Raw genomic sequence first — 60,948 nt, forward strand, 5'->3', positions numbered from 1 at the left:
GTGGTCTGGGGAAGTTACCCAGAGGGTGGCACTGGAACTGCACCCGGCGAAGACCGCAGGGAGCCTTGAGACTATCAGGGGAAGGAACTTCCAGGCAGAGGGACTAATAAACTGAGCTCTGCATCTCCCTCACCAGAGAGCCCCACACAGTTCACATTCTCAAAACCTGCTACAAGCATATTTACAATATACACAGATGATAAAACATTAGCCCCCTACTATGTGCTACAGGAGGGAGTGTCTTGATTTTATAAAATTGGGACTTAGCTCTACATCCTGCTCTGTAACTTGTTTTTTCACTTGCCCGTTTACATTTGGTTTTTGACCTTTGAAAAAACAAAGAAAGACGATTTTAAAACAAAAGAAGCTGCTTTTCGGTATTAAACATTTTGGAAAGTCTTTTTGAAAGCACCATCCTTCCCATGTTTTATTCTACCTCCCGCCTGCTTCTCCACCGCACCCACAGCCTTCCTGTCTGCCTCGTGGAGCCCTGCCTTGGCTCCAGGCCCTGTCCCCGTCCCCCCTCCTCTCCAGACCCTGTCAGAACTGGAAGTCATCTGACTGAAGTGTGCCCAGTTTCCAGAGGCATGAAAGAGACCATCAGCACAGGGGCTTCTTTTCCTTCCATGTCATCTTCAGAGCACAGCTGGCTTTGGTCACCCTCGACAGGGACTTGGCAGTCTACCAATGCCGAGAAATGCAGACCACAAAGGTCTGGGGTCATGAAGTCAGGCCCCAAGGCCTCCCTGCTGGGGCCAGACCAGACCGGATGAGACCAGATCTTCTCTCCACAGGGTTCTAAAGACCAGCCCACAGTGCAGCAACCGCGGTAGCCAACTGGGCACACCTTGGAGAGAACAACCAACTCAGGCGGTAAAGAGCCAAGAACTAGGATTGTATTTCTAAAAGGAAGAGTTGGAGGCACTGGTCGTGTTTGGCTGAGGGGATGAGAGGTAGTGGGAGGCGGGGACAGGGAGGGGTGTACATGAAATTATGTTGTGTATGCACAGAGCATTCTATCATTTGTCTTAATTTCTTCCCCTTTTTAAATTTAAAATACTCAACGAGCATCTACTTACTATGCGCTAGACCTGTGCTGTTCAATGAAGGAGCCGCTAGCCACATGAAGCTATTTAAAGTTAAATTAATTAACATTAAGTAAAATTAAAAATCCAGTCCCTCAACTGCAGTAGCTACATTTCAAGTGCTCAATAGCAAATGGGGGCTAGTAGCTATTGTATTGGACAGTGCAGATATAGAACATTCCATCAACGTAGGAAGTTCTATTGCACAGGGCTGTGTTGGATCCTGTGTTAGAACCAGCAATACCACTGTAAATAAGACCGGGTCACTGCCCTCATGGAGCTCACAGGCAAGTGAAACAGAGGAGTAAAGAAAAAACTACACCATGCTGGGGAAAGTAGAGGGGCTTTGGAAGCACAGAGGAAGGCAGCTAATCTAGTCCAGAGGAGGGCAAGACTTGGAGGAAGAGAGGGAGATGGTCTCTAAGCCATCTTAGTTGGTTAGACAAAGACAGGTGAGGGGATATAGGGGAGATGCTTTGGGCAGAGGGAACACCATGTGCAAGGATCCAAAGGTGACAGCTGGCACAATGCGCTGACGAGCTGCATGTACTTGAGACCACTGAAGCATGTGGTGTTGGTGGCAGAGGTAGAAGATGAAGATGTACCGGGCCTTACAGTTATCTATTGCATGAAACAAACCACCCCAAGACTTAGTGGCTTCAAATGACAACTGTTTATTTGCTCACAATTCTGTGAGTGGGCAATTTGGGCTGGTCTCAGGTGGGTTATTCTTCTGACGGTCACTTGTGTAGTTGCGGTCATTTGACGGCTCCACCAGGGCTGGATGGCCTAAAGTAGTTGAAATCTATGGAATGGATTCTAACAGGCTAGCCTGGCCTTCTTCCCATGGGGGCAGTGTTACAACAGGATGAGCATAGAAATTGGAAGGATTTTTGAAGCCTAAAAAAGTTACACAATGTCACTTCCATGACATTCCACTGGTCAAAACAAGTTGTACAAGGCAGCCCTAGCAGGATTGCTACAAGGAATTTGTGGCCTTTTTTTTTTTTTAAAGCTGACCTTTTTTTTTTTTAAGATTTATTTATTTATTTCTCTCCCCTTCCCTGCCCCTCCCCCAGTTGTCTGCTATCTGTGTCCTTTCGCTGCGTGTTCTTCTGTGTCCGCCTGTATTCTTGTTAGCAGCACCCAGAATCTGTGTCTCTTTTTGTTGTGTCATCTTGCTGCATCAGCTCTCCGTGTATGTGGTGCCACTCCTGGGCAGGCTGCACTTTTTTCACACTGGGCGGCTCTCCTCACGGGGCGCATTCCTTGTGCGTGGGGCTCCCCTACGCCGGGGACAGCCCTGCGTGACATGGCACTCCTTGCTCGCATCAGCACTGCTCTTGGGACAGCTCATCACATGGGTCAGGAAGCTCTGGGTTTGAACCTTGGACCTCCCATGTGGTAGGCGGAAGCTCTGTCTGTTGGGCCAAATCCGCTTCCCTGTGGCGATTTTTAATCTGTCAGGCCAGGGGATGTTGTTGGCCTGAACCCAGGTGGTAGGGTAGAGAAACATGAACAGATTTTTATTTTTAGGATGTTGAAGAGGCAGAATTGAGAGGTCTTGGGGATTGTTCCTGAATAAAAAGAGAGAAAGAAGTTACAAGTGACTCCTAGATCCTTGACTTGAGTGACTGGTGACTGATAGCTCCCAGCTCTTAGAGAGAAAAGAGGAGGAGTAGATTTGGGAGAAGATGTTTCCAGTACGAGACATGTCAAGGATGAGGTGTCTTTTAGACAGCTAGGTGGAGATGGGTGGGAGGCAGGTGGATGTACGATTTGGCTCAGGGAGCGGTCTGGCCAGAGATACCAGTTTGGAAGTCCCAAGGTGCCTTAAGCTGAAAACGTGGTGGCATCTCCCAGGGAGTCTGTGTCCCTAGAGCAGGAGCAACTTGAAGGCAGGAATCTGGTGACTCAACTCTGTAGCTACACTTAACTAGCACAGTGCCTGAGGGCAAATTTGTAGGGAGAGTACTCAATTCTGAACTAAAACCAGTGTTGCAATTGGCTTGGGGACAGACTCCAGCTCCTACCAGGAGGAAGTCTCCCAACAACAGGTCACTGACTCAGAAGGTAGTAAGTGCATCGTCAGCAAGGGAGAATCAGTAGGGACTAGAACAGGGGCTCTTAACCTGGGGTCCGCAGACCCTTCAGGGGGTCTGTGAGCTTGAACTGAAAATTCAAAATAACATTATTTTTGTGGGGACGTGTTCGTGTGGGTGTGATATATTTATTAAATAATATACAGTATGGCGTGGGCTTAGTATGATTTTTATTTTGATGTAGCGTGTACTGAGTGCAGTAGATAACTGCCTGCAAAAAGGTTGGTAAGGATGGCGGAGATGCTTTTATGACGCCATGGGAAAACTCAAATTTCTAAATGTTTGCTGTAAACGTCCTATGAATAGATGTTGAACTGTGTTAGGTTATCAGGTACTGAAATTATGAGAAAGTTGTAAAACGTAATTTTGAATAATCCTAAAATTTAAAGACATGCTGATGCTGAGTGTCATAAAACTATCTGCTGCTACATTCTGAGAAGGGTTCTGTGGTTTTCACCCGAGTGGCAAAGGGGTCTGTGTAACAAAAAGTTAAGAAACGCCTGTGCTAGAGGAACCCCGGCCAGGGATGCTGTTGGGGACTCTCTCCCTGGGTTGGAAAAAAGACCAGTCCTGATATTTTGTGAAGGTAAACATCCCTTAGCCTCCACTGCCACTGCCACCCCACTCCACCACAGCCATGCAGGCCCAACTTTCTGAAACTCCATGTCTTCATTGACGGTGGTTCTTCGGGGAGCACAGCGCTGCAGGAGGCCCCTACTAGGAAGCTAAAGAAACGTTGGCTAGGATCCCAGCCATTCATTCACTCCCTTATTCCTTCAACAAGCATTCGACAATCCCCGACTGTGTACCAAGCCCTGTGCTATGCCCCAGGATCACAGAGATGAATAGTCTCTAGTGTGTAATGGGACTACAGCTGTAAAAATTCCATTGTCTTTCGCTATTAGTTTCCCAACTGTCTTTCCCATTGCAACTCCAGAAGGTATTGAGGGGTCTCTTTGCTATGGTGCGGAGCTGTAAAGAGAAAAATAGGAGAGTAGGGGATTGGAGTACTGGGCGGTGGCCAAAGGAAAGAGCTCTGTGTGGTAGAATCAGGGTAAACTCGAAAGAAAATAAGCAATACCTCTACCTGGGCGAATAATTTAAACATGACATTTATTAAGCGTTTTCCCTGTAGTTGGCACAGTGGTACCGGCTTTCCTTGGATTGTCTAGATTTTTCCTGGCAGCGTAGCAACGGGCAATCCCTCCTCTTCTCCAGACCTCATCACCGCATTGTTACAGGAAGAAAGCGGGGCGGGGCGCTCTTGGCTGGACCCCCGCAGCAGTCAAAAGAGCGGAACCGCCATTCTGGGGCCGGCGAGAGCACCCGGAGACTTTTCGCGGGGACTCCCGCCCTAGCGACGCGCGCCTCGTTGCTAGGGGCGGAGGCGCGGGCTGTTGTGGATCCAGGTGGCTGTTGAAGACCCCGGGCCCTCCGCCCCCAGCCGGCCTCAGCTCCCAGCCGGGCCCTGGCGCGTGGGTATGGAGCCCGAAAGGGGAGGAAGGGGCGCAGCATGGGGGATGGTGAGAGTCCTCGCGCTCTCCGGGCCGCTATCCGTTCACCTGGCCAAAGAGAGGAGAGGATTCTGAGAGCCGGTCTTGGACTGGGTGGCCCTAGGTTTCCATCTTGGGAGAACCACGCGGCACTTCCTCACCCGTCAAAAATAAACTTTGATCTTATGCATAATGGACCCGCCAAGGAGCAGACATTTGTGATCAGAAGCGCCAGAAAGGAAACATTGCACATGGTTGTCCCTAGACTTCAGGCAATATTGCAGTCCTGGCCTAGTACTGATTCTCTGCGTGACTCTAGGCAAAACCCCCTTATTTTCTGCTCACTAGTTTCCCTGTTTGCCCCTGTATGACCTTGAGCACATCACAACCCTCTGGATCCCAATTTATTCATGGAAAATAACGTTGGGTATGTGATGGTGTATATCAAGGAATGTTGCACCGGGAGGGTTGAAAGAATTTTCTGTTATGTTTAAATTAGGTGCAGATACCTCTGGGTATCTCAAGTCCATTGGAAAGCAGACTGGGGCAGACATGGGATTCAAGAATTAGATCAGGAGATTTAAGCCCCATTAGGACCAAAAGGGACATCCAAAGCCCTAATAGCTCTCCCAAGACCTTTCCAGTGTCTCTGGGCCTGAAATCTAGGAGGAGGCAAGATGATTGCTCCCTGAAGTATTTGTCGTTGAGTAGTTTCAAAGGGCCCTTATGTTGTTGGGACCTTAAAAATTTCCTGCCAAGCAGACTGTTCATCTTAGCCTGACATTCATTCATTCATTCATTCATTCATTCATTCATATAATAAATGAATGCACCCATTCATCCCAGGCAGTGTGAAAGCACAGTGATAAAAAATGAACAACACACTATCGCTCCTCTCAAGGATGTTACATGTTAATTATATAAATGGTGGGAGATAGTTGAATAGTAATTTCATTTCTTTGATTAGCCTACTCCTAATAAATTACAGCAATGAAGACATTATCCAAGTACATATCTTTGTTCTTGAGGTTTAAAATTGCCTTGCTCTTGTAACAAATGTACCACACTAATGTTATTGTGGGAAAGTGTGGGAGGGGGAAGGAGGGGGGCATATGGGAATCCCTTATATTTTTTTATATAACGTTTATGTAATCTAAAGCTTCTTTTAAAAAATTAATAAAAATTGCCTTGCTATATTATATAATGAATTCTTAGCCTTAGGGTGATCAAATCACTCTAATCAGGGGAAATAATTAGCTTTGGTTTAATATCCTCCAGATTCATATATCTATTTGTATATCTTCTTTGTGTATTTTTGGTATGATGTTTGACAGATATTTTGAGTAGTAGTAATATGGGTGAAATTGCTACTTGTGTGTATGGCTGTCACCGTGAATGTAGCAATCACACTAGTAGCTATTATTTATTATCAACAGTTTGCCGGGCTGAACCAAGAGCTTTATAGGCACTAGCTTTTGTAGAGATGCACTACAGTATGCTGGTAGAGTATAGTTCTGGAGTATGATTCCCTGTTTTCAAGTTTCACCTCGGCCACCTATTGACAGTGTAAATTTGGGCAAATTATTTAACCTCTCTATACCTCAGCTTTCTCTTCTATAAAATGGGGATGGTAACAGTATCTTTCTCAGAGGGTTGCTGAGTAGATTACATGAGTTAACCAATATAAAGTACTCAGAACAGTTCCTGGCACATATTTTAATGGTGCTATTTTAATCTAAAAAAAACCCCAATGACTTGGTTACCATCCCATTTTATACAGGAAACTGAGACTTAGGGAGGTACAACAACGTGGCAGAGGCCACATGGCTACTTAGTGAACTGTAGTCCAGACCTAGTTCTGTCTAATTTCAGGGAAGCCGATGTAGCTCAGTAGTTGACTGCTGGCTTCCCACATGTAGGGTCCCAGGCTCAATCCCCAGCCCCTGTACTTAAAAAAAAATAAAATAAAATAAAAGTCAGACCTAGTTCTGTCTAATTCCGATACTCATGTACTTGACCAAATATTATACAGACTCTTCCCTTATGCTCTTAATTCTCAGAATCAGCTACGCTGTCCATCAATACTTAAAATGGATTTATCTGAATCCTTAAAAGAAGTTAAAAAGCAATAAAATGTGTTTCTTCTTTGTAGATGTTTATAATGGAAATTCTAGATTAGAATCAAGAAACTTACCTAGTTATAATTTTGAGCAATTAATGTTTCTGCCCCCATTCTCCAGAGCTTTTAGTTTCTGATGATTTTGAAAAGCTCTTCATATAAAAAATGATTCATACTTATCAAAGAATTATTTTAAACAAGAGAAATTGCTTTGCTCACAAAACTAAGCAGTCAGTTCTAGAGAAGAGGATATTTGATGAACAGACATACCATATTATGAATCAAATTAAAATGAGTAATTTGATGCATTTAAATATATCTTATTTTGCAAATTTAAAAATAGACCTATAATTAACATTATGGTATGCTTTCCCTAATTTTTGGAAATATGAGTTCTATAATCTTAGAATTTTGTAAGATGTTTCTTTCTTTGTGAGGGAAAACTTTTAACCTCTGTCATTGAACAAGGTCCTTATTTACCTTGCAAATCTACCTTCAGTGCAAACATATGCTTGGGCAAAGAAGAGATTAACTTAAATGTCTTTTCACTAATTACAGAGATTAGAAAGTGGCTGCCTGAACTATTTTCCAGAGGATAAACATTACAAATCATGAATACGGCAGCTCACCACTAAGATCCTATTGGTTTGGGGTAAGTAATTCTGAAAACTATCTTTTCCTTTTAATGTCCCTTGAATACTTTTCAGATGAGAAGTGTGACTTTCTGAAGACACCAACTAAGAATCCAGTCAGTTTTAAGTAAAGCCAGTCCATTTATAGCATCTGCAGTTTACAGTGACCTAGATCTTTGGATTGCATTTGTCCTTAGTTGAAAAATGGGTTAGGCTGGCAGATAGGAAGGCCTGTACCCTCTGTCTCTCTACAAACAACACCATACAATTTCCCAAGCTTTTTGAAAACCACCCTGGAATTCTTCCTGTTAGCACCTCTTGTAGCCTGTTATAGAGAGTCCTAGAATATCTGAACTGGAAGAGAGCTTAGATTAACTCCTTCACAACAAATATTTTTGGTGTACTGTGCAAACTAGTGAGGTACAAGGAGGAATATGATGCAGTTTTTTTTTTTTTTAAAAGATTTATTTTTTTATTCCCACCCCCACCCCCACCCCCGCCCAGTTGTCTGCTCTCTGTGTCCATTCCCTGTATGTCTGCTTTTGTTCTTGTCAGTGACACCTGGAATCTGTGTCTCTTTTTGTTGCATCATCTTGTTGTGTCAGCTGTCCGTGTGTGCACCACCACTCCTGGGCAGGCTGCACTTTTTTTTGTGCTGGGCGGCTCTCCTTACGGGGTGCACTCCTTGCATGTGGGGCACCCCTACATGGGGGACACCCCTGCGTGACACAGCACTCCTTGCACGCATCAGCACTGTGCATGGGCCAGCTCATCACATGGGTCAGGAGGCCCTTGGTTTGAACCTTGGACCTCCCATGTGGTAGGTGGACGCCCTATCCATTGGGTCAAATCCGCTTCCCAAGTCCTTCTTCTTATGGAGTACCCAGTTCACTAAAAACCATCTAGTCTCACATCCTCATTTTTTAGGTGGGAAGCCGAGGGAACAGAGGCTCTCAAGGACACTGAGAGCTGGGGCTAGAGCCAGGCTCCTGATGCCATCCACAGTGTCCTTGCCACTGCATTCATTGTGCTTCTGTAATAGTTACTTCTTCTTGTCTGGAGTTCATTTCTGGCAACTTCTCAAAATGTAGGCTTAAATTCTTCTGGGAAACTCCAACTTTAAGTGTTAACTGTAGTATGAATGAGAATGACTTCTTTGGTGAGTCCTAGCTGCAGTGTTCTTGTAAACAGTGCTTTCTAAAACTGGATTGGCCATACCCATAAAAAACTCATCTCCTAGAACTTCTCTAATCAGAACGCCAAAAGAAATGGGGACTGGGTGCCCCTGCCTCCCAATTTAGTTCTCTCAGATCCCTCTCAGGTATCAGCTAGTTGCAGAGGACATGTGACCTGGAGTAGTTAGATGAGCCCTTAGCCAGACACCCTCAATCCCAGGACATGTCCACCCAGGCCAAGTCTTCCAGTTTTTTTTTTTCTTTCTGTGTCACCCGCAGCCAGTACAGGACATGCATAAATTAGGTGCTTAGGCAGGTTACCTGAATCAGTAAATGGATAAACATCTGGGAAAGAATAATTCATTCTTTTTCTCTCTCTCTCTCTCTTTTTTTTTTACTTCTAGCTTTGTTAGTTGTTGGGTATTGTATTAGTAAGCCAAAGGGGTGCTGATGCAAAATACCAGAAATCTGTTGGCTTTTATAAAGGGTATTTATTTGGGGTAGAAGCTTGCAGTTACCAGACCATAAAGCATAATTTACTCCCCCCACCAAAGTCTGTTGCCAAGTGTTAGAGCAAGATGGCTGCCAACATCTGCAAGGGTTCAGGCTTCCTGGGTTCCTCTCTTCTCAGGGTTCATTTCTGTCCAGGCTCAGCTGTTCTGCTCTCTCCATGGGCCAGGTGTAGACTATCAGACAAACGGCGCGCGTCTCTTTGCAGGGCCTCTGCTGTGTCTAATGGAGCCTTCGCTCTTTCCTCATGTATCTGCTTTTCTGTGTGTTTGCTTCCTGGGGCTCCAACATTAAAACTCCAAACTCTGTCCTCTGTCATGTCTTTTCTCTGTGAGTCCCCATGCCCACCAAGGGGGTGGGGACTCAACGTCCTACTGACGTGGCCCAGTCAAAGGCCTAATAATGTCATCACACCCAGAGGAACAGACCAGTTTACAAACATAATCTAATATCTCTTTTTGGAATTCATAAACAATGCCAAACTGCTACAAGTATGATACAAACAAACCCAGAAAACATGTGATAATTTTCTTTATTCTAATATTCTAGTATGTCATACATTATTGCTACTGTTTAATTTCTAGGTTGATAGTTCTCAATCTTTTTGGCCTCGAGACCCTTTTCACTCTTAAAAATTGAGGAGCATTGTTTGGGGGTGATGGGAAAGTTCTGGTAATGGATATGGTGAGGGTAGCTCGACATTGTGAATGTGTCTAACCCCACTGAATGGTGTGCTTGGGAGTGGACGAGATTGGAGAGTTTATGTTGTATATATGTTTTCACAATTTTAAAAAAAGCAACTAAAGATCTAATAACAATTAAATGCACATGATCCTGGACTGGATCTAATCATGGAGAAGAAAAGGCCCAAAAGGATATTACTGGGACATGTGAAAAAAATTAGAATATAGACTTTAGGCTTTACATCAATATTAAATTTCTTGAACTTGATAACTATACATATGATGGTTATATAAGTAAATATCTTTGTGAAATATTCATGGAAGTATTAATTGACCAAAGACCATGATAGGTACAACCTACTCTCAAATGTTTAGAAAATAGATAGGTAGGTAGGTGGATAGTTTGATAGACTGAAAAGGCAAATGTGGCAGAATATTAAGTTAGTGAATCTAGGTATCTGTGTAGGAGGTATTTTGGAGTTCTTTGTATGGGTTTTTATTATTTTTGCAGCTGACTGTGGGTTTAAAGTTATTCAAAAGTGAAAGTTAAAAAAAAATTATTGAGGACCCCAATGAGCTTCTGTTTATGTGGGTTATAATTAGGGTCAAATTCCTGCTTTCCTACTTCATACTGACATTAAAACTGAGAAATTTTAAAAATATTTGTTTACTGGTTCAATTAAAAATAATAATAAACCATGGCATGTCAATATAAATAACATTTTTATGAAAAATAGCTATTTAGTTGAAAAAAAAATGTAGTTGGGAATCACAATGAAATTATTTAAAAACAACCATCAAGCTAAGGAGATTATAACTTTTAAAAAAATAACTAAGGCTCTTTTTTCAAGAGGTTTCCTAGTGTGAATTATTATTTCTAATTACATGCTCTTAGTATTTTTAAATAGTTTTGTTTTTATCTACTAATGCTTTATCAGGGAGTGCAGTACTGGGGCTAAGAGTGAAGAAAAGCAAATACATACAATTAATTGGTCTTTTTTTTTAAGGATTTATTTTTAACATAACCATAATACCATCATTGTGGTTAACGAAATTAACCTTATGCATTTCTCATTTTTACTATTCAGGGAACACAACTCTAGCATCCACAAGGGATGCTGCCACTCAGGTGCCAACTGAAACGAGCTCCTCCTCGGAAAGTTTCCTGTGGGTTCTGCGCTGTGATGGGGAAACTGCAAAGCAAACTCAGACACAGCACTTATAAATACAGGTACAGCAGTCCTACCCTGGGCTCCCAAACCCTATAACGCCCCCATTAAAACTCTCCACTAAAGAAAGGGAAGGCCCAAAACCAATGCTAATGACCTTGCCTGAATAGTCAGTTTTGTCCGTTTTCTGTTGGATAAGAAACAGTTTGCTTAATAGCTAATGTCTGTGCCCACGCAGCGTGGGGCCCTCCATCTTCAGGAATAATCTCTCGTGTGAGCAGAACTTACTGGTTTCTTGGCTTCAGGATTTCCCTGCATCATCTTCCAATGATCCAGTCATTCTGAGTCGTTTCAGAGGATAATGTCAGTGGGTCTCCTTTCTGTTTTCCTTTTCCCCCTTTCTCCTCAGCCTGGCCTGGATTTGCCATCTTAGCCCACACTCTTTTTCCCCTTCCTCCACTGTCCACTCGTTTTCCATTTTCTCTTTAGCAGACCTGATGGGGTGAGAGAGGAGAAGAGTCAAGCTAAAGCCTTTCAAGAGTACAGCCCAGCCCACCTGGATACTGTCTCTGCAGTTGCCGCCCTGAGCTCAGACCTTTGTGTCTCGGGAGGAAAAGATAAGGTAGGGTTTGCAGTGCTGCTCAGGGGACTGGCTTCACAGGGAAGGGAAGCTATTTTGAAAGGAAGTCCAGGTTTTGTATTTCTGACAGCGTGTGAAAGAATATAGGCTTAAGGGTGAGAAAGACTCTTTAAATCCCTTTTCTACCACTTTCTATTACTTTGGGCAAGTCTTTTGATTTTGGGGGAGGGGGGCCTCCGTCTCTTTATCTATTAAATGAAGGTATTAATCCCAACCTCACAAGGAACTCATAAGGATTAATGAGTGAACATAGGTAAGATCCTTAGCACTGTGTCAGACCACCCAAGTACTATTTTTTGTTTTTAGGAGGTACCAGGGATTAAACCCAGGAATTTATACATGGGAAGTAGGTGCTCAACCACTGAGCTACGTCTTCTCCCCAATGAGAGTTGGTTTTTTCATTTGTTTGTTTTGTTTTTAGGAGGTATTGGGGATCAAATCCGGAACCTTGTACATGGGAAACAGGCGCTCAATCACTTGAGCTACATCTGCTCCCATGTACTTTTTATAAATAACAAATATTATTTTGTACCTACACAAGACCCAAGAGCTATTTGTCAATGAAAAGAGTCTCCTAGTCTCTTCTTTTATGCCCCCCTTTTGCTAAAACCTTTACACTCATGGGCATTATGATTCCTCCTGGGATAGACTGAATTGTGTACCCCATCACAACATGTTCTAAGTCTTAACCCTTGTCCCTGTGGTGTAAACCTAGTGTAAATAGGACCTTTTGAAGATGTTATTTTTAGTTAAGGTGTGGCTACCTGGAGCAGGCTGGGCCTTAATTTGGATTACTAGAGGCCTTATAAAGAGAACCCAGAAGTCACAGAAGTGAGAAAGGAGAGGACATTGCCCTCTGATGGGAGGCAAAGCTATAAGCCAAGGAGCCTCAAGGGTTTCTGGCGGCCAGAATGCTACAGTCTTTGGGAAGAAAACAACTCTTACCGATATCTTGATTTGGGCCTTTTTTAAGACTCAAAACTGAGAGCCAATAAATTCCTGTTGTTTAAGCCAACCCATTGTATGGTATTTGTCACTGCAGCCAGGCAAAGCAGGACACCTCCCTTCTGTGTTTTTATCCTTCCTGCCATTGTCACTTTGACTCTGGTTGCTTTCTCTCCCTCATTTTGGATCTATCATGGTACTTAGAGCTAGAATATTGGTAGCAAAATTGCTGATTAGATTTTCAGTGAATAATACTAATAATGCAGCTCATTTTGATAGCCTTTTAGAATCTTCAAATTCCACTGGCGTAATATATTTCATTGATTCTAATATGGACATCTTTTTACATTTTAACACTTCTGAAATCAGGATGCATTTGAAAATCAATAATAAAGTGTGATGTCATAGTTTAATTGGCAGTGTTTTTGTCTTAAAATCTATATTAGCTTAGATATATGAAAAAATTTCTTTATATAATCCTCACTCACACCTATGGGGAATAGATAAGACAAGGATTATCCTCTCTATTTTGCAGAGTAGGAAACTGGGATTTAGCTAGGTAAAGTGCTAACAGTGATCTGCTCCACTATGATACATGTTCCTTACACTCTAGCAATGAACTATGGAGAATGGGCCAGAGCAATCCTTTTTTTTTTTTTTTTAACAAATCAATTTTATTGACCACTGTTAATAGTGCATAAATCCATCCAAAGTGTACAATCAGTGGTATTCAGTATAATCACTTATTTGTGCATTCATCACTTCAATCATTCTTTCATTATTCCAATAATAATAACAAACAAAAAACAAAACTCATAACCTCTCAATCTCTCTATGCTTCCCCTGCTGTCCTTAGCTGCTGATCTTTTCCTTCAGTGTAGGATATTTGTATTTATAGTTTGTAAAAAGTCTTTTATATGCACTATCACCCATATTCGTGTTTTACATGAAGTTTCACTATCTTATACAGTCCCATGTTACAGTTTTTAGCTTTTCTATTAGTAATATACATGGCCTTAGACTTTCTCTTTCAACCACTGTCATATTCATATAATAGCTCTGTTAGAAATACTATGATGCACTTTCAACATTTCTATTCATTTCCAAAGATTTACAAACAACCTTAAGCCAATTCTGTACAGATTAACCTTCAGCTTTCCATTCTCTATCCTCATTCTCTTTCTGGGGTCCTATATTCTAATTATTAACTCCATGAATTTACATTTTATATTTTGTTCGTAATAGCACAATTATACAGTATTTGTTCTTTGGTGTCTGGCTTGCTTCACTCAACATAATGTCCTCCAGTTTCATCATGTTGTCATATGAAGAGCAACACTTCTTTTTTTTTTAGGGTAGGCAAGGGAGTAAAGAGTTTATTAGGAAACAAGAAAATGAGAAAAGTACACAGTCTGAGGCACAGACCACAGACATGCTGAAGAGTGAGATATCCTCATGGGGCCCCACGTCAGGCCTTTTTAAGAGCAGTACACTTAGAATCCCATTTAGGGGGAAAGAAATGTTTGCAATAAAATATTAAATGAAAAAAATGCATATCTCAATTTTAAATAAAAGTATATACTTAGAGCAACTGTATCTAGGTATAAGTTTAACCAAGGATATAAAAAATTTACATGGAAAACTGTAAAACATTGCTGAAGAAATTAAAGAAGATCTTATAAGTGGAAAAACGTCCCATGTTCATGGATTAGAAGACTTAATATTGTTAAGATGTCAAGACTACCCAAAATGATTTATATATTTGGTGCAATTCCAATAAAAATTCCAATGCCTTCTTTTTAGAAATGGAAAAACCAGTCATCATATGGAAGGGCAAGGGGGCCTGAATACCCAAAACCATCCTGGAAAGGAAGAACAAAGTTGGAAGACGCATACTTCCAGGAAAACAAAAAACAAACAAAAACTTACTATAAAGCTGCAATAACCAAAACAGTGTGGTATTGCCACAAGTACAGACATATAGACCAATGGAATGGAATTAAGAGTTCAGAAATAAACACATCTATGGGCAATTACTTTTGACAAGGGTGTCAAAACCACTCAATAGGGGGAAATAGTCTCTAAGAAATGACAGTGGGGAAATTGGACATCCACATGAAAAAAAATGAAAGTGGACTGCTACGTCATACCATATACAAAAATTAACTAAAATGGATCAAAAACCTAAATAAAAGAACTAAAAACTTAAAATTGCTGGAAGAAAACATAAGGTAACATCTTCAGGATCTTGTTTAGACAATGGATTCTTAGACTTTACATCAAAAGCATGAGCAACAAAAGAAAAATTAGATAAATTGGGCCACATCAAAATTTAAAACTTTTATGCAAAATATATTATCAAGAAAGTTGAAAGACAACCTACAGAATTGGATAAAATATGTGGAAACCATATATCTGATAAGGGTTTATCCAGAGTATATAAAACACTCTTACAGCTCAACAACAAAAAGTAAAAAAACCCAATTTAAAAATGGTCAAAGGACATTTCTCCAAGAAAGATATACAAATGATCAATAAGCACATGAAAATATGCTAAATATTGTTAGTAATGAAAAACAAAACCATAAAGAAATAACACCTCATACTCACTAAAGGATATTATTCAAAAAAACAAAAACTAAAAACAATCCAGAAAATAACAAGCGTGGTGAGGATATTGAGGATGAGGTTCCCCTCAGGTGTTTTTGGTGGGAATGTAAAATGGTATACCCACTGTGGAAAATGGTTTGGTGGTTCTGCAGAAAGTTAAGTATAGAATTACCGTATGAGCTGGCACTTCTAGGTATATATCCAAAGGAATTGGAAGCAGGGACTCATCGATAACTGTATATCTCTTTTTTTTTTTTTTTAAGATTTATTTATTTATTTAATCCCTCCCCCTTACCCCGGTTGTCTGTTCTGTGTCTATTTGCTGTGTCTTGTTTCTTTGTCCGCTTCTGTTGTTGTCAGCGGCACGGGAAGTGTGGGCGGCGCCATTCCTGGGCAGGCTGCACTTTCTTTCACGCTGGGCGGCTCTCCTTACGGGGTGCACTCCTTGTGAGTGGGGCCCTACGCGGGGGACACCCCTGCGTGGCGCGGCACTCCTTGCATGCATCAGCACTGTGCGTGGGCCAGCTCCACACGGGTCAAGGAGGCCTGGGATTTGAACTGCGGACCTCCCATGTGGTAGACGGACGCCCTAACCACTGGGCCAAGTCCGTTTCCCAATAACTGTATATCAATGTTCACAGCAATCCAAGTGTCCATCCATGGATGAATGGATAAACAAAATGTGGTATATCCATACACTGGAATATTATGCAGCCATAAAAAGGAATGAAGTTCTGATACATATGACAGCATGGATGAACCTTGAAGATATCATGTTGAATGAAATAAGCCTTGACAGAAAAGAGCAGATACTATATGATCTCATTGATATGAAGCAACTAGAATATCCAAATTCATAGAGACAGAAAGTGTAGTACAAGTTGCTAGGGCCAGGCAAGTGGGAAATGGGGAGTCTCTTTTTAATAGGTACAGAATCTTTGTTTAGAGAATCTGTGATGAAAAGATTTTGGTAATGGATGGTGGCGATGGTAGCACAACCTTGTGAATGTAATTAATACCACTTAATTGTTATATTAGTCAGGGTTCTCTAGAGAAACAGAATCAACAAGAGATATCTGTCCATAGTATGCGATTCTATAAGAGTCTCTCAAGCAGCCATGGGGATCCACAAGTCCAGGTTCCACAGACAGGCTGCAACCAGGGGCTGCAATGAAAGTCCAGTGAAGGTTCTTGACAAGTTCTGGGAGACGTTGGCTGGCGAAAGACGAGCTGGGAAATTCTCTCTCAATGCTGGAATCACTTCCTCTTTGGGTTAAGTATCATTCATTGCTAATGGCAATCTCCCTGATTGATATAACTATAACCAGCTATCTATGATTTACCACTGCAGTAATCAATGGTGATTAAAGCCCATAAAATGCCCTTGTATTGCAATTAGCCCAGTGCTTGCTTGACCAAACGTCCACTGGGCACAATTACCTGGCTGAGTTGATATAATAGCCTAACCATCACAATTATAAACTTGAATGTGGTTAAAATGGCAAAAAATTTTATGTTATGTATGTGTTACCACATTCTTTTTTTTTAAAGATTTATTTTATTTTATTTTATTCCGCCCCCCCCCCCCGCCCCCAGTTGTCTGTTCTCTGTGTCTATCCACTGCATGTTCTTCTTTGTCCACTTCTGTTGTCAGTGGCATGGGAATCTGTGTTTCTTTTTGTTGTGTCATCTTGTTATGTCAGCTCTCCGTGTGTGCGGCACCATTTCTTGTGCAGGCTGCACTTTCTTTCACGCTGGCCGGCTCTCCTTACAGGGCGCACTCCTTGTGCATGGGGCTCCCCTACGTGGGGGACACCCCTGCGTGGCGCGGCACTCCTTGCGTGCATCAGCACTGCGGGTGGGCCAGCTCCACACGGGTCAGGGAGGCCCTGGGGTTTGAACCGCGAACCTCCCATGTAGGTAGACGGACGCCCTAACCACTGGGCCAAGTCTGCTTCCTACTACATTCTTTTAAAAGGTATGTTTCTGGAAAGAAATTGAAAATTTTAACAGTGATTGCCTCTGGCTGATGGGATTTTGGATGAGGTTTTTAAGTAATATTTTTTAAAACTTAGGAACTTGCTAGTATTGCTAATCCCATATAGAATTCTCCTTCAGAATCTACAACCAGAACCTCAACCTGAATCAATTCCATTTGGGGAGTATTATCCCAAACCCATCAGTTAAGGTTAGAGGAGTAGCCTAGGATCTTGGGAATGTGTATTAGTAGCCATAAGGGTGCTGATACAAAGTACCAGAAATCTATTGACTTTTACCAAGGGTTTTTATTTGGGGTAAAAGCTTACAGTCATAAGGCCCTAAAGAGTCCAACTCAAGGTTACTTCCTTACCGAACTTTGTTGCCACATGTTGAAGCAAGATGGTGGGTGATGTCTGAGAGGGTTCAGCCTTCCTCTTCCCTCTTAAGGCTCCCTGGGTCCAGCTTCTTCTGATCTCAGGTGTAGGCTGCCATAGGGCTCATCTCTCTTCCCAGGGCTTGTTTCTTTCAGGGCTCAGCTGCTCTGTTCTCTTCACAAGGTCAACTGTAAACTATCAGGTGAATGGTCATCTCTCTTCCTGGGGCCTCTGCCATGTGTCTTCTCTGTGTATCTACTTTTGTGCTCTGCTTGAGTGAGTGTCTGTTTATATAGCCCACCAAGGGGACAGGGACTCAGCCTTGCACACCCTGGTGATGTCAAATCAAAGCCCTAATCTTAATATAATCAAGTAAATGTAAAGCCTTTGCATTTAAATCAGCCAAAGGGTATCATGCCCAGAGGAACAGACCAGTTGACAAACATAGTATCTCTTTTTGAAATTCATAAATAATATCAAACTGCCACAGAATGCTTAGGAGCAAAGGAGAGAAATTCAAAGTAGGGAAAGTGAGGAGGAACAGAACAATAAAATTCTAATGCATGAAGCCAGTTCCTTGACAGAATGGGAATTAGTTTCAAGGGAGAAATTAAGGGGAGGAGGGTGAAGTAAAAGCTTGTTTCAGTTCAGCTAAAAGTGAATGGTGGGAAGCAGACATTGCTCAACTGATAGAGTGTCTGCCTACCATATGGGAGGGTCCAGTGTTCGATACCCAGGGCCTCCCGACCTGAGTGGTGAGCTGGCCCACATGCAGAGCATCCATGCCCAAGGAGTGCCATGCCCCACGCACAAAGAGTGTATCCTGCAAGGAAAGCCGCCTTGCGGAAAAAAAAGCACAGCCCACCCAGGAGTGGCACCACACACACAGAGAGCTGACGCAGCAAAATGACGCAACAGAAAAAAGAGATGCAGTTTCCTGATGCTGCTGAGGGTGCAAGTGGACACAAAAGAACACACAGAGAGCAGACAATGGGGGGGGGGGGCGGCGACGGGGAGAGAAAAAAACAAACAAAAAACCTGAGTGGTTGACCTGAAATATTCTAATGACTTTCTGCAGACAGTTGTGGCCTATAATTGGAAAACTGGAAATGTGGTGAAAAGGTTCAAAGGACATGAACGTGAAATCACCAAGGTAATATTTAAATGATTTTTATTATGAAGGGGATTTGGAACTGAATAAAGAAATATCTAATAGTTCTACGTAGTAAGAGCCATTGAATGTCTTCAAGAAAAATGCAAAGTCTTCCTCTGAGGCTATGACACCCCCCACTCCAGGAAAAAAAGAGCAAATCACTTACTTAGCTGTTTATATGGTTATATTTATACCCAATTTTTCTTATATTATTAGGCTTATAATAGTTCAAGTGATAAATAGAGAACAGTTAGGAACAATTCTTTTTGACCAATCCTAATTTCAAAGGAACATGTATTGAAGGCTTAATTAGTTCAAGAGAGAGCACTCTCATATTTGTACTGCTAATCACGGTCCATCTTCCACCACATGATTCACTATGTTATACAGTTCCATGCCTTGTACTTTCTATCCAAAGTGTATGCTCAGTGGCTCTCACTTTCATCAAAGAATTATGCAGTCATCTCTAGTTTGGGAAAAAATTTTAAAAGACAATAGAAGTTAAATAAAAATGAATTTATTAAGTAGCATTAGAAAGTAGAGTGAACTTCCAGAAAACATGATGGAGAATGCCAATTTTTAAGTTCCCTCTCTGAAACCAACCTAACTGAACCAAAAATTAAGACACAAACTACACCTATAATAAAACTAGGCATCAGCCCCAATCTCATAGTACAGAATATGCTAAGTATCTGTGAGATAGATATGTTGTATTTTGACCCAGACTGAGAGAGAACACCAGGCCCAAATGCACATCTCCCCAAGCCTATGGGAGGGGAGACAGAAGTCATATAATTGTGCTTGAGAATCTGTTGGGTTTTTTTTTAAACTTAAGTTTGATAAAAGTATTGAAGTTGAAAGTTTTAAGGATATTAATACAAGTATAAAAGTAACAATCAGAAGAACTTAGTTTATATATGTTTTAAAGTAAAAATATATAAAAGCAGGGAAAGGGAAAAATTCTAAAACAAATATATGCATCTTAGATAAAAGAAGGTAGTGTAAACATAGCAAAGTATTAAGAAATAGAAAATAAGATGAAAGAAACAAGACCACACATATCTCTTTTTTTTTTTTTTTTTATTTTTATTTTTATTTTTATTTTTATTTTAATTTTTTAATTTTTTATTGACTTTGTAATAATATTACATTAAAAATATATATGTGAGGTCCCATTCAACCCCACCCCCCCACCCCCCCTCTCCCCCCCCCCAACAACACTCGTTCCCATCATCATGACACATCCATTGGATTTGGTAAGTACATCTTTGTGCAACACATATCTCTAATAGCAATAAAATGGAAGTTGGATGAACTCACTTTTTAAATAAAGACACTCAGACTAGGTGAAAAACAAAATCCAACTAAACATTGTTTTAAGGCATATCTAATACAAAGCAAAAGATTGAAAGTAAAAAAGGCAAGCAGAGATATTATCAGGCAAACGTAAACAGAAAGCAGGCATTGTGATATTAATTTGGAACAAAGTTGTGTTCAAGGCAGAAAACACTAAATTGGACAGACTCACTTAAATTGATCAAGAATATAACAGAACCACCTGACATAAGAGTATTAGGCCCTCGTGGTTTCAAAGGAAATTTTTTTAAATTCACAAAAAATGACCATTCTGTTACAATTTAAACTACTCTAGGGTTTAAAGAAAAGGAAGAACTCAATTCTTTTTGTAAAGCCATTATAACATTGGTAGAAAAATCTGACAAAGCATGTAATGAAAACTACCTCTATGAGTTATTAGGAATTAGATATGCCAGGATATATAACAGAAAGCCCAAATAATAGTGGCTTAAACAGGGAGTTGAAGGTTGTTGTGGTAGCTCCATGGTCATGAGGGAATCAGGCCGTTCTCTGTCTTTCTCGTCTGCCATCACTAGTGTTCAGCTTCCTTCTTCAAGGTGACCTAGTCCAAAATGGCTGCTGTAGCTTCAGTCGTTGTATTGGACCTCAAGGCAGAAGGAAGGAGCAAGATGAAAATGTTGTGCCCACCAGCTCCTTAGAGTTTTCCAGAAGTCCCATTTCTGCTTCTATCTCCTTAGCCACCTCTGTCTTCAAGGAGCTAGAAAATCCCGTTTTATAGCTGAGCAATTGCCATACCCAACGATAGAGAGATTTTGTTACTAAGTAGGCATGGGAAAATGGATAATGGGCACATTTGCAACTTGCATCAGCACTGATAGGAAAATCCCAAATGTAGTGTCAGCAAATAGAATCTAACTTTTTGCTAAAAGAATAGCGTACCATGGCTAACTAAGCTTTATTCTAGGAATGCAGAAATGGTTCAATATTAGGAAATTGGTAAATAGTATTCTCCATATTAGGGATAGTATAATCATCTTTGTAAATCAAAAGATCCAGTATCCATGCCTGTTAGAAACCCTTGGAAAGCAAAAATAAGTGGATCTTTTTGTGGTTAAAAGTAAAAAGAATACTATCTCTTTAAAAGCAAAATAAAATGGATTTCAACATAAGAAATAATATAATATGGTTATATGATTAATGAGTACTAAGAATGTGAGAGAGCTTTTTATACTGTGACAATTTTGGGTGTGGTAATGATAAAGCTCAAAGGGGGGTCACTCAAACAGGAAGTTCTATGGGAGATCAAAGAGGGAAGTGATTCCAATAGAGGTAGGGTGATATTTGGAGGCTTTCTGGAGGAGGTGAGATTTTAACCATACTTTGAAGAAAGGGTAGCACAATGTTGAGAGGTGGACATTGAAACTAGCCTGCTAGCTTTTGTGCTTTCCATTCACGGATTTCAAATTTAGATATTATTCTTTTGAAAAGGGCATGTGGGAGGGAATCAGGCAGTCCCTCTTTTCCTGTTTTAAAGTGTAGTCAAGCGAGCACAGCACAGCTCTTTCCTTGGGTTTTTCCCTGAGCAGGTCGCCTGCATGCACACATCAAACCAGTTCTTCAGCGCCTCTCGTGACAGGATGGTCATGATGTGGGACTTGTGTGGCTCCTCACAGCCGCGGCGGCAGTTCTCTGGCCATGCCATGGTGGTCACTGGCTTGGCTGTGAGCCCAGGTAAAGAAGAGCCAATCTCTTCCTGACACCTTTGTACTTTCTGAAAAGCCCTATTGGAGCCCCCACTTATGGTCTGTCTTCTCGCTATTGTTTCCAAAGACTCGTCACAGCTGTGCACTGGCTCTCGGGACAACAGCCTGCTCCTGTGGGACGTGAGGACTGGACAGTGTGTGGAGAGAGCTTCTTTCTCCAGGAACCTGGTACGAACTCAAACCTGACAGAGCAAGACAGAAGACAGAAGCACAGGGTGGGGGGAGGGGAAGGGCCTGTGAGAGAGATCAGGAGACTCCAGCCAGGCGTTTGAGGCTTGGGTGCTAATTCCTACTGACCCGTAACTTTCTGTGGGACTCTGATCTTTCAGGGTTTTGGGTGAGATTATCTTTTAAGGACTTTTGCTCCAGAGAACAACTCCATTAGTTCACATTCAATTTTAAAAGAGGCTTTTCATTTATTCCTTCAAAATATAGTCTTTGAATTTCTTCTGTGAGCTATACAAACTGTGCTAGGAAGCAGGGTCTGTGACCAAGGCACAGTCCCTGTCCTCCAGGAGCTCACAGCTTATGCTTGCAGAGGAAGAAGAGTTGCCTTTTATTTTCATGCCTATTTAGTCTATTAGTGAAGACCAGTCATTTTCTGTTAGCAGATTGGTGTAGAAACCACCACCTTTAGGGTCAGTCAATCTTGGGTTCAAATGATGGGGCCATCATTTATTAGCTGTTTTCCCACAAGAAAGTTACTTATGCTCTCACGGTCTGAGTATATTCTGTTATAAAATGTCAAGGATTATATAATCGGATAAGGATCTTGAGCAGATGACGTGAGCTAATATATAGGAAACACCTGTCATAATGACTGACAGTAAGTGTTCCTTTCGTTGTTGTCAAAGTTCAGTCACGTTCATCTTTTCTAATTTTGAAGACAACTGTCAGTGCCAGACTTGCCCCATGCACTCCATATTTGTGGAGGTTGCTGGAAGGAAAGAGAATCCCCTCTTGTGGATTGTTTTTGAAAACCGATTCATGCCCTTCCCAGCAGGGGGCAGCAGGGGTAAAGAGAACCGAGAAAGCTCCACCTGAACCCTGTAAGGGCTTAGACTAGTTTCAGTGGTTCCCACCTTAAAGGAGGGACTGCTCTCCTGAGCGCCACTGGGTCAGGGGTTCTCCACCACGTGTCTGTGATTCAGACCCTCCATGGGGCCTGCGTGAATTTTGGCAGTCATAACTGGCCCACCTGCTACTATGTCTGCTGAAAGCCTGGGAGATACAGAGAGAATGGCCAAGTCAAATTTACTAGTTCAGCATCCTTGAGAAGAGGCACAGCTGTGCCATTCAGCACTGTTTTACAGGCCTTACAGCAGAGGAATGACTTGGTGTGGAAATGTTTTGATTTGCTTCTTCCAGGTCACTCACCTGTGCTGGGTTCCCAGAGAACCTTATATACTACAGACCTCTGAAGATAAAACCATCAGGTGGGCTTCCTGAGCGGCAGGGAAGTGTTGCTGGTGAAGGTTTGTGGCTCCTGAGCTTCTCGCTCTGCTTCTCCACACAGCGGTGCCCTTCCCAGCACCCTCCGCTCCTCTCAGCTTTCCCGCGTTGGAGCCTTTCTGGTCTGGCTTGTGAATTCTGGGTGGAGGGCAAAAGCCAGGTCAAGAAAAAGCCCCTGTTCTTAGTAGTTTGAAGCCTCTGACTTGGCCAGCCCCCACTGTGTGAACATGTTCAGATTAACCTTGGGATCAGTCGCTCACTTGTCCCACCCCGACTGCTTGCCACCCTGCTCCTGACATCCCAATCCCCCAGGCCTCAGGTGAAGCTCCCCTGGGGAAGCAGGGTCGGTTGCACGGGGGGTGGGGTGGGGGGGTTGGAGGGAGTGGGGGGGCGGGGGGGCAGTCAAATGAAGTAAACAGCCTAGAGAGCATGACAAGAACTTGATCTCAGAAGAGAATCAACTTAGAGAGTGGTAGGAAAAATACAAAGAGGTAAAACCAAGACCAAGTCTTAAAACAAAACACTCTCTAGTGGGCCCTTGGCCAAGGTTGGCCGGCCTGAAATTCTTTGAATCTGATTCAGGAATGATGAATGCTCCTCGGTATCTTAAGTATCTTTTTTTTTTTTTCATCACAGGCACAGAAATATTCTCTTGTCTGTTGAAAGCAGCAAATTAACAAGTTAACTTGTACTATTAAGATACTTGGTCTAACTTCCCATGAACTCGATTTCAAAATAGAAAGAGCTCAGATGTCATTCAGCTTGGTTACTTTCTGCAGTCTTGGGGTCTCACAGATTAATCTGGTTCCTGCTGCTGTTTTTAGCAATCATTCTGTTCTGACTGGCCTAAGCAGCAGAGAGCCAAGCCTTTTATGTTAGCGGGCTATTACAGCTGAATTTCAGACACATCTACTACTAACTCATTTCCTTCTGTAATTTCCTTCAGATTATGGGACAGTCGGGGGCTGCAGGTGGCTTATATGTTTCCCACAAAGCAGCACATTCAGACCTACTGCGAGGCCAGCGAGGACGGACTCAAGTTTATCTCCTGCAGCAGTGGCTTTGGAGGGGAAGGCTGCGAAGCCACGGTAAGAGACGGTGTATGGTCAGGTACGTGGTTGCTGAGGAGCAAATGACTTCCCCGGCCTCGTGCCTGTAGATGGGCTACACAGGCAGGCTCTGCTCATGGCTCAGGCCTACTCCCAGCTCTACTGTGAATGAACCTCCATTAGCCTAAGCTGTTCTGAAATTGTGATGGAAAAGAGGATGGGTTGAAAGCCAAGATAGGGAATAGCTAAACACAGAACGGGCATGCTGCTGCCTCTATTCCCAGCAGAGCTTAGAAAGGGGAAAGGGTGGTTTGAAGAACTAAATTCCTGCTGTACAAGTGGTGCCAGTAAAGGAAGTTACAGCTTTTTGGAAATTTGGAGCTCCAGTGTTGCTCTAGAATGCATCTCTGCCCTTACCCATTACCTTCCTTATAGTTAATTTTGGGATAGATTGTCTTGCTCCAAAGTACCTTGGATTCCTAATTGTAGAATATCAGTTAGAAGGGTTATCTAGGAATATTTACAGCTCCCGTTTATTGAATATTTAATTTGTGTCAGGCCCTGGGCTAAGCATGTTACATGTAATCCTTAAAAGCACTCCTCAAATTAGGTACTATAACAATTCCCATTTTACATGTGAGGAAACAGAGGCATGGCAAGTTGAAATCTCTCACCTAAGACCAGACCCATATTAAGGGGTAGATTGGGGAATTGAATCCTAGGCTGTTGATGTAGCTTCTCTTCTCCAAGCTAAGCATTTCCAGTTCCTACATCAATTTCATGGATGATATTTTGGTTTCCCAGCTGTTAAAACAAATACCATACCACTGGATGGCTTAACAACAGGAGTTTAGTGGCTCATGGTTTCAGTTGCTAGAAGGGTCAGCGTCTGCTGGATGGCCAGCAATCTTTGGGTTTCCTTGGCTTTTCTGTCCCATGGCAATGCGCATGGAGCATCTTCTCCCTTCTCTCCCGGGTTCCATTGGCTTCCAGCTTCTTGCCTCTCCACGTGGCTTCTCTCTCTGTCTGACTTGCACTCTGTTTGCAGAGAACTCCAGTCCAGATTAAAGCCCATCTTGATTCATTGGGCCACCCCTTCGCTAATAACACCTTCAAAGGTCCTATTTACAAATAGGTTTACACCCACAGGGCCGAGAAGTGAGATCTGAATACGCCTTTTGATTCAACTCCCAAGAGATGACATGGTTCCAGTGACTTCATTATTTTTTTGGACACAATTCAGTTTGCTCTTCTCCCTGAACATTATTCTCCAGGTGCAGTGTGATCTGTATCTACAAGAGTGGGATTTCTGGCATTGTCTTGGCGGTCTTGAGGGACTCTCCCTTGTTATAGACACAAGACTTCATGTACCAAAACTCAGCACCTCGGCATTACATCAGAATGCCTGTACCTGCATGCACCTGTGAGACAATAATCCTAACCATGTGGTCCCCCACAGGACTCTAGGGATGCCAAGAGGCTGGTATAAAGCAGCTCTTGAGATGTCATAGAAAACAGGCGACCTCATACTGTCCCATCATGCTGTAGGACTTGGAACTTTCACTTCCCTAACCATGAGGGAAGCAATAACCCTTCTGGCACATCCTTACCCAGGGTTGTTGAGGACATAGTTGAGGCTTGATATAATCACTTGATGAATGAATGATTGGGTTTATGATGGATGAAAATAAGGAGTGGCTAGGTGAATAGGTAAGTGGAGAAAATGGGTGCATCATGGGAGGGTGGAGAGATGGATAATAATGAAAATGAAGCATGTATGAAGCTAGAGGAATATGTTTATATGAGCTGGTCCTTGTCATTATTTTGCAGCTGTGGGACCTAAGGCAGACACGGAACAAAATATGTGAGTATAAGGGGCATTTCCAGACAGTTGCATCCTGTGTCTTCCTACCAAGAGCCTGGGCTTTGATGCCTGTAATTGCTACCTCGTCACATGACTGTAAGGTGAAGATTTGGAACCAAGATACTGGAGGTAAGGAGCCTGTTGTCTTGTATCAGAAGACACATGAAGTCCTAGTCTCCCTTAAAACTCTTTCTTCCTGTTGTCCAGCATATCCAAAGCCACCCATGTCCTGCCACTGTCCAGTCCCCTCATGGTTAAGGGATAATTTCAAGATGCCAGGATCTTGTTCCCCCTGGCTAGAAGCTATCACCATTATCCCCAGGTATACTATGTTATACACACATTCCTGAGAGCTCAAATATGTTTGGCTCTTATACTTTCTACCAGAAGTTTCTCAGCAGGTTTTAACTTATGATGCTCAAAATATCTGGAAAAGGGGGCAAGATTTGCCACTTTTGAATTGGTTTTTCAAAGTCTAAAATGAGAGCCTCAGCTCTTAGTAGCGGTGAGGTAGAGTAAGGACAGTCTCAGAAGGACTCTCACCTGTTCTAACTCTGCAGCTCAGGTTTAAGGCCATGGTAAGGTCATGACACTTCAAAGCACTGGAGGAAAAAGATGTGTGGAGCACAGCTCTGAGTCCTCAGTGCAGTGGTGTACTGGAGCCCACGCCTACTGGCCAATTGTGAGGTATTCAGGAATTTGGTAAACTGCTTGTTAAACTGTTGGTTGCTTGAAGTCTGGCCATGGTGGGAGTATTTACATCACAAAACTTGGACAAATGCTTTGGATCAGAGCTCCCCCTTCCCCTGGAAAGTGGATTTACCACATCTCACTGCCCCTGTGCCACTTTCTTGCGGATGCTGAGCTTGGCCAGAAACGGGAATAGTAGTAATTTAGAGCACTCCAAACCAAATCTCTCCCACACTAGTCCTCTAGAAACTCAGCTCCCAGCAGTGGGAGGTAGGGTAGTCTCCTCAGAGAAATGACGGGGGGTCACGTCTAGCTGTTTGCACTCTGCAAACAGCTCTGGCACAATCCAGAACTCCAGGAAGGATAGGCCAGTTGACCCTCACCTGGAGTTGCCTTCTCCAGCCACCTGGGTGAGCCTCGGTGAGGGAGCACAGCTGATGTAAGATAGGGGGAAGGGGAATGGGGGGCGAGAAGCAGACATTTTGGATTTGATGATTATCACTCGAGGCCAAAGAGAACGTGGTCTCAAAGTGCTGAGTTAACCTGGTGGGTTGACCCACCAGGTACTAAAAGCGGCCTTTGAGGTGCATATGCAGAGAGACTGGACCTGCTGGAAGCCCCCAAAGCCTGCCCCCTAGGTTCTTCCCCTGGAGGCCAGACAGGAAGCCAGCAGCTGAAGAGCACTATCCTTATCTGTTTTTTCTCTGCCTCTGCCCCTTTGTCCCCTGAGCAGGTAGCTGAGGGCAACTTTTTAACATGTCTTTAGCCAATGAGGCCCCAGTTGTCTGAACCTACTTCTAGGTGGTCTATGCCCTATCTGGCCCAGGTGCCACGCTCTCTAGATTAACTCAAGTTCTGACTTTCCCACAGGTGTGCTTTCCTCTGAAGCTGACAGAGTCTCCCTTTTGTGGGTTGGACATGTACAGCATGGGGCTTATTTCCTTGAATTTCTCCCCAAGACATTGCATTTTATGATGTTGCACTCTTGGCCTTAACTGCCGGTTCCCCTTTCCTCCTCCAGCCTGCCTTTTCACCTTGTGTCTGGATGGATCAGGGCCCCTGACTTCCCTGGCTGTTGGCGACACCATCTCCTTATTGTGCGCAAGTTTCCACAGAGGAATTCACTTACTTAGAGTGGACCACAGCCCGGGGCTGGAAGTGCGAGAAGTGGCAGCCTTCTGATGCAAGAGACATTTTCTGGCCAATATCAAATGCGGCCCCTCCTTTCTCAGTGTGGCTCTGTGTTTTCCCATGTTTTCTTGGGGTGTGGGGCTGGTAGTTTCTGCTTAGGTTCATTTAGAAGGTATGTTGGTGTTAGAAATCAACTTAAGTCTATGGGTTCAAAATCAGGTGTAGAATTTAGAAATAGGGACTAAACATAAGGTTCTCAATTCAAGTTAAATGTGAATGCCATTGTTTTTAGTGAGCTTTTGCTACTGCTCTTCAAAATTTTTATTGCTCACAATCATGACCTTTATGTTGTATAAGTAGCAGGCCTCTGTAGGAGTCACAACACAGGGTCTAATTCTATTGAACTGACTTTTTCCATGTCTCCCCAAGAGAAAAATAGAAAGGGGAAGAAACTCCATTTTGGTTGCCTCAAAATTTTTGAGGCAGGAAAGAATACTGCAGCTGTGCAGAGGAAATGGCATGAGATGAAGCTCAGACACTATGTTTTAGTTTCCTTGGCTGCTCAAGCAAATACCATGGAATGGGTCAGGTTAAACAATGGGAATTTATTTGCTTATGGGGAAATGTCCACATCAAGGCATCATCAAGGCTATGCTTTCTCCCCTGAAGACTGGCATTCTGAGGCTGACTTGGCAGTGATCTTTGGTTCCTCTGTCACATGGCAAGCCACATGGTGGTATCTCCTGGTCTCTTCCAGGTTCCATTTTAGCTTCTTGCTTCCTGAGGCTCTCTCTGTTGAATTTCATTCTCTTATAAAGGATTCCAATAATCAGATTAGGACCCCATTCTGATTGATGTGGGACACACCTTAACTGAAGTAACCACATTAAAAAGTCCTACTGCGAGTGGTTGTGGCTTAGGCAGTTGAGCACCTGCCTCCCACATGGGAGGGCCTGAGTTTGGTTTCAGGTGCCTCCTGAAGAAGACAAACAACGAGCAGACATCAAGCAAAAACAATGAGCAGACAGCGAACAAAAACTGAAAATGAGCAGAAAGCAGATCCGGCTCAAGCTTTTGGGTGCCCACCTCCCATGTGGAAGGTCCCAGGTTCAGTTTCTGATGCCTCCTAAAGAAGAAACAAATGGACAATGAGCAAAAAAACAACTAGCAAACAGACAAGGGAGCCATCTCAGGGAGGAAAAAAAAGGTTTTGAACCCACAGGAATGGATTAAATTTGAGAACATGTTTTTCTGGGTATATACAGCTTTAAACCACCATACTCTACTTCTCAGCAATGTGAGTAATCAAATTTATGGCAAGAAAGCAAAAAACCTTGAGTTCTACTTAAGGTAGAAGCAGGGTGAGAGGTAGTAAAACTTCTGCCTGCTATTGGTACCTTCGTAGATCAGCGCTAAGGTTCCTTGAAAACATGATTTGAGGTGGCTTGAAAAGGCAGAAAGGGCATTTACCCAGAGGCATAGGAATTAGCAAACTTGTTTTGTAGGTAAGAAAACTAAGAGGTAAAGAGGTTAAAGCTAAAAACATTTGTTCATACATTTTAATATTTTTATTTTATATAAATTATTTCTTGGGAATGGTCAGAATGAGACAAAGGGAGTCCCTGAAATAACAATAGAAAGTATAGAAAAAAGTAGAGGGGTCGACCCCACTCTGCCCCATCCAGTGAGCCCCCTTCAGGGAGGAGGTCAGCCCCCAGCCTGGTGCTCACAGGCCCATTTTCCTCTAGGGAATATAGAGTCCCTCCTGCCTTTGGGCAAACCCACACTTAAGGTGACTGGGCCCTGGAGAGTCCTTTCTGCCCAGTCCTAGCCAAGTCCCAGCCAAGGAAAGTGTCTCCTTTGGCTTCTGCCAGTGACTGGGAGAGGAGACTGTTGGAGCTAGTGCAAAAAATCGGACCTGAGTTTGAATCTCCGCTTCACCATTTAGCTGTATGATCTTGGGCAAGTTATAATACATGTTTTCTCACTTGTAAGATGGGTCTCAAAATCAAACCTTCCTCACAGGGTGTTTCTGAGGAGTGGACATTACATCCCAAGCAAAGTCTGGCACATAGTAGGTGCTTCCAAAGGTCAGCCGTAAGTATTTACCGTCTACTCTGTGCAGACTAAATGTTAACCATTCCTTTATCCATTCTTCTTAGATCTTATTTTCTAACCCCTTAGATATTGTTTGGCTTCCCTTTGATTCCTTAAGTTATGGACCTTTAAGCTCTTGAAGTGCAAAGCAACAGTGGAAGAAGGAAGCCACTTTACCAAGCACCTACACAAGGCCAAATACATTTATTCTCACAATTTCCCTCTTTATTCCCATTTTGTGGATGAGAAAGCCAAGGCCCCAGGACACACAGTCCTTTGCCCAAAATTACACATGTAGGTGGGAAGGGCAAAAGCTGAGATTTGAGTGTGGTTCTGTCTTTCTCTGTCCAGAACACTCTCCCTCACACCCCTTGGCCTTTGCATGACGTTGCAAAGCTTTCATGACCGTTCTAGAAATTCATAGACCATGACATTTGTTTGTATATTTTCCAGACCAGTTACTAACTTTTGTCTCCATGGAGATCCCCCTGGACAGGTGCCCAGGAGCAGTAGACAAATGTCTTAGGGAAAGTCCAAGTCCTGGTCGATTAGGCAGCAAGTCAGAAAACCTAAGGGAGTAGGCTGGGAGGGGATTTCAGGGAAGAGGGGGATGGGGACAGGCTGATGTGAGAGGGAAGGTACACATGAGAAAACAGTAAGCCTCTGATGATTCAGCAGGGTTCTACTCCCAATAAAATGGTTTCTCTAAACTCTATACATATGCTTGATATAAAAATTGCTTAATTGTGCAGTTTAAGGAGAAAATAGATTAATAAACCTTAATGTTTGTATGAAACTTTTTAGTTTTATATGCCCTAATCAGATATTCTCTGCACCTAAGATGCAGGCTGCTAAAATTCATTCATTCATTGAACACTTAATTGTAGAGGCTCCCCCCTCTAAAATGATAAAATAATTTTTCGAACAGTTGACTTTTTTTCCAAGAAGGTGTACAAACTATTGGCATCTGACCAATTATATCTTTATAACTTAAATACATTTTAATATTCTATATCTGTAACAAATATAGTTATATATTTAAGGAAAACGATTGGTAATTGCTAGATTTAATTTTCAAATAGGAATTACCAGTGAAGTATAGAACTTGGGGCACCTGGAATCTTTTGACACTGCAGAAAAAAGAACTTGGCTATTTCCAAGTAGCCTTTTTAAAAATTTATTGAAGTATATCACTCATACATAAACACACACAAGCAATAAGTGTATAGTAATAGTTGTGAACTTACAAAACAAACATATATAACATCATACAGGACTCTCACACCTCACCCTGCCATCAATACTTTGCATTGTTGTTAAACATTAAATAATGTTTAAAGAGCATTGTCAAAATATTACTACTAATCAAAGTATTTTGCTCCCAACCCACCCTATTATGATCTTGATATCATTTATATGCGAACATATATAAACAATAAGTGTATAGTAAAAGTTGTGAACTTACAAAGCAAACATGCATACATCATTCAGGGGTCCCATACTGCAACCCTCCACCAACACCTTGCATTGTCATGAGACGTTTGTTACAAATTATGGAAGATGTTATCAAAATCTTACTAATTATAGTTCTTACCTTACATTTGGTATATTTTCCCCCAGCCTACCCTATTATTATTTTTAATATATATATATATAATAACAGCTTGGGAAAAATATTTTTATGACAAGTTGTAAACTTATAAAACAATCATGCACATGTACCAAATTCCCAAACAACACCCCTCTGTCCACATACCACACTGTGGTAGAACATTTGTTACAGATAATATCATTTGATTAGTACCACATCCATAGTGTACATTTGGCACACATTTTCCATACTGCCTCATTATTAACACAGTATATCTTTGGCATAGATGCAAGAATATTATTACTGCTAACCACAGTCCATGGGTCACTCCAGTTATATTTTTCCCATGCTTCTCCTTGTTCTCACCACCCTGCAATAGTGATGTATGTCTGCTCTAGCTCACAAAGCACACTCTTGCATCTGTACCATCAACCACAATTCTCATCCACCTCTTTGTTTACTGTGCTATTCAGTTCCTAGATTATTCTCTAGCATTCTGTCAATTGGCATTTACATCCCTAGACTACCATTTTCAGCCACATCCCCATTTATAAACTAGCTGTTACTGTGTGTTACCATCCACTCTATACATTTGCACACTTTTACAGTAAAGCTAATTAAAACTTCTACATACATTAAACATCAGTGGTCCATCTCAGTCCTTCTCTTATCTCCTCTAAGAATCCACTACTGGGAAGTGGATTTGGTTCAACTGATAGAGCATCCGCCTACCACATGGGAGGTCCAGGGTTCAAATCCAGGGCCTCCTGACCCATGTGAAGCTGGCCCATGCACAGTGCTGATGTGCACAAGGAGTGCCGTGCCATGCAGGGGTATCCCCCGTGTAGGGGAGCCCCATGCGCAAGGAGTGCACCACGTAAGCACAGCCGCCCAGTGTGAAAAAAGTGCAACTGGCCCAGGAGTGGTGCTGCACACATGGAGAGCAGACACAGCAAGATGATGCAACAAAAAGAGACACAGATTCCTGGTGCCGCTGACAAGAATATACATGGACACAGGAGAACACACAGCAAATGAACACAGAGAGCAGACAACTGGGGGCGGGGGGGAAGGGGCAAGATAAATAAAAATAATAATAAATCTTAAAAAAAAAAAAGGGAATCTACCACCTCCCACCAGGTCTTGAAGATATTTTCCTACAATTTCTTTTAGAAGTTTTATGGTTCTTTTATTTTTAGGTTTTTGATCCATTTTGAGGTAATTTTTGGGTAAGGTCCTCTTTCCTTCTTTTGGGTATGGTTATGCATTTCTTTCAGCACCATTTGTTGAATGGACTGTTCTGCCCGAGCTGTGTGGGTTTGACAGGCTAGTCAAAAATCACTTGACAGGGGAGGGTCTGTTTCAGAACCATCAGTTTGGTTCCATTGGTCTGTGTGTCTGGTTTTATGCCAGTACCTTGTTGTTTTTACTGCAATAGCTAGGTAATATGATTTAAAGTCTGGAGATGATAGTTCGCTTTTCCTTTTTAAATGTTTCTGGCTATTCAGGACCCCTTACCCTTCCAAATAAACTTGATAATCGTGTTTTTAATAAAAAAAAAATGCTGGTGGAATTTTGATCGGGATTGCATTGAATCTGTATATCATTTTGAGTAGATTTGACATTTTAATGGTATTTAGTTTTCCAGTCTGTGAGCATGGAATGTCCTTCCAGTTATTTAGACTTTCTTTTATTTCTTTTAACATTGAGTTGCAGTTTTCTGAATACAAGTGCTTTACATCGTTGGTTAAGTTTATTCCTGACTATTTGAGTTTTAGCTGTCATATTTTATTTTCACCACTCTTTTGACACTTTTAGTTACTTTTATTGATATGATCTTCACTTCTATACTCTCTTCCAGGCCTCTCTCTCCTGGCTTTTCTTTTCAGGCTCAAGCATACCCTTTAGTATTGTTAGAAAGAAAGGTGCACCTATAAGATAATAAAAGCTCTCCTGATTGTGGAGGAGAAAAGAATTTTATTAATGATCTTGCAAGAACAGGCGCTCGACCTGGATGAAATGGCTGGCACGCCAAACAACAAGAAACAGTGTTATTTATAACCTACACCTAACACGCGGGTACCTCTTCTGTTCGCCATTGATTGGGTACTTCAGGGGTTACAGCCTATTAGAGAGATCTAAATTGTGCGATTCCAGCTCTGATTCCCCGCTCCGGTGCTTCTTACACTCTGGCAGGCTGGGAGGGCTCAGTGCTGCTTTCACTCCAGGCACTTTTCAAATTTGGGGCCGCTTTCACTATTGGCCCCACCCCCAGCACTCACCATTGGCCCTACCTCATTTCAGCGCCACTTTTAAAATTCTTGGCACACCAAAGCCCCTGGAACCCCTGCCCTCCCTCCTTGAACAGCAGAGCTGGCTCCAGCTTCCCCTTTGTGAAAATTAAACTTAACCCTTTCCCACAGTATTTCCTGAAAATCTGATCTCTTGGTTAAAAATGCTCTCAGTTTCTGTTTATCTGTGAGTATTCTAAACTTGCCTTCATTTTTGAAAGAAAATCTTGCCAAATGTAAGATTCTTGGTTGGAAGTTTTTCTCTTGTAGTATCTTAAATATATCATACCACTGTCTTCTTGCCTGAATGGTTTCTGGTGAGAAACCAGCACTTAATCTTATTGGGTATCGCTTATATGTTATGCATTGCATTTCTCTTGCTGCTCTCAGAATTCTCTCTTTGTCTTTGGCATTTGACATTCTGATTAGTGTGTGTCTCGGAGTTGGTCTATTTGGATTTATTTGGATGGGAGTACATTGTGCTTCTTGGGCATGGATATCTATGTCCTTCAGTAGGGTTGGGAAATTTTCTACCATTATTTCTTCAAATATTCCTTCTACCCCTTTTCCCTTCTCCTTCTGGGATACCCATGACATGTACGTTTGCATGTCTCTTGCTATCATTTAGTTCCCTGAGACCTTGTTCAATTTTTTCCATTCTTTTCTTCATCTGTTCTTTTGTATGTTCACTTTCAGAGGCCATTTGTTCAAGCTCACCAATCCTTTCTTCTGCCTCCTCAAATCTGCTATTATATGATTCCAATGTTTCTTTTTAATTTCATTTTTGCGCCTTTCATTCCCATAAGATCTGCTATTTTTCTATGTATGCTTTCAAATTCTTCTTTGTGCTCATCCAGTGTCTTCTTAATATCCTTAATCTCTTTAGCCATCTCATTGAATTTATTAAGGAGATTTGTTTGAACATCTATGGTTAGTTGTCTCAACTCCTTTATGTCATCTGGGGGCTTATCTTGTTCCTTTAACTAGGCCATATCTTCCTGTTTTTTGGTGTGGATTGTAATTTTTTGTTGGTATCTTGGCACCTGGCTTACTAGGGTATTTATTCTGGGTGCAGTTTTTCTCTTTAGTTTAGGACTTCCTGCCCTTTCTCCCCTGCTGGTTGTGCAGTAGGAGCCAAAGATGGAGTTGATGCTATAAGCCATGGAGGCTCAAGCTGCCCTAATTTCCCCAGGGACCGATGAAGCCTCTCCCAACTCTCTCCTTTGCCAGGGATAGGGATAGAGTCACACCTGTGTGGACCTAGACTGTAGTTGCCCAGAGAGACTGATGAAGCTTCATGCTCCATTCTCCCCTGCTTGTGATGGGGATGGAGCTGTAGGTGTGGGCAGCCATCTATGCAGTGTAGGTCCAAGATGATTGCACTTGCCCCCATAGACTTCCAATTATTCAGTCTGTGCCAGCCAAATGTACTTATAGTTATCTGGATAGGCTGGTGCAGGGTCCACCCGCCTCCTCCCTGCCAGAGGTGGGGCTGAAGCCTAGTTTAGGGCTGCAGGCTGATCTGGGCGAAAGAAACCGGTTCCTACTGTCCCTGTGATTTTTGGTCAGCCCAGCTTCCCCTCAGGCTGGGAGTTGGAGTCAAAATGGCAGCTATTAGCCTCTTTCTGACTTGGACACGTTCAAATTTTAGCTGTTCTTAGGGTTATACCATAGCCAGCTGAACTTACTAATCAGTAGCTGAAATTGGTGGCCAACCGTCTCTTCCTCCCCTGTTTTTGGGAAATGGAGCTTCCAGTTCCAGCCACAGAATAGGTCCTGGGGTGGCTTATGCTGCCAAAGTAGGATGATCACCTGCCTCCGCGGCTTGGCTGGCAATTTCCCAGAGAGGCTGGTGCAGGTCCCCGCAGCGTCCTCCCTGCTGGAGGTGGGGCTGGGGCTTATGCTAAAGCTGCAAGCTGACCTGGGTGGAAAGAAGCAGGTCCCCACCAGCACTGTGATCCTCATCTGTCCTGCTTCCCCTCCTGCCAGGCTCGGAGTTAAGATGGCAGCTCCCAGCCTCTTTCTGATCTGGACAAGCTCAAACTTCAGCTGTTCTTAGGATTATGCTTTATCCTGCTGAATTGAATCATCAGTAGCTGAAGTTGGTGCCCAACCGTCTCTTCCTCCCCCGTTTTGGGGAAGTGGAGCTTTCAATTCCAGCTGCGGAACAGCTCCCGAGGCGACTTGTGCCTCCAGTGGAGGATGGGCACTGGCCTCTGGGGCGTGGAGCACTATACTTATGAGTCTTTTCTGCAGATGAGCTGTCTCCTCCTTCCATTCCTTCAAGGATGCTGCAAGATGCTCTTCTGGTCTCCTGAAGCCCCTAAACAGGTTCTTCAGCTAGCTCCAGAGAGCTCTGGGTTTTTACTAACTGCCCTATAGGAGGAGCTGACTCTAGGAGCTCCTTACTCTGCTGCCATCTTGCTGGTTCTCTTCCAAGTAACCTTTTGAAACTGTTGGAGAAAAATGGTGCTTACTGGGACACAGAGACTGATATGACCACAGGTAGAAAAAGAATTTATTGGGAAGCTCTCCCGACAGTGGGGGTCTGAAGAACAGACTTCAGCCCACTCCTGGAAGGGGGTTTTGAATTTATACAGAACTTTCGTAGGCAGGGAAATGATAGTTGGTGGGAGGGGGTTGAGGGTTCGAGTGAGGTGCAGGGATGAATAGGAAGCCCTAGAGGTGAAAATTTTCTCTGATAGTGACTAGAAGATAGTGGGCTAGGGAGTTATGGTTTCTTGGAATGCTGCAGGAGCAGATGTTTCTTTGATCTGTAGGGATTTTATTTCCCTCTCATATGCAGGTAGGGAAGGTTTCCATTTCCCTTTACTTCCGTCTTCATGTGGTTTCTTTGTTTAACCTGGGGGAAGTGCCGTGCCCTTGGACACGCAGGCTTATGGGGGATGGGGATAGCCTTTCCCCAGTGCATATCAGAGGAAACTGAGCTACAGCTTGTTAATTATTGCAAATCTCTAACATTAACCATAATTATTAAAGAGAGCAGCTTCATCATGAAAAAAAATACGTTGTTTCTCTGAAGAGGTATTTTTCTGAAACTGACACCTCTCCTTGTACAGGCTGCTCAGCTAAGACTGCATTTGCAGCTAGGCGTGGCTACTTGAGTAAGTTCTTGTCCTTGGATGCTCAGTGGAAGATGTGTGTAACTTGTACCTTATTAGCTTGAAAGGAACGTGCTTGTCCAGGACTGTTGCTCTAAGTGCCTCCTTTGAGTGTGTCCTTTAGCTGCAACGTAGACTGCCAATAACACAACTTCAACTCTGCAGGTGAGAACGAGACACAGGAAGAGCAAGATGGAAGGAACCTGGGGCCCTGAAAACCTCAAGGAGTCAAGTAGCCCCCCACCTCCACCCCTGGCCTGACTGGGTAGACTGTTTACTGAAAGAGAAATGGACTTTAGTCTTTTTTTTTTTTTTTTTTAGGTACTGGAGCTGGGTATTGAACCCAGGACCTCATATGTGTGAAGCTGGCAATCAACCATTGAGCCATATTGGCTCTCCTGAGTTGTTTTGTTTTTGTTTTTTGTGTTTTTTTAGGAGGCAACGGGAACCAAACCCAGGACCTCCCATGTGGGAAGCAGATGCTCAACCGCTTGAGTCACATTTACTCCCCGCTTCACTTTTTTTTTTTCATTTTAAAGATTTATTTTTATTTATTCCCCCCTCCTCATTGTTTTGCACTCACTCTCTGCTCTTTCTGTCCATTCGCTATGTGCTCTCAGTGTCTGCTCATCTTCTCTCTAGGCAGTACCGGGAGCCAAACCTGGGACCTCCCGTGTGGGAGAGAGGCACAGTCGCTTGAGCCACCTCAGCTGCCTGCTTTGTTGTGTCTCTCATTGTCTTTCCTCTTTGTGTGTCCTTGTTGCGTCAGTTCGCCACACCTGCCCGTCGTGCCAGCTCCCTGTCTTGCTCTTTTTCTCCAGGAGCTGTGTGGAACCAAACCGGGGACTTCCCATGTGGAAGGCAGGAGCTTAATTGCTTGAGCCATATCTGCGTCCCCCACTTCACTCGTTTAAGCTACTGTTTTTTGGTTTTGCTTTTTTTTAACACTTTGAATTCAAATATGGTAATGCATATTTTTAAAATTTCAGACATCTTAAGTTTATAGCTCACTGAGTTTTCATAACCTGAAACACCCTCGTCACCACTACCTAGAGGAGGAAGCGTAATATATCCAGGATCCTGGAGGGTCTCCCTGGCGCATCCCTCCCGGACTTTCTAACAGCATGCGTTGGATTTGCCTGCTTTACTACTTTATACCAATGGAAATATGCTGTATGTGGAGGCTGGAAAATTTGGCCACACGTTTCTCCCATTTCTGAATACCTATTTGTGATGTGACTTCTCACCAAGAAGTGGGAGGGTCTGTTTCCTTGCCCTATGAATCTGGGCTGGTTTTGTGACTTAGTTTGACCACTACAATGCAGAGAAAGGGACTTTATGCAACTTCTGAGGCTAGGCCTTAAGGGGCCTTGCAGCTTCCACTTCCAACCTCTTGGAACAGGCCCCGGCAACCACCAGGTACAGAAGGTAGCTAGGCCCTGTGGAGAAGAACCGAGGTTCCCCAACCAAGAGCTGGCACCTAGAGCTATGTGAGTGGGTCCCACCCGGGACCTTCCAATCCCCACAAACCAGGAGATGGATGCAACCTCATAAGCAAGCCCAGGCAAAACCAGAAGAGAAACTGCACAGCATCCCATACAATCATGAGAAATAATAAATCATTGTTTTAAGGTATTAAGTTTTGGGGTGGGTGGTAATGCAGCAATAGATTTAAGTGAGACAAATATGTACTCTCTTTTGTCAGGCTTCTTTTGTTTAACGTGTTTCTGAGATCAATGTTGCATGTGGTTGAGAATCATTCATTCTCATTGCTATATAATATTCTACTGTGTGAAAATACCATAATTTATCCATTTAACTACTGATGAGCATTTGGGGAGTTTCCAGCTTGGGAGCTATTACAAATAGTGCTGCTCTGACCATTCTAGTAGTACTATGTCTTTTGGTGAATCTATGCTTGTGTTTGAGTATGTTCATATATTTTGGCAGAGGACTTGGTGGGTCACACGGTATTCACATGATCAGCTTCAATAGCTATAGTCAAACAGTTTTCCACAGTGTGTACTGCTCTACATTCCCACCAGTTGTATGGAGAGTTAGTCGGGTTTGACTTTCTCCACATCCTCCTCCACACTTTGTGCTTTGAACTTTACAATTCCTCAGTGTTTTGTTGTTGTTCTTGTTGTTGTTGATTTGTTTTCTTTATTTTTTCTTTTCTAATCCCTCAGTTTTAAAGATGAACATGTAGATGTAGAATCAGGAAATTGTTAACTCCATGAGCCAACATTAGAGGGAAGCTGGACCAGTTGTTTTTGGTGCCCGCCCTTCTCCCTGATACCTCCTCTTAAGAGGACTTACATGTATACAGGGCTCTATATTTTACATGTCATAATCCCATCTGACACTTCCAATCACCTAACCCTGTGAGGTAGGCATTTTCTGGATTCTACAGAAAAGGAAAGTAACTTGCCCAAAGTCATAGTGTGTGGCAGAGTTCAAGACGGGAGCCCATTCTCTGGACATGCAGACTTGTTCTTCCCACCACGGCCGTCTACTTGCAGTGGCCTTGACCTGATGGTGGTGGGCATGAAGGCTGAGGGCTGGGGCAGGTAGGAGATGTTGCTCCTATGGAATAAGTGACACAGGTTTAAACATCAGAAGCAACATTCTCTCTAGTCCCATGTATTACCTTCCCAAGGGTCTGGAACGTAGAAAGCTCCTGCCTACGCGAGGTCTTTGCCATAGCAAATTGAAAAGCCCAGATTTGGGTCATGGGGATTGGTGTCGCCTAGCACTTCATGTTCAGCTGCTGGATTCTCTGTTCGTCCAGAAACAGGCTTTTGTAACTGGCTAACTTCACATGACTGAGAACCACCAGACATTTGAAATGAGGCTGTGTGGAATATCGTCTTTGATTTACCCTTAGTGAAGCAGGTAACCAAGTAACATTATATAGCATTGGCTCATTTTGGTAAAAATGTATCTGCTCATATGTCTATTTATAAATAAAAGTCTGAAAGAAATAGAGCAAAAGTATTAACCATTATCTCTGGATATTGAGTTTAACATGAATTTCATTTTCTAATTTATGCCTTTATGATTTGTTTTTGTTTTTTTTTGCAATGAGGGTGTATCAGTTTCATTTTTTTAATTTCTTTTGAAATAGATAATGTAGAATCACAATTCAAGAATACAGAAGGATATACAAAAAAGTCTTCTCTCTCATCTCTGCTTCCTTCTGGCTCCCTCCAGAGGCAACCACTGGCACCAGTGTCTAGTTTCGGAGAAATTTTATTCATACACAGGCAAATAGATAAGTTTGTTTTTTCCTGTATCACTCTTTTTTATTTTTTTTTATTTTTTTATTTTTAAAGATTTATTTATTTATTTAATTCCCCCCCCTCCCCTGGTTGTCTGTTCTTGGTGTCTATTTGCTGCGTCTTGTTTCTTTGTCCGCTTCTGTTGTCGTCAGCGGCACGGGAAGTGTGGGCGGCGCCATTCCTGGGCAGGCTGCACTCTTTTTCGCGCTGGGTGGCTCTCCCTACGGGGTGCACTCCTTGCGCATGGGGCTCCCCCACGCGGGGGACACCCTGCATGGCACGGCACTCCTTGCGCGCATCAGCACTGCGCATGGCCAGCTCCACACGGGTCAAGGAGGCCCGGGGTTTGAACCGCCGACCTCCCATATGGTAGACGGACGCCCTAACCACTGGGCCAAAGTCCGTTTCCCCCTGTATCACTCTTTTAAATTTTATTTTTTAGTGTAGCTGTAGGTTTACAGAAAAATCATGCAGAAAGTTTGAGTTCCCACATTTCCCCCCCCAATCACACATGCAGTTTTCCTTATTGACATTTTGTACTTGATGTGGTACAGTTGTTACAATTGATAATCCTATATTATTATATTATTAACTGAATAATATTAAACGTTCACCCTTTTGTTATATAGTTCCATGGACTTAAAAAAAATGTATTATAACATATATACAACATAAAATTTCCCATTTCAACTCCTTTCAAGTATATCATTCGGTTGTTAATAACATTCACAATTTGTGTTACCACTAACAACATCCATTACTAAAGCTTTTCTACCACCCGAGTTTCCATATCACTTTTTTTTCACATAATAAACTTTATTTTTAAAGAGGTTTTAGATTACAGAAAAGTTACTTTGAAAGTATAAGGGATTCCCTTATAACCCACCCCTCCCCCTCCCCCGCCTTCCCTTAATACCAACATCTTACAATAGTGTGGTCCATTTGTTACATTTGATGAATACAAATTGAAGCACTGTTACTAACCGAGACCTATAGTTTACATTGTGATTTACACTTAATTCCAAAGCCCTAAAAATGCTCTATGTGCAACCATATTATTCCCTCCCTGCCCCCAACCTCTGGCAGCCACTATATAGCGATGTTACATGTTCTTCTGTTACAGCAGTAATAAGTTTACTTTGTCCATGGTTGCATTCCCCTCTTTTGTTTGTTCATTCCTCAATTTTGAGGATTTTGGGATAGCCATGCCTGCTTTGCTTCAGATTGAGAGAGGACCTAGATCTTAAGGGGCAAATGGAAGGAACTGTTTCCTTGCAGTTGTAGACTCTCTATGTTTTTTGGGGGATGGGAGTTGTCCATCATAAGTTTGTTTGTTGTCCTGGACAAGTCTGATGAACTGGAGAGTAGGTGTTGGTTGCAACTCTGCTAAGATTCAGGGCTTTGCCAGCGTAGGAACAGACTGAAGATTTAAGTAAATTTAAAAAAATGTATCCGCCCCACCCCCACCCCAATGGTTCTCTCCTTTGTCTGCTCCTTGTTTACTCATCTTCTCCAGGAGGAACCAGGAACCAAACCCGGGACCTCCTACATAGGAGGCGAGTGCCCAACAGCCTGAGCCACATCCGTTCCCCGCAGGCTGTGGCATCTGCTGGCTTGTGGCATCTGCTCGTTTAGGTATCTAGCTCATTGTGACGGGTTGCAATGTCTGCTAGTCGTCTTTAGGAGGCATCAGGACCAAACCTGGGACCTCCCCTGTGGTAGGCAGGCACCCAGCTGTTTGAGTCACACCCACTTCCCTCTGAGACATATATTTAATGGGTATAGTGTTAATTATAGGTTCAAATAAAAGGGGCAGAAAAGCCATGTGTAGGGAAATTATAAATGACCTTATCACTTTGGTCACTTTTTTTTTAGGAGGTACTAGGGATTGAATTTTGGACCTTGTGCTTGCAAAGCAGGCTCTCAACCACTGAGCTACCTTATCACCTTTACAATCAAAAAAGCTGGGAGCAGATGTGGTTCAAGGGGTTGAGCTCCTGCCTCCCACATGGGAGGTCCCGGGTTTGGTTACTGGTGCCTCCTGAAAAAAACAAAAAGCAAAACAACAAGCAAAACAGACAAAAAAACCAACTCAGGAAACTCAATGTGGCTAAGTGATTGAGTGCTGGCTCCCCACATACAAGGTTCTGGGTCCAATCACCAGTACCCTCTCAAAAAGACACAAAACAAAACAAAATAAAGCTACTTGTAGTAGATTGTAGAAGAATATTTTATGATGTAGAAAGGTAAGTGGAAAAAAGCATACTACCAAAATACCTGACATATTTTATAATCAATAAAGAATATATATTTCTGCATTTAAAATATGTATAAAAAAAGAAACTAGAAGACTATATACCCACATGAGTTGGTGGTGGTCTCTGCTTGTAGTTCAGGTGTTTACTTCCTCTTTGTAGGTGGCAGTGTGGCCTGGTGCATGTGGGTGTGGATTCTGGCCCCAGGCTGCCTGGTTCAAATCCCAGCCTGCCATTATTAGCCCTGTGACCTTGTGCTAGTGACTTAACCTCTCTGTGCTTTTGTGTCCTCATCCGAAAAATGAAGATGGTGATGAAAATAGCATCTACCCATTGAGCTGTTATCAGGGAGAAATTATAAAATTGTACAGTCCCTATTACAGTAGTGCCTAACATGTTTTTAAAAAGATTTATTTATTTATTTCTCCTCTCCCCTCCCCTTTCCCCCTCCCCCTTCCCCCCCATTGTCTGCTCTCTGTGTCCATTTGCTGTGTGTTTTTCTATGAGCTGTGTGTTCTGTGTCGGCTTATATTATCATCAGGCAGCACTGGAGATCTGTGTCTCTTTTTGTTGTGTCTTCTTGCTGTGTCAGCTCTCCCTGTGCGTGGCACCACTCCTGGGCGGGCTGCAGTTTTGCGTGGGGCAGCTCTTTGTGCGGGGGGCACCCTTACGCGGGAGCATCCCTGTGTGGGCCGGCACTCCTTGCGCAGCAGCACTGTGCGTGGGCCAGCTCACCACACGAGCCAGGAGGCCCTGGGTATCGAACCCTTGGACCTCCCATATGGTAGGCGGATGCTCTATCTGTTGAGTCACATCCGCTTCCCTAACATTGTTTATAAATGGCAGTGATTATCACATTTACCTGAGCTCCCTAATTTTTCTACATTGAAATGTATTGCAATAAACGGTACACATTCTCTCCCACAAAAGGAGTACAGATGAGTAAGAAAGTGTGGCTGTGGAGAGAGGTGAGGGGCCTTGAGACCAGAGAAGGTGCAGAGATGAGAGATCCTCCAGACCCAGAGAGGAGGGCAGTCTCCTCTGGCTTCCTGATTTCGGTGCTATGAAAACATAAAAGCCCTGTGAGAGGGTCCCTTTGCCGGTGCTGCCAGGCGAGCATTTCAAGAGCAGAGATGAACCCCGGCCCAGCACCCTTAAGCTCCTGCATTTGAAGAAGGACTTAAGGACCTTCCTGGTCCCTCCTTGCACAAGCACATCTCTAACTAGCTCCAGCTAACCCTGTGGCACTGTCCTCCTGCAGGACTCAGAGAGGCTTCAGAATAAATGTGAGGACTCACCTGGACCAGCTTACACCAAGGCCCTCTGATGGCCAGTTTCTGCCACCCCATGTGGCTGAAAGTCTGGGGGTTGAATACAAGACACTCTATTCACAGAATAGCTGGAGAAAGAGGGGTTCAATTTCAGATCTGTGTTTCTAAACATAGCAGCTGGCATGTGCAAGAGATACTTTTATTTTCTGTCATTCAGCCTGAGCCTGTCCTCTGCAGACATGGCGCGGGGCCTGCGAGGGGAGCAGAAGGCTCACACACCGTCCTCAGGTGAAGGGAGGGGGAGGGAGGAGCACTGGAGCAGGAGTCCGAGACCCTGGCTTCCAGCCTTAGTGCTGATACTGGGCATTGGCGGTAGCTGAGATCAGTTGCTGAATTTCACCGAAATTACTCCTCAGAACCCATGAGCAAAGGGGGGAAAACCATGCCAGAAATGACCTGCTTTATGAGATGAAGTATGTGAACCACTTTTTATTTGATAGAATATCTACATGTAATTCCTGGTAAGTCTGAGGTTAACAAGAGGTAGGAAATAGTACCAGATTTCTAATTTACTCCGTAGATACAATCTTTTTTTATCCCCCTTCATTTAATATTATAGATATATATATATTTTATTAAAGAAGTTGTGAGCTTACAAAGCATTCATGCATAATGTGCAGAATTCTCATACAAGACCCTTCCACCAACATCTTACATTGTTGTGGAACATTTGTTACAAATTATGAAAGAACATCATCAAACTATTACCACTACCTATGGTCTATAGCGTACATTTGGTTTATTTTTCCCATACTCCTCCTGCTATTAACACCATGTATTAGTATTGTACATTTGTTATAGCTGATGAGAGAACACTCTCATATTTCTACTGTTTTTTTTTTTTTGTTTTTTTTTTTGAGAAGGAAAAATGGTTTATTGACGGCCGGCCAGACTCGGGAGCTTTCTGTTTGAATCCCGAGCCCTGAACAAGATTTTCAAATGTCTTTTATACCGCGAGGAAAGGCCAAATGGTGGCTTTGTTTCAGTTCTCAATAGGCTTCAATTAGCATATATATCTTCCACATCTTAGGTAAGCTTTTAGCATGGACTCCAGACATTCTAGATAAGCCTTCATATTTCTACTGTTAACCACAGTCCATCATCCACCACATGTTTCACTATAGACACAATCTAAACAAAAAATAGCATAAAATAGTCCAAAACTGTTATCCACAATTCTAAAATCTCCATACTCTGAATGAAAAGTTTTTTCATTAAATTTTTCTCATATCCTGACCTGACCTTATGGTGTTTATCTATTCTCTTTGTTATCAATATTCATCATTAACTACAAAATATAAATGCGTTGATTATAGGAGGCTGCCCCAGTTCCCACTGGAGGAGTTACTTACTATATGGTAAACGCATCATATTGCCTTCCTAAAATACGAAAATTCTGAATTCTGAAACATCTGGCCCCAAGGTTTCACATAAGAGAATGAGACCCTGTAAAATGAAATGATAGCTAAAGTAGATGCTGTGAGAAAGATGCCCATTTCCCAGTTGGGCTGCTCTGCTGGGGAAATATAATTTAAAACCAAAGCATCCCCCAACCCAGAAAACCAAAATAAGTGGAAGAGAAAAAAACACTTTTATTACTGAATAAGCATTTAACAATTATGTGCTGAAAAAAAGGAAATCTCAAAAGGAAAAAAAGAAAATCCTCTTACATAGCCAAGCAGATCCAACCAACTACATGCATGTTCTCATAACTCTCTTCAAGTAAGTGGACTTGACAGCACTGTTTGTTACCCATAGTTGATCTTAAACTCGACTGGTAATTGGGGTAGGCTTTGTATTTGCTAACTGACTTCATTCAAAGAAAAAGAAACTTCTTATATCTCTAAGACAGGGAGATATTAATTATAATTTGGAGGTTGGACCTTAAATTCCTATGGAAAGGGGAAATAAAGGTTCTTCTTACTTGATGTTTACATTTCAAAAAGATGGCTCCCAGATCCTGGAAAAAAATACTCCTGGGTTATTTAGCTTTTTTTTAAGTTGGTACTAGAAATTGAACCTGGGACCTCATACATGGGAAGCAGGTGCTCAACCACTTGAGCTATATCTGCTCCCTTTATTTAGCTTTTAAAGGATTTATAAACAGAAAGACAGGAAAATACTTTACAATTCCAAGCTGTCTAAAGAGAATGCTCTAGGTAAAGACAGGGTTGGGTTGGGTGTGTGTGTCTTTTTCCTTTAGTGCACCAGGTGAACTTCATTTTTTCCTCTTTCAATTTACATTTACCCTGGGGGGAGAATTGGGGGGAACAGGTGAACATGAGAGATTGTCAGAGTATGTGGTTGAAACCATAGTGTTGAGAAAACACTTTAGAAAATATCATAAGGAAGGGTTACTTGTTTAAGGTGCTTAATGGGGGGCATCTGGCACAGGGGCAGGCTTCTAGGGAGTGTGTGAGTGCTCATCTTGTCATAGTGTGTTTTATCATTGGGTGGAGACCCCTACAATGACCTCCAGGGGAAGTATGATATTCTCAAACAGAGGGAAGGGTGTCTCTGAGAGCATTATTGGCTCCCAATGGGGGAGGTCAGTCTAGTGTATCAAGCCCTCGGCATTGTTGCAAGTATCTATGAATCTGGTCTTTCAAGCAGTGAAGCTTGATTGTCACTGTGGGCCCTAAGGGGAGGGGAGAGAGGAATAGAATAGATGGAAGCAGAGGTAACTGGGGGGCAATGGAAGTATTCTACAAGATCGTGCAGTGATGGATATAGGCCATGTTAAATTTCACCAAAAATTTATAAAAGTGTATAGTCTAAAGTGTAAACCATAATGTAAACCATAATGTAATTAAAAATTTAGAAAAGTGTGCAGTCTAAAATATAAACCATAATGCAAACCCAAATGGAACCATGGTTAGTAGCTATGTTTCAGTATCTGTACATCAACTGTAGCAAATATAACATGAACATGTAAAAAGATCATTGCTGGGGAAGGGGGAAAAGGGTTTGATGTTGGAAATATGGGAGTCCCCTATATTGTATATGTGACTTTACTGTGATCTAAAACTTTTTTGAAGACAAAATTAGAAATTAAAAAAAAAGGATGTAGACACTGAGGAAGGCATGAGACTGCCTTGCCACTGTACATACAGGGCAATAGCTACTACAGTGATGAAAAGCAAAATGTCAAAAACAAAGTTTTATGACATTTTTCATTTTTTAATACCCCAATTAATTTTTTTACTCTATTTTAGTTTTTCTAAATTAGTATGTATTCTATTTCTAATCTTTAATCCTATCATTACTATTTCGTTTTCCTACTAATTGAATTTGGCGATATATTAGTCTTCATTTTTGAAGAAATTTTGGACCACAGAGGGGTTGAGCTATGGCAGGGGAGGAACACTTGTGTAGAGTGTTATTGATGGGGTCACATCGTTGGAAAGGAGTTCTCCAGGGCATGTATATAGGGTACATAAAAATGTTCAGATATTCGCTGCATATTGTCATAGTACATAGCGTTACAAACAACAACTGAGGGAGTGCTGAGTTCCTAGCCAGGGGAGCTCTGTCACATTCCCCAATGGAACAGCAACAATCCCCCAAGTGCAAAGGCAAAGATCAGTGAAGAAGGATGGTCCAATGATGAGCCCTTGATACTGATGACTATGCTTATGAGCCTGTGTGGCTGAAATTTCAACTAGGCCTACAGGTGCAGGGTGCCTAAGAGTTACCTCCTGAGAGCCTCCATGTTGCTCAAATGTGGCCACTCTCTAAGCTAAACATAGCATGTAAATGCATTACCTTCCCCCCAGCGTGGAACATGACTCCCAGGGATGAGCTTCCCTGGCACTGAGGGATTACTACCAATCACCAGCTGGTGATGCAACTATAAAAAGATCTTGAATAAAAGGGGGAAATGGTAAAGACAAATGAGTTTATATGGCTAAGAGACTTCAAAATGAGTTAGGACATCATCAGAGGGGTCGTGCTTATGCACATCTCAGCAGGATCCCAGAGATAACCAAAGTAGATACAACCCCAGGTACTGGTGCTCCTGAGGACTACGGAGACACACCGGTTCTGCAGTCTTGGCAGATGGCTCTGGAGTTCAGTGCCTTGTCAGTGGGTCCTATTTTGGAATTTGTGCTCCTGATTGGACTCAGATGTGGCTTCTCTACACATGCCTCTTCTGTCCCTTTTATTGAACCTGTGGTTGGTGCTGGGGTTGGTGTATATTCTGGAGACTTGAATCTCCGGACTGGCCATGAGCCACTTGGGTCCTGAGCCTCAACAGAGTTCACTGGACTTACCCACGTCCAATGACTTACTCTCCGGTTCATTGGACTTACCCACGTCAGCTAACACAGGGGTGAAGATGGTCAACTACCACACCAGGGAACCAAAAGTATCTACAATTGTAAGCAGGAGAATCACATCCATCAGCCATGCGGATCTAAGTCCCCTCTTGATTTAGAGGTAGAATGGATATCACTGTCCCAGGGTCCACAGGATAGAGGAATAAAACATGGATTAGACTGGACTTAATGGTATTCTACTATAGGACTATTGTGACTCTAGCAATGGAAGAAATTGTATCATTGATATGAAGAAAGTGGCCACAGTAGTTGCTGAGGGCAGGGAGAGGGAAGAAGAGATATGATGTAGGAGCATTTTTGGGACTGGAGTTGTCCTAAATGATATTGCAGGGACAGATGCTGGACATTATATATCCTGCCATAACCCACTGAATGGACTGGGGGAGGGTGTAAATTACAATGTAAACTATAATCCATGTGGAGCAGCATTGCTCCAAAATGTACTCACCAAATGCAATGAATGTACCACAATGATGAAAGAGGTTGTTAATGTGGGAGGAGTGGGGGAGGTGGGGTGTGGGGTATATGGGGACCTCTTATATTTTTTAGTGTAACATTTTCTGTGATCTATGTTATCTTTAAAAAACAATTTACATTTACCCTACAGCACCCAGTGCTGGCTGGGACATCCTCCTCCTGGTGTGAGGTCCTTGGGAAGCCTTTATGAATCTGAAGATGAATATAATCAGGACAAGTCAAGGAGCATAAATGGGGGTGCTTCTCTTAAATCAATACTCCTCACACTTTGGTGCACCCCCAAAAACTCCTGGGGGGTCTTCTGATTCAATAGGTCTGGAATGGGCTGGAGATTTTGTGTTTCCAACAACCTCTAGGTGATTTCTAGACTGCTGGGGCTGCTGTCAACTCTGCACAGGCTCAAGGCAAGGCTCTGACAAATGAGACTGAGCTGTCTCCCACAGAAGGGAGATGGCCCCTGCCTCGGCCAGGTTTGCTAAGCACAGAACCTGATCAAAACCTGACTCAGTCACTGCCTTTTTCCCATCGTCCTCTGCTCATCCACCTGCCCTCTGCTGCCTCTTCTTTACCACCCTCCGATCTTGGCTGGCCTGCACCAAGTCTCATGACTCTCCTTTAGAGGATACTGCTTAGGCAGGCGCTTTTCCACCTGGCTGGCCTCAGTCCCCCCACCACTCTGCCCCCGAGTACAAGCTAAATTAGTTTAACTCTCAAATTCCTGAGACGCCTCAGTACCTCCCCTGGGTATCTCCCCAGAAAAATTCCCACTGTTTGCAAAGTCCTCCCTGGTTCCCACCACCCACAGGCATCATGACCATGCATTTGCTCACCAGAAAAGCAGTGAACCAGAAAACGGCCAGGACTGCCTTGATTTTTATTTAAGTACTTGCAGTGCCCTGACTTCCTTAATCACCAGCACTACCAGCACCCCCTCCACCCCCGCTGTTGGCTTCTCCTAAATTCTGGATTTCTCAGCAACAGAAAACTCAGACTGATTTTCAGTGACCTTTCCCATTACAAAAGCAATACATGTTTATTATGGAAACTTTAGAAGACATAGATAAGAAAATGAAAATACCACGTGAGCCCATCACCCAGAGATAACCGTGGTAACATTCTGCCTCGAGGCCTTTCAGCGTGCATCAATTTTGTTTTACAAAATCTGACTTATAGTCCATGTAGCATTGTGTAAAATGCTTTCCTCCCCCATGAACACTATATTGTGACCGTTTTTAGAAGTCAGTAAAACTTCTCCAAGATCATTTAAAATGATTATGTCATCCCTACTTAATCAATGTGTTGGGTGTTTAGGTGGTTTTCAATAATTTGTGGTCAAAATAAAACCGTGATGAATATTCTCGCTCAACCCGAAGATTAGAGGCACATATTTTGATATTTCCGGGGAATTTTTAGATCAAAGTGTGTGAACTTCCTCATGACTTGCACTAGTGTTACCAAACTGGAAAGTGCGGCTTTCAAAGTCAAATCCAGACCCTTTGGGCTGAATCAGTGTCTGGACTCTCCACTAAACTAACTTGCCCTGACACTGGAAACCAGGGAATTCCAGAGCGGAGAGGCATAGTGAGGCTACCGGCTATTGCATTCCTCTGTCTCCAGCAAGGAAAGAGGAGAATTGTTTAGAGATCTTCCTAAAGTCCACAATTTTACTTTTACAGAATTCTAAGCTAACCTAAATCCTTTAATCATTTCTGCATGTATTCTTCCATCCAATATTTAAATATTTAAAATGAGGGGATTAGATCAATAGGGGATTGGTAAGTAATTTCTGGTACTGCCAATGAAATATGATACCCCATTAAAAAACTGAAAATCTCTATGTACTAAGACAGAATGATATCTTAGAAACATGAAGTGAAAAAATCAAGGTAGAGAACAATACATGCAAAATACCACCATTTTTTTGTAGAATGAAACTGAATTCAGAGACATTCGGCCATAGAAACTTTGTTTGTGTATGCCTAAAACATCTCTGGAAAGATACATAAGAAACTGACAGTATAATATCTTTAGTCTGTAGAGAGGGAAACTAGGTGGCTGGGGATGAAAATTTTCATGGCAAAATCAAACCTTTCACATGTTGAAATGTTAATTACATTTCAAAAAAATATAAAATGAAGGGATCAGGGTATCGATTACATCAACAAACACATTTATTTCTGTTTATTCTCCATACACCATTTAAAAAGTCAGGGAAGGAATAAAGGGAGAGGAACTTAAGTACAAAGACAATGTGAGAAGGAACGAAAGGTGAGTCATGTCGATAAACTTTGGTAAGTTACAGATTTCAGAACCAGACTTCCAATCTCAGCTCTCTAACCTGCTGCCCATGAACTCATGGGCAAAAAAATCCCTTCCTCTCTCCAAGCTTCTGATTCCTCATCTGCAGAACAGTAATGAGAAGTCGTTCGTTTATGTGTTCCACCCTGTGCCAGGACTGGACGGCCTGGGATTGCTGGGAGGATTCGGTGTTTCCTAAAGCACAAAGAAAACCACAGTTATTACTTTTAATAATATGGTTGCTGTTTTTAGCTACTATTGCCTTTGGTATTTGTCAGTCGATAGGAAAAAGTGATTGTCTTACTTAAATGTGAATTTCTCTAAGGTTGAACATTAATATGCATGCACGTATAATCCACTTGCATTTCTTTTTCTGTGATTTTCCTGACATATAATGAAAATTGTTCTAGTTAATCTTTACTGCATGTTACTGTGCGCCAGTGCCTGGGTTAAACTCTCCACACATGTATTATCTCATTTCATCTGCAGAGTCAGTAGGTGAAATTATTTCCCCCATTTTCAGGCAAGGAAACTGAGGCTTGGGGAAGCTGATTTACTCTTCTCCACCTAGAGTCTGGATCCCCTGTGGGGACTGGACTCTGACCCAGAAGTCTGATTTGCTGGAGAACCCAGGCTTTTCATCCTTAAACTCAACTGCCTCTTCCCTTCCTGTTGTTCTGTTGGGTTATCTGCCTTTTTCTTAATATTTAGCGAGAACTCTTTGTGTCTCGAGTGTGGGGCTCAGCGTGGGGAGGGATCCCTCTGGGGTGAGCCGAGGGGCAGACGGGCCTCCAGAGAAACCGGCTTGTGGTCAAAGTCAGGCTGTGCGGGAGAGCAGGGCAGGGCAGCGCGCCGAGGGCGGGCACCAGCCGGGATGACCCACGGCGGAACAGCCCAGCACAGGGGCCTGCGAGGGTGGGGAGGACTTCAACCCCCCAGAGAAAAAACCAGGGTGACTCACGGGAGGAAGTGGCAGAGACTGAGCTTCCAAGCTGTCCCCTGCAGGAGCAGACAGTGCAAAGTCAAGAGGAGGGAGCGGAGAGGCTGGCCCCGGGCTGCCTGGCCACCCGCGCGGAAGAGGCCCGCCCACAGCTCCTGGAAAGCGGGCGCCCAGCACCTGCTGCCAGGGCTGCAGGGAGGGCAGGAGGAGGGAGCTCCGCAGGGCAGGTAAGGAGACCGCCGGGACGTGGAGGGAAGGGCCCCAGAGACCTGGCAGGCACCACGGTCCAGTGGGGGACTCCTGGGTTTGTCTTTCAAGCTTAGCCACTCTTCAGCTGCGGAGGCCTGGGCAGATCCCTTCATAAGGCTGAGCCTCAGTTTCCCCTTCTGTGAAATGGGTAGAAAAATAAATGGCACTCTGCGGTGGAGCACCTGCTGTGTCCTGCTGGGCACGTTACCCACATTTCTCCTTCCTCACCAGAACCCTGTAAGATGGGGATATTGACCCATTTTACAGAAGAAAATGAAGCTAGAGAGGTTAAGCCATTTGTCCAAGATACCACAGCAAATAAGTCTGGTTCCTTCTGCTTTCCACTCCCCACCCTGCTTCCTCCCAGGGTAATTTTAAACAATCCAATAGCATTATGCAAAAGGGAGAAAAATGGTAAAAGTCAATTAAGATACTGCTTAGATCTTAACTAGACTGGGGCCCTTTGTGAACTGTGAAGTGCTGTGGAATGCAAGTTCATCAGCTCTATTGTCCTGAGTTGAGACCGCTGGGGCCACACTACGGATACTTAACATTTGGCCGATTGACTTGGTCACAGGCTGTGGTGTGGTGTGGTGGTTAGGACTTACTGAAGCTGAGGTGTCCTGGCTTGGGGGTGGGGTGGATACGTGGCCCCTGGAGAGACTGGACTCTGCCTGACCTACTGAACCTGAAGCCACAGTGGGTGCCTGAGGGGCCTGCGGCAGGTAAGGGGCCAGGCGGTGGAGCAGCCGCGCCCACCTCGTCAACAGCTTTGTGCAGGTGACACGCTTCTCGCCCCTCCAGAATCTCACCACAGGGCTAGGAGGTGGCGGAACCAGTAACTTTATCCCATCAGAGAGGAAAAATTGGGGCTCAGAGAGGCCAAATAACTGCCCCAGGGTACCCTAATTCATTAGACAGGAGTCCCCCACTCCTTGCAAGCGCCTCACGTCCCTTTGCTCTTTCCTTTTGGGGACAGGAGGAAGAGGAGGCATAGTCTTTCCCGGAGCCTAGAGAGAAAGCTCTGCTTTGGGGGCCTGAGAGGGACCTTGGAGTCGTAACCCAAGCTTGCTGGAGTAAGATAGATAAAAAAAAAGATAGTTAAAAAACAACCACCCTATAATCCTATCCCCAGAGATAACTGCTATTGACATTTTGTATTTCTCTTTCCAGATGTTTTTTCCACTGTACATATATTTGTAAAATTAGATTGTATTATAATATGGTTTTATTCCTATTCTTTTTTCATTTGAAAACATATTAGATCATAAACATATTTCCATATTATTAGCTATTTTATGTCAGCATTTTTAAAGGCTGCAGACTGTCTCTTTGTATGCATACAGCAGAATTTACTTCATCAATAAACTATCAGATAATTAGGTTGTTCTCAGTGCTTCACTGTTAGCCAGTGCTGAGATGGGTATCTCTAATCACATCTTTGAAGAGTCCTTGATTACACCTGTGGGATAGATTCCCAGGTTGGGGACTGCTGGGTCAAAAGTTATGCACGTTTTAAGCCTTTTGCTAAGTATTAAAGGAATGCTTCAGGCATACTCTGGAATTCAGGGGCTCCTCAAAGCTGGATGCAGAAAACTTTCTCTTGGCCTTGGAGTCAGCCTTGACACTTCCTTTCCCTCAAATCCATTTGCAGTAGTGATACCAATCTGCTTGTATATGGTCTTTTTTGGTGCCAGGCTATATCCAAGAGCTTTATGCCACCCCCCACGCCCCATATATATATTTTTTCTCTCTAAGTATTTTATTTATCACTGAAAGAAAACAGTAGCAAGTTCTTAGTTGGCTTCAATAAGACCAGATAGTGAATCTTTAACATAGCTCTGCGCTCCAAAATTGAGGTCAACACAGTCATTACTACAAAGTATTGTTGAAAGAATCTATCCTGAAGAGAAAGAAATTTAGGAAAAAAGAATTTAAACATTTCCTACAAACCACATATTTACAAATACTGTCATATTTAAAATGCTTGAAAGCCATGATTTCTCCATTAATGGAAAAGCAGTTTGCTCCCGATATACTACTTTTAGTTTCCTTTTCAGATGAGGAAATTGAGGCACAGAGCAGTTGCTCGATTCAACTAGGGTCAGAGCCTTAACAGGCAGTGGATCTGCCACCACGAGCCTCGGTGGTCTGGTTCCAAAGTCTACACTGCCCACCGCCTTTTGGAAGCTGTTTTTGACTCGTCTCCAATCTTTTACCCCCTCCCCTTTTATCTTCTCCACCATCGTCTGACCTGGCCCAAGTATCCCTATCACGTCTGAACCATTGCTCAGTCCCAGCTGGTCTTCCATTTCCACTCTTGTCCCTCTCAGGCTCTCCTCTGCTCTGCAGCTGGAATGGGGTTCTAAAAATGTAAACAAGGGAGTGGGAGGAGCTTAGCAGTTGAGCGCCTGCTTTGCATGTACGATACATGCAGTTTCAATACCTGATACCTCCTAAAAAAATGCAAACAGCATTAGATCCCTCCCTGACTTAAAGCCTTTCCCTTGTTTTACTTCACACCCAAATGCATTCGAAGCTTGCTGGTCCTGCTTCCTGCTCTGGCTTACCTTGAGCCTCTCTCCCACACCAGCTCCCTCCGCCTGGCTGCTTTTCACTTCCTCAAATCAGCAGAGCTCATTCTCACCTTACCGTTTTGGTACATGCTGTTCCCTTGATCTTGAATGCTTTTTCCCTCCACTCTGCTTGGCTGGATTCTTCTCATCCTTCAGCCTCAGCTTCTTAGCACCTCTTTGGAGAAAGCTTTTCTGGTAGTCTCATCTGAAGCAGCCAACTTCTCCACACCCTCTTCTCCCTGCTTTGTAGCAGTCATCAAAATCATGCATTTATTATCTATTCCTCATTGGCTGTCTCTTTCCCTCACTAGACTGAATGCCATGAGCTCAAAGGCCATGCCTCTTGTGTTCTCCATTATGTAGCCAGTGCCTAGCACAGGGCTTGGCACACAGTGAGCCAACAGATGGGTGAATGGTGTATGGATCAGGCATTGCTAAAGACCTCGGCAGACAGCCTTGGGCAGGGCTGCTCCATTCCTTCTGTCTCGCTTCACTTCCTTTCCCCCTACATGGGGCAGTGACAGAGGGCTTGGAAAAAACCAAGACGGCTTGGTGAGAGAGTATAGGCAGATCTTGCTTCACGTGTTGACCCTGGCAGGGGAGATGATGTCACACCAGGGGCACGAGGGAGACTCACTGACGCAGAATCTTCCCCGGCACAGTTCCTGGATTCCTACCACAAGAGACTTACAGACTTAGAGGCCAGCACAAGGAATCTCCCGATAAAAGGCAGGCACCTATTGTCTCGCTGACAATACACCCGGGACAGGTGGAATGAATGGATGCTGCTCCGTTCTGTCTTTGTGACAGTAGCCTGGTGGTGGTGGGCTGGGAGTCTGAAGACACGGGTCCCAGTGTCAGCATTAGCTAGCTGGGTGGCCTGGGGTGAGTCACCTCTTGTCTCCCATCTGCAAAGTGAATGTCCACCCCCGCCCCTGAAGCTCAACTCTTCAAATTAGTCAGATGACCAATAAAAGAAACAGGCACAAGCCAATTGTTTGTGGATGAAGTAGGGGAGCTGGGCTGGAGTGCTCCTCTCGCCTAACTCCCCCCTTTCAACCCTCCCCCCCCCACCACCAAGGTTGGGTGGGACAGCAGCCATTTGGGGTCAGCTCCTGCCAAGTTGGCCAGCTGTGCTCTAAGAACAGGGCATGGGGAGGTGGTGGGGTATATGGGAACTCCCTATATCTCCTATGTAACTTTTATGTAATCTAAAAAAATCTCTAAAAAGGAAATTTTTTACATGAAAAAAAAGAACAAGGCAGAAAGCAGGAAGGCTTGCAGTTTCTGGTTGTGGTTGAACTTGATATTCAGGGCCTCGAGGCTATGAAGTAGGTGGATTTCATAGCTGTCAGTCCTGGGCAGGCAGCCCCACTCTGTCTGGGAGGAAGGAGGAGTTTCCAGCTATTTCAGAAAAGAAATGAGGGCCCAGGAGATGGGGACGTGGGGAAGCCCAGAAGGCTCGCTAACCCTCTGTACAATCTACGAAAAGGAGAGTGTCACCCCTATCTTCCCCGGTCCAGGTCTGGAAGGGGCCACCCACAATCTTGTAGATTCTTGGCTTCCCCGGTGGGTTGGCTGCCACTCCCTGGGGGAACTAAGGTCCCCACCGTCCCTCCTCCCCTCCTCGCCACCCAGGCAGCCGCTCTGGCCTTCGCTCCAGGCAGGTGTGCTCCAGAGGCTGCAGCAGGGCCACCTGGCAGGCGGCTCCAGGTGCTGCGTGTGCGCTGCCATGGAGACGGCTGGGGGGGTTGGCAGCGAGCAGGCAGCCTCCCAAAGCTTTGCGGATCCGGGCGAGGGAAAGACTGGAACCCCAGGCCCTTCAGGGCAGGCTGCCTGATCACCCTAGTGCCCAGGTAGGTGCCCCAAGGATTTCCTGGGACCTGGGGAGGGAAGAGGAGGCAGGGGAGGCCGAGTGCTGAGAGGAGGCTTTGGAAGGGTTGATCTGGGCACCTGGGAGGGACACCCCACTCCCCCCGAGGCTTCCAGTCAAGGGGGAAAGCCCTACCAGGGACCCCTTGCCAGGCCAGGGCCATGCGCCCGTGCCAGGACTGGGCCAGTTGGCTCTGGAGGGTTGGCCCTGCAGCCAAGGGGAGATGGGAAGGAGGGCCTGCGAGTGTTCCTGGAGGAGGGACAGAGCAGGGACATCAGAGCTCACTTCTGCTCTAGTCGGAGGTAGCAGGGAAGGAAATATTTGACTGTTAGCAAAAGCTCTGGCTGTGGCTCCCCTGCCCCCTCCGTGGGCTCCGGGCAGCCGCGGGCAGAGCCCTGGAGCGGGAGGAGCGGTTTCAGCCCTCTCCCTCCAGTGTGGCTTGTGCAGGCGTGGCTGGGCCTGTGCGGGGGAGGCTGCGGGAGCGGCCAGGCTTAGCCCGCCGGCTCAGCAACCGGGCGATCTGGAACAAATCGCTTCATCGCTTTGAACCGAAGGTGTGTTTTTTTCATCTGTAAAACGCGGATGATAATGTCTTTTAACGCTCACAGAACGCTTAGCCCAGGGCGCAGGGCCGGGACGGAGTTTAATGCTGTGCCTTTGTCCTTCCCTTTGGGCCAGACAGCTCCAGCGAGGCCCGGCAGCCTTTGGTCCGAGGATGGCGGAGCCGCCGGGCCGCGAGCCTGAGGCCGAGTGCCCGGTCTGCTGGAACCCCTTCAACAACACCTTCCACACCCCCAAAGTGCTGGACTGCTGCCACTCCTTCTGCGTGGAATGCCTGGCCCACCTGAGCCTGGTGACGCCCGCCCGGCGCCGGCTGCTGTGCCCGCTCTGTCGCCAGCCCACGGTGCTGGCCTCGGGGCAGCCCGTCACCGACCTGCCCACGGACACGGCCGTGCTGACGCTGCTCCGCCTGGAGCCCCACCACGTCATCCTGGAAGGCCGGCAGCTCTGCCTCAAGGACCAGCCCAAGAGCCGCTACTTCCTGCGCCAGCCCCGGGTCTACACGCTGGACCTCGGCCCCGAGCCCGGGAGCCAGGCTGGGCACCCCCAGGACGCGGCCCCTGCCACCAGGCCTGGGCCCGTCTCCATCCCCAGCCGCTACTCCCTGAGGGAGTGCTTCCGCAACCCTCAGTTCCGGATCTTTGCCTACCTGATGGCCGTCATCCTCAGCGTCACCGTGCTGCTGGTCTTCTCCATTTTTTGGACCAAGCAGTTCATCTGGGGTGTGGGGTGAGCGCTCCGTTCCCAGACAGGGAGCCAAGCCTTTCACAGTCGCTGCTCAGGAGACTCCACCTTGCTGCTGGTGTGGGGACTGGAGGGTCTCCCTTTGTAGTATTGTTCATTTGAAATCCAGGGATCAGTTGGGAACACAGAGGGCCCTATTATGAGAGCTCTGAAAGCTAAGGGCTGGGAGAAGATGGGGAGGGACCTGTGGCCGAGAACCATGGGGTCGCAGAAGGCCCGAGAAGCACACCTGTGGCTATAGAGCGACACAGCAAGTTGTGCCAAAGGGCTGGACAATGGTATCCAGGAACCCACTTCGTCCAAAGAGCAGGGTGCATTTCTCACCAGAGCTGCCTTGAACTCAGATCACATTGCTTTGAGTTGCTCTTTTTATTATGTGTTGCTAAAAAAAAATTTGGAAAGTAAGCTTCACTTCTGTGGGCAAATGTCTCTCCCCTTTTAGGCTTTCTCTTTGGATGTCTTGCCACCAGCCCCAGTAAACATGGACTGTATTCATTAATTCATTCACTTATTCATTCAACAACCATTTATTGCGCTGGCGCTAAGTGCCAGAACTAGGGGACGGAAAGAGTAGGACTATCCAGGCGTAACGATAGCCCTTACTAGAGGGGAGGGCACGCTCGTTCAACCGCCTCTTGTATAAGAAAATCTTTTGCTAGCATGTGTGTTATTATGGAGTTTTTAAATTATTTTACTTATTTATTTATTGTTTAAAGATTTATTTTATTTCTCCCCATCCCCCTTGTTGTTTGTACTCACTGTCTGCTCTTTGTGTCTGTTTGTTGTGTGCTCTCTGTGTCTGCTTGTCTTCTTTTTAGGAGGCACTGAAAACCAAACCCAGGACCTCCCATATGGTAGGGAAGTGCCCAATTGCTGGAACCACTCTACTCTCTGCTTGTTGTATCTCTCATTGTGTCTCCTTGTTGTGTTATCTTGTTGTACCAGGTTGCTGTTTTGCTCATCTTCTTTAGGAGGCACCGGGAACCGAACCCAAGACCTCCCATGTGGTAGGCGGGTGCCCAGCTGCTTGAGCCATATCCACTTCTCTATTTATTTTTAAAGAAGCTTTACTTTTACATAAATGTTACATCAAAAATATAGGGGATTCCCACATAACCACCCCTTCTCCTCCCCCACTTTCTTTAACAACATCTTTCATTAATATGGTACATTTGTTACAGTTTTGATAAACACATTTTTTTTTAAGATTTATTTTTTTAATGTGTTTCTTTCCCCTTCCCCCTCCCCCCCAGTTATCTGCTCTCTGTGTTCATTTGCTGTGTGTTCTTCTGTGTCCACTTCAATTCTTGTCAGCGGCACGGGAATCTGTGTTTCTTTTTGTTGCATCATATTGCTGCGTCAGCTCTCTGTGTGTGTGGCGCCACTCCAGGGCAGGCTGGACTTTCTTTCGCCCTGGGCGTCTCTCCTTATGGGGTGCACTCCTTGCGTGTGGGGCTCCCCTATGCGGGGAACACCCCTGTGTGGCACAGCACTCCTTGTGTGCATCAGCACTGTGCATGGGCCAGCTGCACATGGGTCAGGGAGGTCCTGGATTTGAACCGTGGACCTCCCGTGTGGTAGGCGAATGCCCTATCCATTGAGCCAAGTCAGCTTCCCATGATAAACACGTTTTGAAGCATCAGTATTAACCATGGTCCATAGTTTACACTTTACACCACACAATTTATTTTTCTATTTTTTTTATTTAGGTACCAGGCTCCAGGATTGAACCCTGGACCTCCTGTGTGTGAAGCTGGTGGTCAGACATTGAGCCACATCGGCTCCCCCCAGGAGTCAGTTTTTCCATTTGCTTGTTTTTTGTTGTTTTTGTTTGTTTTTAGGAGGTACTGGAGAGCAAACCTGGGATCTCCCATGTGGGAAGCAGGAACTCAACCACTTGAGCCACATCCGCTTCCCTGTACCATACAACTGACAAAATGTATAACGGCTTGTATCCATCATTGGATTGTCATGCAGGACAATTCCAATGCCCCAAAAAGGCCACTTATTACACTTATTCTTACCTCTCCCTCCCCTCAGAACCTCTGGTGGCCACTGCCTATATATCAATGATACAAGTTCTTCCATTGCTAGAATACTAATAAGACTATAATAGAATAATAATGTTTACTTTAGTCCATTGTTCATTCTCCAATCTTGAGGATTTTGGAATGGTGATGCCCCCTCTGACTGAGAGGGGGCTTAGATCCCACGGGGCAGATGGATGGAACTGTCTTGCTTGCAGTTGTGGATACTCTGTTATTTGGAATGGGTGTTGTCCATTATCATCCTTTTGTTAGTTGTCCTGGGTGAGTCCAGTGATTCAGAGCAAAAGTGTTGCAGCTCTGCTGAGATTCAGGGCTCAACTGGCACTAAACAGACCCAAGATTTAAATCTCTGGGGCATATATTTAACAAGTATAGTGCTAATTATAGGTTCAAGTAAAAGGGGCAGAAGAGCTGAGTGTAGAGAAATTATAGATAAGACTTAACGCCGTTACAATGGGGAGCATGTATTCCAAAGTAAGGCCCACTGACCGGATGCCGAATTCCTGAGACTTTCTGCCCTGCCTTAGTGTCTAGATGTCTGTAGAGCTGTTCATGGAGTTCTTGGAGTATATGTGTTTCCAGGTGAAAGAAGTCAGGGTTAGTGGCATAAAAGCAATCTGGGATTTGAAAGGATAGATCCTTTCATTCCTCCTGGTAAATGCAAAGACCCTGATTAGAAGAGTCGGTGTAGGTGATGTCATCTCTCCTTCCCCAAGCCTCAAGAGGTAAGACAGAAACCTTTGGATAGAGGCAAAACCTTAGCTCCCTTCCCAGACCAGGGCAGGTGAGGGGACCCTGGTTTTCACTTTACTTTAGACTCTAGGAATCAATGAAAGTAGGTAGAAATTGATTGCTTGAGCAGCTACTTCACTACCAGTTGCCGTTTCTGCAGTCTAAAACCCTGAACTGTGCTTCCCCAATTTTAAAGTTGCCTGATG

General features: G+C 43.9%; 2 protein-coding genes and 1 long non-coding RNA gene across 6 annotated transcripts; 2 read left to right on the top strand and 1 right to left on the bottom strand.

The window, feature by feature from the left end:
* Window positions 1-4,518: 4,518 nt before the first annotated feature.
* On the top strand, window positions 4,519-30,829 carry WDR31 (WD repeat domain 31). 2 transcript variants are annotated; one of them, XM_058302519.1, is made up of 11 exons: window positions 4,519-4,666; window positions 7,358-7,451; window positions 10,888-11,030; window positions 11,458-11,590; window positions 18,596-18,670; window positions 21,574-21,718; window positions 21,818-21,918; window positions 23,119-23,186; window positions 24,149-24,290; window positions 26,082-26,244; window positions 27,827-30,829. In XM_058302519.1, exons 3-11 carry the CDS (start codon window positions 10,915-10,917, stop codon window positions 27,985-27,987), a joined length of 1,104 nt encoding a protein of 367 aa, XP_058158502.1. In that variant the 5' UTR covers window positions 4,519-4,666; window positions 7,358-7,451; window positions 10,888-10,914; the 3' UTR covers window positions 27,988-30,829. The 2 variants fall into 2 exon arrangements, with proteins under 2 accessions (XP_058158502.1, XP_058158503.1); XM_058302520.2 differs by having other exon boundaries at window positions 4,529-4,666; window positions 11,461-11,590.
* A 20,033-nt stretch (window positions 30,830-50,862) lies between these two features.
* Window positions 50,863-55,451, bottom strand: LOC111766959 (uncharacterized). The gene is made up of 2 exons (XR_009186926.1): window positions 54,861-55,451; window positions 50,863-51,214 (listed from the first exon to the last, which is right to left on the bottom strand). It is a non-coding gene; the product is annotated as an uncharacterized lncRNA (long non-coding RNA).
* On the top strand, window positions 51,361-58,664 carry RNF183 (ring finger protein 183). 3 transcript variants are annotated; one of them, XM_023592169.3, is made up of 3 exons: window positions 51,847-52,186; window positions 56,423-56,640; window positions 57,336-58,664. In XM_023592169.3, exon 3 carries the CDS (start codon window positions 57,373-57,375, stop codon window positions 57,949-57,951), a length of 579 nt encoding a protein of 192 aa, XP_023447937.1. In that variant the 5' UTR covers window positions 51,847-52,186; window positions 56,423-56,640; window positions 57,336-57,372; the 3' UTR covers window positions 57,952-58,664. The 3 variants fall into 3 exon arrangements, with proteins under 3 accessions (XP_004470164.3, XP_023447937.1, XP_058158504.1); XM_058302521.2 differs by having other exon boundaries at window positions 52,107-52,186; window positions 56,448-56,640; XM_004470107.5 differs by lacking the exon at window positions 56,423-56,640 and having other exon boundaries at window positions 51,361-52,186.
* Window positions 58,665-60,948: the final 2,284 nt, after the last annotated feature.

This window comes from Dasypus novemcinctus, chromosome 8 (genome assembly GCF_030445035.2).
Source record: "Dasypus novemcinctus isolate mDasNov1 chromosome 8, mDasNov1.1.hap2, whole genome shotgun sequence".
In the NCBI taxonomy this organism is placed as follows: domain Eukaryota; kingdom Metazoa; phylum Chordata; class Mammalia; order Cingulata; family Dasypodidae; genus Dasypus; species Dasypus novemcinctus.

Excerpts from the sequence above, each read along its gene's own strand:
- WDR31 (XM_058302519.1), top strand. The coding sequence starts at position 10,915 with ATGCTGCCACTCAGGTGCCAACTGAAACGAGCTCCTCCTCGGAAAGTT. Across the intron at positions 24,291-26,081 it reads GGGAAGGCTGCGAAGCCACG|CTGTGGGACCTAAGGCAGAC; the intron begins GTAAGAGACGGT and ends ATTATTTTGCAG. Across the intron at positions 26,245-27,826 it reads TTGGAACCAAGATACTGGAG|CCTGCCTTTTCACCTTGTGT; the intron begins GTAAGGAGCCTG and ends TTCCTCCTCCAG.
- RNF183 (XM_004470107.5), top strand. The coding sequence starts at position 51,894 with ATGACCCACGGCGGAACAGCCCAGCACAGGGGCCTGCGAGGGTGGGGA. Across the intron at positions 52,187-57,335 it reads GAGGGAGCTCCGCAGGGCAG|ACAGCTCCAGCGAGGCCCGG; the intron begins GTAAGGAGACCG and ends CCTTTGGGCCAG.